At 38.6% G+C, this 72,089-nt stretch overlaps 1 protein-coding gene across 1 annotated transcript; it reads left to right on the top strand.

Annotated features, from left to right (window-relative positions):
• Positions 1-14,744: 14,744 nt before the first annotated feature.
• LOC131692102 (endocuticle structural glycoprotein ABD-4-like) lies at positions 14,745-15,303 on the top strand. The gene is made up of 2 exons (XM_058978969.1): positions 14,745-14,813; positions 14,869-15,303. The coding sequence occupies exons 1-2, from the start codon at positions 14,799-14,801 to the stop codon at positions 15,301-15,303; spliced, it is 450 nt and encodes a 149-aa protein (XP_058834952.1). The 5' UTR covers positions 14,745-14,798.
• Positions 15,304-72,089: the final 56,786 nt, after the last annotated feature.

Genomic DNA, 72,089 nt, shown 5'->3' on the forward strand with positions numbered 1-72,089 from the left:
AGTCAAATCTGTTGACAAATGTTGGATAGAACGCAATTTTTTTGTTCATCTTTCCTTGCTGAAGATTGCTTCCAATGCGATGGAGAAAGTTGTGGATTGCAGAAAATGGTATTAATATTGAACTTTAAATGTTGCTTGTGGTAAGCTTAGTTTACAACTGTTACTATCAATGACGATTTAGTCTTATTCAAAGACTATTTTTGTTTCGGCTTTTAGTATGTTGGGTGAAGGTCTGAGGGATAGTTTGACTCATTAATAGAAGCTGTAGTTGTACTTGCTCAGTTTTCTCCGTGGGGAATTTGATACCCAGCTTAATAGCACAAACAGACAATTTTGTCAAGGTGCAATGGTCCTTGCAAATCGATAGCTTAGGAATCTGTAATAGAAACCACACCGTCATCTGCAAGCTGCCTTAGTGTGCAGGAATTGATAAAATATTCGTTAATGTCATTTACATAAAAATTCTAGAGAAGGGGGCTTTGATATGAGACCTGAGGAAGACCCATGTAGTTAAATCTAAACGTTGACGGATCGCCAAGCAAAAAAAATGTTGAAGGTTGGTGAAAGACCATGGTGGTGCAGCCTCTCAGGTTGAACGTTAATAGAAATTGAATCAAAAGCGTTCTTAATTTTCAAGAAAACTGAGGCCTATGCTCTTTACCAGCATAGGAATTTCTGGGCAATCGTTAATCGAAAGCCAAATTTGATATCTGACAGTAATCCATTTGCTTCGACCCAATTGTCGAGACGGAAGAGAATCATTTTCTCGAACAGCTTCCGGATACAGAACAGCATTGCGATCGCTCGATACGAGTAGTGGTCGGAGGCTGGTTTTCCTGGTTTTTAGATGTTGATGACCTTCACTAGTGATGAGGGACAATGTTATCCTCACGAAACTTATACAATAAATTCAACAAGCGTCTTTTGACAGAGTTTGACAGATCCTTCAGCAAGTCGTATTAGATTTTATCTGACCGTGTGCCTTTAGTTACTCGATAAGAGAGTAAGTGAGAACTCCGCCATCAAAAAATGTGTTTCGTTCGCGGTATCGGGAGGGACGGGATGTGGTAGGTCTTCTGTGTCGGGGCGGATTCCGGACAAACCTTCTTGACGACATCGAATATCCAACGGTTGGAATATTTCACGATCTCGTTAGTGCTGTTTCGGTATCGCGTACATCGGAGCGTAGCCCAAAGAGTACTCATCGCTGTTTCTTTCGTTAATCCATCAGCGAACTGGCGCCAGTAACCAAGTAGGTTTTTATCAAATTCGTTGTCGGCTTTTCTTACATCGAGTACTGTCGATAGCCTTCTACGAGTATACGTCTGAGCACTCTTTGGCGTACCATGCATTGGTTGAATGTTTTTGGATGTTCCCGCCGTGTACAAACCGGAAAAAACTCGTACTCTTTTTCCGGTGGAAGTTCTTGAGTGAATTCGATTTGGCAGGATATCGCAGCAACAGAACTCTTCCAATCAATGTTTCGTGTGAGGTCATACGAATTATTGATTGATTCCGAAGGCCTTGGCGGTTGGTGATTGAAACTACGATCGGCAGCGGGTCGCTAGCACGTGCAATCTAACTGTAGCGATGTCGAGGGAGAGATAAAGCTAATGCACTTGGGATCGCTGGTGGGGGAGGAATTCGTGTCATTGCACCCGTATTCAAAATTGACAAATTGAAGTTGTCGCCAAAATCGTGGATTAAGGTTGATCGGTTATCATCATAAAGGTAACCATGGTATGCCGTACCATGAGAGTTAAAGTCTCCCAAAAATAGTTCTAAGATTTCTTTGATTTTTAGGCTTTTAATTGGATACGTAACATTGAAATTTTATACGGACCAGTCCACAATGTCAAAGAGTATAATTATTCCAGTGTAACTACCATTCTCGAGGGGTTTGGTTTTCTGGAAAGTGCTGGAAGTTCCTTGTCTGATCTTAACCTTCCAAGACCAGGAGAGACTTGCTTCCATTTTGTCACAGCACTTCCAAAAGAGACTGTTGGAGAACCGCCAAGCGATACCTTCTGGCCTTTACAAAGCAGTTTGGGAGAGAAAATGTTCATATTCTTTCCTATAACTTCAAGACACTCCAGTAGATGTTGGTAATCAGTTATGCCCTTGTTAGAAAGCAAAAGAGCAAAAGAGTTTGATAAATGATGTGCGGTAGCTTTCTTTAACATTTCAGCCAAAGAACACTTGGATCGACCCGTGACGGAACGCATTTGTTGATCCCCACGTAGTTTATACACAGGATTTGAGATATCATGTAGATTTTCTGAACAGTAAGGATACTTTTCGACGTTTTACTGCAAGAATCGTCCACATGATTCTCACCGCAATTTCCACAGCGGGCCTTATTGCTGCAAAGGAATAGTGTGTAGCCCAATTGTTTGCAATTAATGCAGTTCATGACCCGCAGTACAAACAGATGGACAGGCAGCCTTACCTGAGGCAAGATAATGTAGTTTGGCAAAGCGGACCCAGCGAAGATCACCCGATAAGATTTTGGTTCGGAGTATGTTTTCTATCCTTCACCCGCTGTTAAAGGGCGAACACGAAATTATTGCGACACATTCAACAGGGCATAACTTTTTTACCATTGGGTAAAAATCAACCAAATTTTGCACACTTTCTCCTTGATGTGTATTGTTTACATGCTGTCAAACTCGAAGTCGTGTTTTTCGATTCAACGAAAAAGGAGGTGAACCAACGCGAATCGAGAGAACAAATTCTTTCCAAACACCTGGAATTTCCTGACCTGTCGCACCAGCAGTTGGGAAAAATGTTGAACATTCACCATTCGACGGTCTCCAGAGTGTTGAAGCGGTTCCAGGAGCAGTTGACGTTGGACCACGGCAAAGGAGCTGGAAGAAAACCGGGACCGGAGAACAAAAAGACGGAGGGAAAGGTGAAGCGGATGATTAAAGCAAATCCCAACGTCTCAAGCCGTGATTTGGCTAAAAAGATCGGCATGTCGCAGAGCTACGTGCAGAATGCAAAGAAGACAGCTGGACTACATACATACAAGGTACAGAACTTCCCAAACCGCGATGGGCGGCAACAATCGACGGCTAAAACTCGGGCACGGACGCTCTACGAGAAGATGCTGACAAAATATGGCTTCTGTGTGATGGACGACGAAACGTATATAAAAGCCGATTTTAAGCAAATTCCGGGGTTGGAGTTTTACACCGGCAAGAGCAAGTTCTATGTAGACGACAAATTTAAGAAGAAGAAAATGTCGAAGTTCGCCTACAAATATCTCATTTGGCAGGCCATCTGCTCTTGCGGACTGAAGAGTAAGCCTTTCGTAACAAAGGGCACAGTAAATGGCGAGATCTACAAATCTGAGTGCCTCGAGAAGCGCCTTTGGCCGTTCTTGCAGCAGCACGACGAAGCTCCGCTATTTTGGCCAGATTTCGCATCATGCCACTATTCTAAAAGTGCCCTGGAGTGGTATGAGGCCAATTCTGTCCATTTTGTTCCAAAGGACAAGAATCCGCCAAACTGTCCGGAGCTGCGTCCGGTGCAGCAGTACTGGGCAATGATGAAGCGGGAACTTCGGAAGAGCAAGAAGACAGTCAAAGACGAGAAGGACATGTTAAGAAAATGGAAAAAAAACTGAGAAACTGGTACCGGATGACACTGTAAAGACTTTGATGGAAGGCATCAAGCGAAAATGCGTTCAATTTTACACTCAAGGCTCCATCGATTAACTTTTCTTTTGATTTTTGAAGTAAATATATGTATAAAACTACCCTAAAATTTTGGTTTGATTTTAAACATTATAAAAAAATTGGCATGACATTTTCGGTGTCGCAATAATTTCGTGTTCGCCCTTTACTACTGAGTGCAAAAGTTTGTAGTCCAGTATTTTTACCGATTGAAGTAAGGGGATTCTAAACCAACTAGTCCCTCAGTTCAGCAGATTCTTGCCCGTCAAACTCTCATCGTTTACGACCCCTTGGATTTCGACATCTCGAGTAGGTATATAGATGTTATTGGCCTGTCTAAAGGCTGCGCAGCAAGGAATATCATTTGCTTGCTTTGAATTGACTATCACGAATTAGAGTTTGTCCGAATGGACCATTGAAATTTCTGTCACAGCTGAAAAGATTTCTATTAAGTATTTTTTTATAGAATTTAATTGTATTATTGCCCACAGATAGAAGACCCGGAAAAACATCACAAAGAGAGCAGTCGACAGTTCTGGGTACTTTTTGAGTCGGGGTATCTTGGGAGTCGATTCAGTTTCGATCTCCATTTTGCCATCTGGCGAAGGAGAAACCGCACGGGGTCAGTACCCTTGCAGACCGAAAAGATACAATAAAAAATTAATAAATAAAAGTATAAAAGGCACTTTGCTCCAATCCGTTTCTAGCAACACACCGATCCAACCTACAAAGCTGGTTATTGTGTCCGATATCTACGGTAAGAAAGGCTCTTATTTATTCACTTATACGTTCTTGGTTACCTTAGCTTTTTGCGACTTTTTTCTTAGTTAGCTAGTATTAGGCAATCTTCGCGTGACATGATTTATGAATGTTCCACAATAACAATTTTTCAATTCGCTGAGATTTATACAGGTTAACGCATCCCTTAAAACTCATTGTTTATGGTCCATTTTATATTGTGGACAACACTCCCGACAGAACATTTACGTATCCTACAGTCAATAAACTCAAATATATTCTCATTCGCATCGCTTGCTTGAGGCGAATCCTGACTAAAAACCCATCCACTACCCAATCCGTGATACTTATAACGGATCACGGAAATCACGTTGAAGCTATACAGATTTTAGCAAAGCATTTGATCGCATAGACATACCCATGCTACTTTTTAAATTAGAAAAAATAGGGTTTGAGCCAGGACTTCTTACGTGGGTACAATCATATCTTACAAATCGTGAACAAGCTGTTGGATTTAAAGGGATAAAATCAATCCCAATTCAAGTTACATCAGGAGTCCCTCAAGGGTCTCATTTGGGCCCGCTATTCTTTATTTTATTTGTTAACGACATTTCCTTCATTCTAAAAAATGTAAGAGTTCTTATATATGCTGATGATATGAAACTATTTATAGAAAAAAGAAATGGTGAAGACTTTCAGACATTTCAAAACGAAGTAAATATATTTTATACATGGTGTAAACTGAATGTAAAAAATGTAATTCAATGTAACATTGAGTAGAAAGAATAAAATACAGAACAATAGAATCTTATTGGGAAATCAACAAGTAGAAAAGTGTGACAGAATAAGAAATCTAGGAGTTATTATAGATTCCAAAATAACATTCATAGATCATTATAACACAATAATTAACAAAGCAAACAGCACACTAGGTTTTATTAAACGCTTCAGCTATAATTTCCAAGATCCCTACACAATAATAACATTATATATGCGTTCAACACTAGAATATTGTAAAGATCCACGGCTCCGTTAAGCTACCGCTATGAGCCGTATCAAATAAACGAATTATAAAAAAAAATTAATATTGTAGTATAGTTTGGTCGCTTTTTTCAGCAACGCATGCAAACCGGATAGAATCAGTACAAAAGCAGTTTTTGGTGTTCGTTCTTCGTAAGCTAGGTTGGACTGGACATTTACCATCTTATGAAGCACGGTGCATGCTAATTGACATTCAAACCTTGAAAGATCGTCGTGAATTTTCTATGGTATCATTTGTAAACGACATTGTATCACATCCTATTGATTCAATCGAACTATTATCGAAACTAAATTTTTATGCTCCTTCTCGACAACTACGTAACCGCAGACTGAAATCGAAACACATTACGTCAAATGCCAATAATCATCAAATTCACCCATGCATACCCTACATATTGGTCCTACTTTTAGTATAGTATAACTACGATCTCAAGCCGGATTTGGCAAATTCTAATCGATGTATGTTGTTTAAGCGGAAGTTGATACAAGTATCAAACCAAAAACGTCAATCAACTGATCTGCCTTTCAATTCGTGCTGAGTAGGACGCGGATGGTTCTGCGTTTCAGTTGATCTTTTTCTGTTGATTTGGGAGCAGATTGAAACAGATAGATATTCAAAGCCAATTTCGCTTCCGTCAACGGTTCACGAGTTAACGTCAGAAGAAAATTGCTGCCGGCTGTGTGGAAACCCGAGACCATTTAAAATAATCAGATTAATGTCAATTTAAGGATTATGTCGTATCGTCCTCGCCAAATAAGAACATTAGAATTCTTCCCGGCCTGATGGAGGGGTGTTTTTGCTGATGTATATCAACTGAATCCCAACAGAACGAGCAACCGGAAAACAAGCTGATCATTGTGGTTGAAATGAGATTATACGTTAATAGAACCGAAAAGTTTTCTTATCCTCAGCTGGTACCTACCGACCGCTTATTCGGTATTTGGGAAAACAATTATCTTAAAACCGGAACAAAAGGGGGTTGTTGATTAGGAGGAGCTTTTTGAGCATTGTAGATATGAATAAACCAAACGATTCCTATCCAAGCTTAGGGCTCTGTTTCCGCCTTATGTTTTTTGAAGAATGTGATTCAAGTCGATGTAATAAGGTATAACTTAGGTATACCGGTGGGTTTTGAGATAAGCATTTTGTAAAAATGCTGATTTTATTCTACTACCAGTTTATTGCTGGACAACAGTCCAAAAATATGCAATTACCAGTTACCAGTAAAGAAATGGACAAAAACCTCGCTAGCCAAGAGCAAAACCGTTCATGTTTAATTAATAATATATTGGCTCACTTAATTATGCAGAAAATAGCTCCAGCTGTCCCGCGGAACTCGTTGAACCGAGAAAATGCCGAAGGGAAAAGAAACAATTTTTTCCGCAGAACCGATATAATTTGCCCTAGCAATCTGGTCGATGATCGTCGAAGCACGGCTTCTGGGTGTCGGCTGAAAACCCTTGAGTGAATTATTCTGCATCAATGGGTCGAGCAGGCTAACTGGTCCCTGGTCACAGGCAAAATCTCATCATGACTACACTTTTGCCTTGGTAAAAAAATGCAATGAACAAATAACAAGGTGCTGGAAGTGGGGAAAGAAGTTTATAGAGGAGAGTCGAATAAAAAATCTAGAACAAAACAATAGGAAATAACGATGAAAATTTTCCACTAATTTGCGTGAGAAGCTTAATTACAGCTGAAGGGGAAAATTAAAATTATGGAGCTAGTCATCGTCTCGTTGGTCGCTTCGAGAACAGTTTTCTTCTGTTTTATTTATTTTTTGTATACTGGGAAAAACAGGAATGAAATTGTTAATTAAATCAAGTTGTCTGGAGCATATCTTTTCAATCACTTCTTAGATTAGGAGGTCCCAGAATGAACTCGAGCGAAAGCTGTAAAACTATGAAAATTCTGACAAAATACTACTAGTATACATCGCCCATCTGGTCCATTTGAAAGAATACACGAACCCCGGCTCGGATAACAAAAGATGCGAGGCTATAAACCGACTGAAATATTTATTGGAATTTTTATTAGAGTATAAATGTTCTGAGTGATGTGACCATCTTTGGAAGTAGAATTTATAAATTGGAAAGTAGAACTAATAAATTATAATAAAAAAGCTGATTTATGAGGGTTTGTCCCCGGATGCTGCTAACTCTTTTGGCCTAGAGATATATTAATTTTACAGATTCAAAAACCAAACAAATCTGAAAAGCTTTTTGTATTTTTTCATTGATTTACCACTTAATTACCGTTCGTCATTTTACTTAGTTGATTTAGAATTTATGTTATTTATTTTATTCCTAAATCCAGAAACAAATTCGATAAAAAATAATAACCAAAATATTTTCCATAGATTTTATTTTATGTCGTTTTAATGAAGCTTAAGAAGTAACTTTATGTTACTTGTTGTATAATATAATAATATTTTGCGCTAAAGAGTGCAAGAATTATTTTTTTCCGGAGCGGTTGAATAATTTGGTAGTAAATCTAACATTTTTCAACCGCTTCGGGAATTTTTTTTGCGATCTTCTACGTAAAATATTATTACATGTGTTATACAATTTATCAAATATACAACCTAACTAAATATACAAAAAAGTCAATATTTGTATGTATATGATTTATAGACTCCCACACGGCTTAACCGATTGTCGTAAAAATTTACACATAGTAGGCATAACACAAAAACACACATACACATGGAGCGTGTTTGTGTGTTTTTGTGGGGTATTATTTACCCGCCAGATGGTGCTTCAGAATAAATTGTGTTTTCCCTCTATTTCGTTGAAAGTCGCAGCAACGCGCGATGGGTATTAGCTAGTTATTTATAAAATCACAAACTTGACAATTTTTCAATCATCAATAACACGCTATTTTCCCCTTAACTGTGTTACGTGGTATAAGGACGACCCCAAAGGGGAACAAAACCTATAACTAAATTAGTTGTGGAATTTGCGTTTCAGCTACATCTCGTCAAAATCCAACACTAGCTTATTGATAGGACTAAGGCAGGAACACAAATCGTGTCTCCGTCTTTGGAACTAGTGGCAATGCTGTGCTAGTTTTATCATGTCACTAAGTTTATGTTACATTCTAATGAGACGAAATCGAAACGCTAATTCCATAATTACAGTGGAAACCTGATTTTATAAGTCCCCGATATTATCTACACCCGATTTTGTCAATTGTTTGACCCGATTGTGTCAACCTCATATGGAAATATTAGTGAGTAGTTTTTGGTGCATACTGGAAGGGGGTTTTGATGTGCACCATTCACCAAGTGGAAGCAGCCGAGATTTCCTGGAAGTGTTTGAAGATTGGTTATTTCGAAGTAGAAAATTAATATCGTTGGTGGAGATTAAAATATCCAGTGGGATGAACGTGGTTATTCTTGAAAATTGAAAACAATAGTAGATGCCGTAGGAATGAAGCAAAACGTTTCGGAACGTACCCGTGCTTGTTTGAATGGTTTGGTTTTCTCCAACATTGAGGAGTGCGAAGCTAAAATTTTAGAGGATTGGAAAACCACTAACCAAGAGACAATCGGAGTAGGCTTTATTGGTTCCCAGAAGTTGTACTTGCCAGAACGTAATAACATACATGTATAATGGAAAATGTACTCTAGACAAAAGCTACAAATCATTCTTAGGACTGCTTTTGACTGATATAGCATCAGTTGAAGGCAAAATCCAAGTTATTAGTTCCGTTTTGACAGGTGCAGTAGCTCAATTAACCGAAGTTCGTAGAAATAATTTCTCTGATTTTGGACCTCGTTTGACATCGATAAAATCCCAAACAGATAGTGCGTCGCTCCGGCAAGGTGAAGCGTGGAAGAAGGCGGTCGTAATTCCAGTTGCAAAAGTTCCAACTGCATCACGAACACAGATTGATAAATATGCTACCGATTTATAAGAATGTTTTGGAACCGGTTATTAAAGAACAATTGATGGGTTATATAGATAGTGCTTGTATACTGTTGTGTGAACAATCAGGGTTCCGGAAAAATCATTCGTGTGAAACAGCGCTTAATCTATTGTTGAAATGGAAGCAGGCTATTGAGAATAGAAGGTTGTCTTGGCAGTTTTTGTTGACTTAAAACGATTGATCGCCGTAAATTTATCCGTCTTTTGGAGAAATATGGTGTAAGTGGAAATGCTCTTGAGTGGTTTCGCAGTTACTTAGAAAGACGTACGCAAGTTACAAGGTACAACTGCGCTACATCATTGGAAGTCGAAATAACCTTGATGTACCACAGGGTCGCGTACTAGGACCACTTTGTTTATCCTATACATTAACGACATGAAGGAATGTCTCATGAGTGAAAACTATTATCGAAAGATTTGCTCGTAAACTTTCCATGCTACAAAAGATGTGTATGAGTGTGAGGTAGGCCATCCATCCCAGATGACATACGTAATTCCTATGTAGATCAACCATAATAAATAGCTAGGTTCTTCTCTTTTGAGCAAAACTATTCCTACAATAGTTTTTTTTCCGAATATGGTTGGCTAGTGCTTTCCAGATTGTTGAACAAATTTTCTTTTGAGATTTCTACTAGTTTTGGAAAAAATGCCGAAATGCAAAGATGGATTACGCAAGAAGAATATTTTTTTCGTCTAGTCGCCTGCCAAAAATAAATATGTCTTGTAATTGTTATTGGAACCAACTTTTATTTATATAAGGGAGGAAAATTGTTGTGTTCCACTATCTTCATTTTGTAATTTGTAACCTACCTACCTGCTACCGCATGGAAAAATAAAATATTGAGCATAGTGATTTAAAACGTATAATTTTATGAATGATTTATGATTGTTTTGACGTAGGACTACGTCTTTGTTTTCGATATAGGGGTGTCGGTGCACCTTGCAAATTCTACAAAAATGGTATGTAACGAAAAGTGGTCCATTTTTAAACGCATATAATTCAGCCATCTCACGATAAATTTTCAAATTTTTTGCACAAATCGCAACGAAATACTTCTAAGAGTAGATTCCAATAGATAAACACAAAGACATTAAAAATTTTAATAATGTACAACCTTGTCAAAATATCGCGCATTTACACACAGAAGATAGCGCTTCCCAAGCTCGGTACGACAGATTTGTGTACCTGGCGCGTCACACTGCTTGTGGAGGTGTGCTATCCAGTGCTATGCTTTCTTTTATGTTGTGCTCGTTTCCAGCACACTTTTATGTAGAATCTCGAACACAGTTATTCCTATACAAAATCGCTTGTACATTCGAGCTCCATTTGCACGGTTAACATAGTGTCGTGGTACTAGTTGTCTCTTTCGCTCTACCCATCATCATCGGCGCTGACTCATTTTGCTTTGTTCGCTTGGGTTCAATGTTTGAGGCGAATGTAGGTATATCTAATTTGTTGGCAGGATTACTATATTCACAGATTTTTCTGTAATGTCAGAGATTTTTTCACAATTTTTGATCACTGATTCTTTTTTACAGATGGTAGATTTTTGACATCTTGATGAAAATTTGATAGATTTTTGGAAATATTGTGATTTTTCACAGATTTTTCGAAAATTTATCATAGATTTTTTTTTCCTGTTTCAGTTATCACAGATGGTAAAATGATATTTTTGACCGAAACACCGATTTCAATGTGGCATCCCTGTTTGTTAACGTATGCATGCGTCATGCGATAGCAATCTGTGCATTCTTTGCGTAAAGACAAAAACTTTGTTAGCAACAAATTTACGCGGATCGATGGAAAGCACAGATATATGATGAAGACCACTGCATTCGCTACATTTGTATGCGTACTTTAGGAATGTTAAAATGATGGCAAAATAAAATTAGAAAGCTTGATCTATACATGAAATGTATTGTCTAAAATTGGATTTTTTCACGGGTCCGTGTTTTTTACCACACACAATCGAAAAGTTTTTACAGTTTTCTGTCTTCTTTATTCAGATCTTCTCAAATAAGTTTAATTGGATTCGATAGCCTACTACAAATGAAATAATTTGATAACCAAGGAGGTTTGGTTCAATATGTAACATTCGATGTTGATTGGTTGTGCTTAAACTATTCGTAAGAAATATATTTGAATCATTATTACTCTAAATGTACTAAGAAAACAAAAAATTTACATAAAGTAGTCTAGTCCTACGTCTACAGTTCGTGCAACCCCATAGGACTGCCCCTTGTAGTTTTTTATATGAAATAATATGTGCAATTTTAAGCAAAAACTGTCAATATAGTCAATCGATCTTCGCATAAATCGAAAGATTACTACAGAAAACATAGAAGCATCGATTGCCTTCTCCGAAAAGCTTCTAAATTTTATGAGATATTCAATCTCAAACTTAAAAAAAATGTTTTGCTCGAAAAGTGCTAAATGGCGCTTGTCACAAGATAGCACAACAGTGACGAAATGTTGACATGTTTAGCATTTTCATGCACACATGAGCCGCGAGAAGTATGCTCAGGGTAGTTTTGCTTGAAAAACCTAGTCAGTAGAGAAATGATATTCACAAGGCAAACAAAATTTAATATTATTGAGCGGCTGGACTGTTTAAATGAATGATGCAGCTAACAACTCCAGTTTGAACATAGTAGGGTATGATTTTAAAATTCGTTCCTTCTTCAAGTTCAAACAAACCTGTCGAAAATTTGCATCACTGTTCCTAGCATATTATTCGCGACTAAATATTCGTGCTCGTGAAATAGATCTCAATATTATAATATATTATTCATGGATTAGTGAATTGGTTCATTACTCCAAGTATACTAGTCATGACTAACCATCCGTGTTCGTGAAATAGTTCACAAGATCATAAAATGTTATTCATGAAATCGGAATTCGTTAACTGGTTCGTAGTATATTAGTCATGACTCAGCATTCCTGCTCGTGAAATAGTTGTAAACTATTATTCGTGAATTCATGAACCGGGTCTTGTTTTACAGTTTCTTATTCACGATCTATTTTGCGTGCTTGTGATTTTAGAAGATATCCCTACTCATTTTCACTTTCATGCACAATGTTTTGAAATTTTCACGTGAACTATTTCACAAAATCGGAAATGTTATTCATGGAATTATTTTGCTTGTGTACTATTTAATTAAATATACTAAGATGTGTCCATGTGCTAACGAACAGTCATAGGTACGAGCAGTAGATAGAAGAAAATTAGTAGAACTTCACACTTTCATGATCCAGTTAATATTGTCACGTTTCTGTGAGTAAAAAATCTGATAATATCCCAAAAATAACAATCCCAAATATACAACTTCGTTTTTCAATATTATGCGTTCGGAAATTTTAGAAAAGATATTCCTTTGTGAGGTTGAAGAAAGATTTGAAATCGGCTGAAAAATAGCTCAGATATGATAGACCAAAGTAAGCGTTCTCTCTTTTCTTGGACCCCCTTGGTAGTTCGAGTGTTAATACAGTGAATACCAGTTTTTATCAGCTCCTTGGTGAATCTTAGGCTGATAAAACGGGAACATTGACAAAATCGGGACATATATTTTTCTTTCCTTTAAAGAAACCAAAGCTCTTAAAATATTTTTTTAGTCTCTAGATATAGCGTCATAACCCTTTCCGATTATTTAGTTTAAATTTCCTTAATGAGGGTCTGACAGTGCAAAATTTAAAAAAAATTAAAAAAAGTTTTTTTTGCATATTTCGGATCTCTGAGATAAGAAAAATATGCTCAAGAAAGGATTTACTCGAATTCAACTTGGTTTGTCTTCTAGAGCCCATCAAACTACCAACTATCAATATTCATATGAGGCTGACAAAATCGGGTCAAAACTTGAGAAAATCGGGTCTAGACAAAATCAAATCAGGGGCTGATAAAATCGGGTCTAAACTGTACTACCAATCCTCGGATTTCTGATATCCTAATGCCTAAGTTTTGATCTTAGAATTAGAATGTTGGATTGCTGTAGGATACATCATAATAAATCTTGGTCTGATCAGTTCTTCCAGTATTTTTGAAATTTTTGAAATAATCGTTCAAGAATTTTAAATACAGAATGTATTGAATTTCTCGTAACTTTTAATATTTTTTTGATTTGTACTTCAACAAAACTATTCGAATAATAAAATAAATTGCCAAGCATAATTGGAATTAGCAGTGTCCCGAAAAAAGGTCGAAATTGATGCCGATACACTATCCATCCTTATTTCTGTACAATGTATTCTCTAGACCTTTGTACGGATGTGGGAATCAAACAGACGTCAGCTGCATATAAGGTAATCGATCTATCAACTACGCTATGCCCGCTTCTTGGAATATGCCATATTTATCACTAAATATCTTGATATGTCTAATCTTTTCAATACCATTTCTCGAAATACCATAATCGATAAATAACTCATTCATGGCCTTCAATAGTTAACAGCCCGAAGGGACCGATCTATCAAATGCACTCGTAAAAATAGCCGACAATCGAAGAAATCCTCTTTGAACGTTAATAAACAGATGTCATCGTCAAAGCATTACGGCCAATAAAAACCTATAAAATTCAAAGATGAGATGTTAACATGTGACCAGTTCGATGAACTTCGCACGAAAATCTTGTTTGATTCTCAATAACACATAAGAAAAAACTTGTTTCATCGTCAATTAACATCATCCCAAAGAGTCGACACCGACAGTCGCAGTCGGAATGCAAAAATGCGTTATGAAGCTGTGGAACGCGTTCCGGTCGCGATGTCATCATAGGTCAACTGGCCGGCGAACTGTCAGTGGCTGCAAGAATCACGCAATTGGCCAACCGATTTTAGTGCATAAATCGTAGGTGCCTGAATGTAGTTTCGGTAGCTGTGCAGATGGTACGTGGTCAGTCAATGTGATGATGATTTGGGTCTTCTTGTTTTACCGTTGGACGGATTGCCAATGTGTTTTCAAATAGGAATTGGTCGTCATTCAAACCTAGCGTTTTTTTGATTCTTAAAAATAGCAGAGTTTATGAAAATTCCGTGGAACTTTTATACTCAATTCAAACTTTAGGAAACGGAATGAATATTATAACCATTGTATCCAGTATCCAAAAAAAATCTAATGTCTAGGGCTCAGTATAGGGTTATCAGTAGCATATACTACAAGCTGGTAGGTGGTACAAATAGTTGCGTTGTCGGGGGTGGTGGATTAAATGCCTACATATACAATCACATCACTGCAGTGCAAATCGCGTGTTTGACGAATACCAGCGTATGTATGGGATAGTTGCCTAAAGTTCAAATCTTGCTAGGTTTTGAAGTTGGATTTTATATATAAACTATAGAGAAGATGATGTTCTCTAGCAGAACTCGAGGTGAAGCAGATTGAAAAACTTACGTTTGAGTTTCAAAATTATTGGCAAATCATGCATAAGCGATTGGTAAGTAAATTTCCTATCGTTCAATTAGGAACTTTAAAACTCAATCCTCAAACAGGGACTATGTCTGATGATGGTTTCATTCGCTCTATCTGCGCCGCCCCCACGAATAAATGGAATCACTTCGAGCGGCGGGCCAGAAAGTACCGCCACCATAATCAACCAGGACCAGCAGTTGAACCCGGATGGATCTTACAGCTTCATCTACGAGACGAGCAACGGGATCAAAGCATCCGAAAGCAGTCCTGATGGAGCAAGCGCCACGGGAGAGTTTTCCTACACCGCCCCAGAGGGAGAGAAAATCCAGCTGACTTATGCGGCTGACCAGGGAGGATTCCAGCCACAGGGAGCTCATCTTCCCGTGGAGCCCCCGGTGCCGGATCACGTCATTAAGGGCCTGGAAGTCATCAAAGCCAATCCTCCAAAAGATCCCGACTATAATCCGGCCTTCCTCGACGCCGTCATTGCCAGACTGAAGGCCCTCCAGGGCTGAAAACTGCATCAGCAAAAGGTTGGCCTTCTTACCACTTTTACGCTTCATTCGCAGTCCCATAGCTCAATTTTGTTGCACAACTTTCGAGGAGCAAATAAAGGAATTTCCCTACTTACTTGATGCAATTGAAAATTCTCGGAATATTCGTTGGGTGCTGCAGCATTACCCCACAATCAATATACTTCCGTTTTCTCGCAACCACACAGCAAATGGATGAATATTCCAATCCGCCTTCAGCCTTGAATGTCTGCGATAAATCCCTTCGCTTTACACACTTCATCTAGCCAGTCATATTAGAACGAGAAAGTGACATGAATTTCTTAGTGCATATATAAAATGAAGTTATATGCAAGCATGCTTTAGCGTAGACGTATAAATTTATCATGACAGACAAATCATGTATGCAATTTTAATGCTGAACTCTCGCACAAGAATTTTTTTCAAGTTGGAACAAATTCGATTGGTTTTACTAGGGAGAAAGTTTTTACGAAATGTCTGGTGAATTTGACAGTGATTCAATTAGCACATACCGTAACGCATTCACTCTAGTTGATCGGATGAAAGTTGTTTTTTGCCAATTTAGTTAGTTACCTGTAAAATACAAAAAATCCATATTAGACTATTCATTTCAAATGTAAGCTTTTTTCGACTTTGTAGGTGTAAGTTTCGTGGAATCTAGTGTTGCCAAGAAAACTATTCGTCCTGGGAATAAAATATAGAGCAACCCAGGACAGAGTCTTTTTTCTCCATTTCTATTAGATATAGACCAATACTGCTGTCTCTCGCTGTGTAACGTGAAATAAAATCTCCAATGCGTTTATGGTGCATTATATTTTGTTTTGTAGAAGTTGTGGCCAATATTTTGTTCTCATGCCTAATAAGTAAATTATTCTAATTTTTTTTATTATTTATGGTGTGTTTAATTCGTGAATGGTTGTTTTGCGATAGTCCGTGAAAAGAACTTTGATTATCCATATAGATATTACACTTTCCCCTATTTGTCACATATTTTTATATTATGTGTGGTAGGAAGCAACCAATACGACATTTATCTGATTAGTGTCGATGATCGTTTAGCTTCCTATCCATCCTGTTCATTATAACTCATTAAATTGCACGCATAACATTTTCAGTAATAACAATTTTAAGAATCTTTCAACTTTTTGGCAACACTGTTGTCCAAGCAAGCCAAGTTATTCTCAGTTCTTTTATTCCGTGATGTAATGCGATCGATGTTTTTTCGAACATTAGTGAGCGATTCAGATTTGTTTTTTAATTACAGAGGTTTAAATCATAGGTTAAAACCTTGCCACTTTTTCAGGTTAGAAAAAATATATGCGTGCTGGGTTAGGAATCGAATTTGGGTGGGCTGCGTACAAAGTAATCGATTTACCAGCTACGCTATACCCGCTCCACTTCCATTTTCTTATTCACCTCAATGGCAATCGAACATACATCCTATACGCTACAAAACTGATATAAAAATGTCATAAAACTGTGGGCAATCGCGAATTTTTGACAACGATTTTATGTTCTTGTGGAAGGGATTTTTTTTTATAAAGAGAACAAACCTTGATTTGTCCCAATCGATCAATAGCTTTCTCTGTTATCATTCCCACCAATTCAAAAGAAAATTAAAATAGCAATGTTGGCCCGTGCACTCGCATACCTGGTTTGGCGATTCTATGCGTTCTGTTGTATAAATAACTAGCTGATACCCATCGCGCGTTGCTGCAACTTTCAACAAAATAGGAGGAAAACACAATTTGTTCCGAAGCGCCATCTGTCGGGCAGAAACTCCCCAACCAATAGCACACAAACACGCTCCATAACAAATGCCTACTACGTATAAATTTTGACGGCGATCGGTTAAGCCGTTTGGGAGTCCATAAATCATATACATACAAACATTGACTTTTATATATATAGATAGATAGATAGATAGATAGATAGATAGATAGATAGATAGATAGATAGATAGATAGATAGATAGATTTGAGTAACACTAAAATGTTGATTTACGGGATAAAGCTTACACGGGAAAGAAAATCAATTGATGAATTCATGAAAAATTTATAATTTCGTGACCAAGTTCCTGAAATCACAAATAATAAACATCGTATTCATAAAATTATTTGTGTTTACTAAAAGCTAGTTCACACCAAAAATATACATGCTTGGATGGGTAACTGTGGTTGTCATTGGACATGATTAGTTTATGTTATATTGGGGTGGAGATAGCGTAGTTTGTTAATCGATTGCCTTGTACGGAGCTCACCTGGGTTCAATTCCCAACCCCGCACATAGGGTTAGATTTTTCTATAGAAATTTCTCTAACCCGACAATGTTCATGGTATAAACAGTTTTATGATGCTATTCGTAATTTATCTTCGCTTTATCGTTATATGTTATTTTTAGGTTACTATTGGATGTTTCACTCGGAGTGACATGACAGTGGATTATTAAAGTGTAGCCGATTCGCAATATCTTTCGAGAACTATTTAAAGGAACAATATTCTGTAATGTATTTTCGGCACTCTGCGAAAATACACTAAACTTTATCAAATGAGTACATGAAAATGATCACAATATCTTTTATTGAATTCTGGAACAATCACGTTTTTACTTTACGCCAACAGGACCATGAACAAAAATCTTGTGTTTTAAAATCATGTTAATTTTCTCTCCAGTACGACCGTATAACTCTTTTATTAGTGGAGATATTTGTTTTTGTGTTATGAACTTCAGTCACTATTTCTCATCATATCATTACCAAATCGGTTTTCTGTACGTGAGCTAGTTCACAACTTTATGGACATTATTCATAAAACCAAAGGTTGGCTCGTAATTTTATTCGTAAATTCAGGTACATTATTCAGAATCCGACTATACGACGTGAACTGATTCATGATTTCTTACATCTTAAAGATAATATGGTTTTCGCGCTTATGAATGAGTTCATAAGATCAAAACATCACGAAACTTGGAATATTATTCATAAATCCCTGCAATCATCGCGAACTAGTTCATCATACTTAATATATTAGTCACGATTCAATATCCGTGCTCGTGAAATAGTTAATTAAATCGTGAAATACTTTTCATTATTCGTGAGCTGGTTCATACTTCCTCGAATACTAGTCATGACTGAAAATTCGCGCTCATGAAATAGTTCACAAAATCGGAAAATATTGTTCATGTATACGTAAACTGATTCATAATTGTTAGCGAATGACCATTCGTACTCGTGAAATTGTTTACTAAAAAATAAATAAAATCTACTCGTGAACTGGTTCATGATTCTTAGTATCAGACTTCCCATGAATATAAGTTTGTACCTGTGTACAAAATTCGCGCACGCGTTCAACCTCAAACATGCTTGGTCTCGATGTACAAGTTCGCCTCAAACATCGAACCCAAGCGAACGACGTGCAATCTCTTGTTCAAACGTCTGTGTACGTACACCGGATGCGTCACTGTTCACTTAAATGAAGAGATACTTTCTTCATTTTGTTCACGGAAAAAATAGAAAAAAAAACTTTACACTTGCAAGTGATAAATATCTCACATGGCATTTTTTTCTAACCCGAAAAACAAGCGTAGGAATAAAATCGCTATAATAACGAAAGCCTTGCGATTGCTTTTAAATTTTTTTTTTTTATGGATCATGCCTATCGTCCATTATACGTACATTATGCCAACCGTCCATTATACCTAACGTATATTATGCCAATCGTCCATTACGTCTAGCGTTCATTATGCCTAATATACTTATGCCTAACTTATGTATGCCTAATGTACTTATGCCTAACAGATTTATGCCAACCGTCGCGCACCCCATGGATAAATCAGTAAGAAATCACTTTATGATTATAAAAAATAGTATTCATCAAGATATTCTTTCGGCGAATTAGCATGTACAATCCACCACGGAGTATGATAGAACCTGTTTTGGATTTGAAAGTAAAAGTTTTTGTAAAAGATCATTCACATTTACATTTTCATGGGTTTGACTACTCTCTCGTTTGTCACTGTTTGTCACGATTCCGCATTCTCTTCTTCGCAAAGACAAGAGTGAGGTTTTTGATCAACCAACTGCAATGTCAAATGTATTGTAGTGTAGTGTAGTGTAATGTAATGTAATGTAATGTAATGTAATGTAATGTAATGTAATGTAATGTAATGTAATGTAATGTAATGTAATGTAATGTAATGTAATGTAATGTAATGTAATGTAATGTAATGTAATGTAATGTAATGTAATGTAATGTAATGTAATGTAATGTAATGTAATGTAATGTAATGTAATGTAATGTAATGTAATGTAATGTAATGTAATGTAATGTAATGTAATGTAATGTAATGTAATGTAATGTAATGTAATGTAATGTAATGTAATGTAATGTAATGTAATGTAATGTAATGTAATGTAATGTAATGTAATGTAATGTAATGTAATGTAATGTAATGTAATGTAATGTAATGTAATGTAATGTAATGTAATGTAATGTAATGTAATGTAATGTAATGTAATGTAATGTAATGTAATGTAATGTAATGTAATGTAATGTAATGTAATGTAATGTAATGTAATGTAATGTAATGTAATGTAATGTAATGTAATGTAATGTAATGTAATGTAATGTAATGTAATGTAATGTAATGTAATGTAATGTAATGTAATGTAATGTAATGTAATGTAATGTAATGTAATGTAATGTAATGTAATGTAATGTAATGTAATGTAATGTAATGTAATGTAATGTAATGTAATGTAATGTAATGTAATGTAATGTAATGTAATGTAATGTAATGTAATATAATGTAATGTAATGTAATGTAATGTAGTGTAATGTAATGCAACCTTGCAAGCTCTTTTTATTCGACGTGATTCGTAATCGACGTGCGCTGTGTAAGTTTTGTGTCAAGAATCACCCAAACGTACTTAACTTGATGCGCGACAATAATTTTAGAGTCAAAGAACTCCAACGAACGAGCTCCGGGTGAAAAAGTTTGCGTAAAAAGCATAATTAGTACTTATAGCATAGTTTAGCACTCATAATGGGTGGCTGATACAGTTAAATCTTTTTATACGACGGTTTAGCTCACCTGGCATGTTCTTTCGATCGTTAAAGAAAAGAGAATGTTAGTTGAATACCTACTAAAGAAGATACGGGGAACCCACGCAATCTCCATAGGTATTACGGATGTTAGATTTTGTTAGTAGAGAAGGAAAATGGGATGTGGGGTCGGCGTGATTTTATATATTCAACAAAAAGGATAATGAAAATTATTCTATATCGGATTGATCTCACCAAATTTATTTGGGTGATGGCACCACCGACAGACTACTTTCTCCGAGCATTCCGCTTGGCTGGGTTAACACAGCATTGAAAAACTTGAGATGTAGTTGACGAAGAAGGCATCGGTGAGGACCCTGACCTGAAAATCAGTAACAAACGAATACCGATGTTGAAGTTTTCACTAAACTAATTGATTTTCACTGCACACTCGAACAAGAAAGCTTCACAGTACCAAGAGCTATTTTTCAATCGGTGAAAAAACGTGACACATTAGGAATTTGCGTCCAACTTTGCTCAAAGCCTACTTCGATTCAACTCTTCTTTGCGTGAAAAGCACAATTTATGTTTTATTTGGATCAAATAATAGTCCAACATGAAGATACCATTGCTCAACAGCACGTAAGACTTGTTGCATGAAATCAAAAATTGTGTTAATATAAATATCGGTGGTCATTATATGATAATCATCGGCGAAATCATATGTCGGAAACACAAGCTCATTAAGTGTTCTCAACAAACCATCGGCGACAAGGTTCCCTAAACTGAAAAAATCCAAACGTTAATTCTATTTGCTTCAAACCATTTAAAATCTATCTGAAGAAGAATGTGAATGTAAGATTAATATTTCTTGTAAAATACACACATTAGGTGTATATGCCGGCAAATTGTGTCTATATGCTTCAGCTAATTGCAAAAATCTATGTGTAAAATCAATAGGCATAACGTTTACATTTTTTTGAGTGTAGAAGTGGTGACAGCATACCAACTTGAGGACATCCGCAGAAACTCAGTTTTCTTATCTCTACTTGTTTAAAATATGAGCAAAGATGTCGGTTGCTAAGCATTGCTTGTATCAAGTTCAAGCTAGTAGTCGACTAAACGTTCTACTGATTTGAGGAGGAATGAGGTCAGATGATTGCTCAAAACCTCTTTGCCTCCTCATAAGTGACGCGGCCTCCTTTGCGAATGAATTTTACTGTTATTTGGCGCAACGCTAATGGAATGTATCCTGTTACAAACTACAAAGCAAGTGATTTTTTAAAAACATTCCTCAAGTGTTCATATCATCTTTGAAGTAGAATTGGAATCATGCCATTTTTTGCTGATTACTTATTAGGAACACAACTTTCAATCGGCCATTTGATTGGTTCGGTTGTCACAATTGTACGAGCAAATTCCCAAAAATCAGAACTACCAGAAAAGAAATCAGGAGTAGTCGTCAGTGGTGGTTCGAACAGGCTGGAAAGTGTGCGTTAAAAAGACAGTTGAGTAGTGCATCTTAGTCAGATGAGTGTTCACCATTAGCAGTTCTAATTGAATTGACGTGAAAGTCTTTCAATTTCGAAAGTAACTTATTAAAATTACTAATTTACTTTCAACGATATTCAATTAGCTAGAGATTACTAATTAGGGAAAGTTATGAAAATTTTAGAGCAAAAGTACTCAAGTGAGAGCAAGAATGTAAAATATTCAGATCGGAAAACTAGAAGTGGCAGGGTCATTACAAGCAGGTTTAAAATCTTGTGGATTAATCATTTGTCTTCTGCTACCAGGAGCTCAGCTTAGGTAGTGTTACTACGAACCACTCAAGTCTACCAACATGTCTCACGGCAAAGACAGACATGTCCCTCTTTACCACGAGGACTAACATTTGTGCAGAGTCTTTTCCAACCACTTCGCGCAGAGGATTGTAGGACAGTTCTGTATGCTTTACAAGCCAACTTAAATGTCTCAGACCCGTCCCTGCGTCTGCGATTCCAAGCTCTTCTGCATACCTTTTTGAGTCGCAAAACTTCGGTTTTCCACCAAGGTGTTTCTATAGAAGCACACATAACTCGAAGCGGAGAAGCCTCTTGCTATACTGCTATTATGAGTGAGTTTGTTTTATCCACTACCTCATCCAAATCACTTGGAGATTCAATCGTCGGAAGATATCCATGAAACCTAGTCGCCAAGCCCTCTTCGTAGATTTGGGTTTACGATATGTAACGATATCTATCGAGACATTCAAATGGTCAATGATAATTTACGTATGGTCAAATAACGACGGTTCGAGCCAGTTTGCCAACTCATGCGTAATACCGTCAGAGCAGAAAGATGCATCTAATCCCAAATTTTTGCAAAATCGAATAACTCCGCTATTTGTCGGCCGATTTTGTTGATCAAATGTCGTTGAAAGCCGTACTAAATTTCGAAATATCATTAGACTAGAGCGTGCCTTTGAAAAAATGTTAAACCATTCAAGTGTTTTTCATGAAACGGCCTCAAAACAATGACGATTTTTATATTGTTGTCTATAAATCGCACATTATTTCTCACAAAACAACAAACCGTTGAAAAAGCCTATTCTTCTTTCCTGAGATGTTAAAAATCGGAATTCGGCTGGAAAAAGCCAGTGTAGCTAATTTTTAGTGCCGAAAGTCCCAAAAATGGATTTTGTTATAAATCAAGATTTTGGGGGTACATTAAACTTGCCAGACGTGGTTTTATGTTGCATTCGAGTAGACCTACAAACTATACAAGATTACTGAAAAAGTTCGTTCAATCTTTGATTTTTGTAGCAGCGTGTAATATCTCATTATGTTGTTGAAAGAAGCGAAGTAATAATTCCAAGGCCTATTGTTCGGCGTTCAAATTGGCATTGTTTAGAAAATATACTATCCCGTATAAAACGCCCGAAACTAAACTATACTTGAAGGCTAATGCCGTTTATGTTAGACTCCGAAGCTGAATCAGGTTGCAACCCATACCTTTATAGCAGTTGGGTTTTGAACCTAATTCAATTTCACTTCAAATTATGGCATAATGAACTGCACAGGTCGTATCGCTTGCTTGGACCGAATTCTAGACCTAACACCTTTCTAAATTTGCAACTCTACGATATCCATGGAACAGATGTGTATTCTAATTTGTAATCCTTCGACTTCAAAAATTCACAAGCATAGATTTCAGCAAAAACATTACAAATAAGAAATAATCGTTTATAATTAATTTAATTCCGTTTCCTGAGTGAACTAGTTTTTTTCGATCCAATTAAAACTTTCGCCGCTATGTAGCGTTGAAAAAAGTACACTGTAGCATTGCTGGTGAGTTTCTACTTGTAAACAGGCTGACGCTTGGTGACGCTATTCACAGTTTTACAAATATTTCATTGGAGCTGCGGTAAGACAAGTCAGAGCAAAAAATAGTTAAACCATTATTTCAAGAAGTTACAAAACTGACAGTTTCAATATAAACAATGCAAGTAAATACCTCTCAACAAAAGCTGCTAAGTGGAACGGGGAAAACAATTCCTTCTTCCCGCAGAAGACTGAAACTAATTCATTCGACGACAAATTGCGACTTGCTGGTTCCGCGGAGCAGCCGAGCGAAAAGTTTTCATCTACCCACAATCGACGCCGACCACTCATTGCAGCGTGTTGAGATTTTGCAATTGAAAGGAGAACAGGCGCGCCGCGATACGACAGGCAACAAAGTTGAATGTAATTACTTTTTAAATTTCTAGAAGTCAAACGTAAAGTCGTGGTCTTGTTTGCATATTCATAGTTTATTTGTAAGTAAAAAAATATTGATATTTTGCTAAAAATTTCAATTTGTCGTTCAAATAGACTTCAATTATTATTAAAAAATCATACATGCTTTGTCAGCACAAAAAAGCCTGATCGATGGAGTCACTCTTCCAATTAATATATCGTCTAAACAACAAGCTATTACTATTAAAGTTAAAATTTATTCATGAACAGGGAGAATAACGAGATAACACAGAGATTTCCATCAGAAACGTTCTACCACTGCTAAGGATTAAAGCTTCCCGAGTGCGACATTTTCTAAACTCATCATCTCTATCTGAAAATCCGGAACCCCTTTTTGTAGATCAGTTCAACTACCACAGCACTGGGAAAATATTCATTTGCCAAGTCCCAAATGGCATCGGGCTAACCGGAAAGACCGAAAACGAAGGATATTAAAACAGGATATTCGCATTACCAACCATCGCATCCCATCGAAGACCAGTACTAGGAGTGGTGTCGATGTCTGGCGCAGGTTGTCTAGGTCTGACTCGCTTGCCTTCCGTGGTGCCGGCAACGACAGTCAGTCAGTGTATGTGTATGTATGTCATCCAATTTTGCTTCAAATTTTCCCGAATCCGATCAACTGGAACCGAAAGGCTGATGGCAATGAAAATCACATAGTAATGATTGCAGCTCTAGTCCAATACCTGATGGTTTTCCTCTATTAGCTAACCTCAGAGCCATCGAGAGGAACTTCCGTTCGAAATGTGCTATTCGAATGGAACTCGGTTTCGGTCGTCTAGGCACTCAGGAAAAGTTAATTTCATCTATTTGAACAACTACAGAAACGGCTGACGGGGACTGTGGATAAGGTGATCAGAGCCGGGACCAGTACTGATAGGCCCATCCAACGGGCAGGCCTTCGAAAGGGAGAATGTGAAACGATGTTGTAAATTAGTGTGAGAAGATTGGCAGGTAATCAGGGAGACTTTCTAGCGCTTAATTGAAACCAGTGTTGATTTCCGGTTAGGTCAGATTTTGAAATAATAATTATCCACAGTCATCAAGTAACTGCAGTATCGTACCACGCCCACTCTTTTGTCGAATATTTTAGGTTAAGTATTTAACTCGATTCATCTGTTTGTGTTTTGGCGAATTTTGTCTCGGGTTGAGCTCCCCGATCAGTGTTGGGAATCGAATTTCCATTATGAGCTGAGAAGGATTGAATTTCTTCAAAAAAGTCCCAGCAGCGAAATCAACATAGAACTACTTCCTACGAACAACGATACTTTTCTCCGGTTACGCTCTTGCTTGTTCCGGAACAGGGGTTTTCGTGTGAATGCTTATCCCATCGTTGGCTGCTTTGTTTTTTAACGGTGCACTTTTGCATAGAGAGCCCTGATTTCTCTCTATTATATGCCCCTACCAAACAGTAGGAAATGCGAGTGGGTTTATTTTATTTTGTTTTCTGATGCTACCAGCGCGCTAAAAATGACAAATAAAATCGTAATATCTATCCAACATCACTTTGGCTGTCGAACATCTAAGCACCGGCCAAACAATGTTTCGAAATAGGATTTGCGACCCGAATCCAAATTTTTCTTAAGTTTTTACATTTCTTATAAAAGAAATGTATAGAATTCGCCCAAACTTTCAAGATTTTTTCCGAGGATCGGAGGGCCGAGTCTTATATACCAATTGACTCAGCTCGACGATTTGGGACAATGTCTGTGTGTGTGTATGTAACGGACAAACTCTCATTCGTGTTTCTCAGCAATGGCTGAACCGATCTTATCCAAACCAATTTTAAATAAAAAACCTATCAAACAGTAAGAGAGCTATTATTTTTTTTGATTCTGATGTTTAGTTTCCAAGATATGAATGTTTGAATGTATAAAAATGGCGTTCTTTGCATTTTTTTAAATTATCTGCCGAAATTGACAACATTGATTAACACTTTATATATATTTAGGCAGCTTATACGAATACCTTTCGAACAAGCTATAGATTATCAAAAGAGATATTTAACATTAAATGCGGACGAGAGATTTTTATCGTTTCCCATTACAAAATACGACCAAAAACATGTAATCTATTATTAACGCCAAAACGGCTTATTTTAGGTCAATAGTATCTTCGGAGAATTCATTGGAGGCAATATGCCTTTTATTTTGGTATTGTGCTTTTGCTGATTAATCCCCCTATGAGTGAGATATTTTCACAAATATTCTTGGAAGTGATTATATCGAAATGATGCCTTCAGTACATTTGTAGCTCCTACTTTTGCGAATAACTTTACTGAAGACTTCAAATATCTGTTTTGAATACTTTTAAAGTTATGGCTTGTTGTTTGTGGATTACTCTTTGTCGCCTATTTATTGTTCAATATAGTAACAATCCATTGAAATAAGCCAAACATTATTTCGATAAAACGAATTTTGTGTTTCATTTTTCTATCTGCAACCGCTAGAAATAATCACCGAACACTTCCAAGTTGTCTGGAAGGAACTTGATAACTTATCAGTACAAAAATGTTCATTTGTGCGAACCTTCTGACTGCAATTTTTCTAACTTATAACCATCGGATCGATCTGAAACATATCGGAAAATGAAAAGCGAAATAAATAACTCCAAGCAACGGCGTAGCCAAGAGAAGGTTTTGGGATTTAACACCATACAACTCCCCTCCCCCCTCCATCACACAAAAAAAATTGGATTGAAGTTGAAAATTTATTGATGCTTACTGATTTAATTCAATATTACAATAACAATTATCTGATCCGTACATTGATAACCTGTTGTTGTAAACATCATGAGGACTTTTGATAAATTATCGGAATGGGGTCCTGATATGTAACTGATCTATTGGTCTTGATTTCACGGTTGTCTAATAGCATCAATATCAAATTGCTGCCTGAAAACATTCCAATAGAAAATTCCAGAGTTCTGTAATCAATCATAATCCTCAGATTTCTTTTCAAATTGAACTCGCTTTTGTAGAGATGTACTGTAATAAGGGTCTTTATATAATAGGAAGCAAAGTTAAAATTGATTTAATGTCTATGAAGTATAGAACTGCTCACCAAAAAATGCATAACTTTCAACATTTGCTAAAAATGTTTTTGCCTTTCTCATTCACTCAAAAATTCGTCAATCTAATCCCGACCCGGAGGGCCGAGTGTCATATGCGAATCGACTCAGTTCATCGATTGGCGGAAAATGTCTGTGTGTATGTATGTGTGTGTATGTGTGTATGTGGACAAAAATGTGAGCTCTGTTTCTCAAAGATGGCTGGACCGATTTGCACAAAGTTAGTCTCAAATGAAAGGGACAACCTTCCCATCGGCTGCTATTGAATTTTTTATTGATTGGACTTCCGGTTTCGGAGTTACGAGTTGAAGAGTGCAATTACACGGCACATTCCCATTAAAAACTGAAATGAAAAATTTTCGAAATCAAATTTGTATTTTTGATGCCAAATGATTTTAAAATGCATGAAAATTGATTTTTTTGGACTTTGGTACATTTTTGCCTTTCTCATATAGAAAGGTTATGCAATCACTCTACAAATCGTCAATCATACCGGCCCGGAGGGAGTATGCAGTGAGGGGTTGCTACTTTAAAATTAAAACTAGTTAAAAATTTTCTTAACAAGTTGAAAATTTTCGGCAGGACCCGGACCTCCCGGATCTTTCTCCATGATCCGCCGCTGGTTTCAAGCGATGTTTCAGTATCACATAGTATCTCAAGCTCGTGGCTGTCGATCCATTGTATGTATGTGCAAATCGTACTGAACATATAATATTCATTTCCACAATTGTATTGAACATAACCAGCCATAGAATCGTAGTCTGGACAAATGAGAAAAGCGCAATTGCACCACTAGGTGGATTAAAACAGGTTTTTATTTTGGGAATGCGTCGAGTCGAGACGAAAACGTAATATGATTAATAACGAGGATAACACTTTCCGAACGCAGAGAGAAATTTATGAAAAATGACGATTTCCATTCAACTCTAGCAGTTCCTGATCGATTTTGATGAGCATTTGATTTTTGTTGTATGACCAATTATTTGTATAGGTCAAATGTTCAAAAACAGTAATTTAAGGTCAAGATAGCATCATTTTGAAACCGCCAGTTTCGGAGGTTTAGTATCTTCGATCATTTGATAAAATTATTTTGACGGTATATCGTCCAAGAAGTATTTATGGTAAATTTTCTCAGGTTAATATTCATGACTACAATAAAGTCTCAACAAATTCGCTAAAGACACGAACTCTGTTGCTATTTTCTGAAAAATTAATTCTGCATAATTTTAAAACTTCAAAGTTACGGTTTCGGAATTATGCCGTTTGGACAGTAAGATCGATTTTCACCAAACCCCACCAATCCGAATTTCTTGCTACGCCGCTGACTTCAAGTAAGTAGAAACAAAGTCGTTCTACATTCGTTCACAAGAAACTTCTTCGAATGCTGAATATCTATTATCATACATTGAAACCCCGATTTTATCAGCCAAATGTGAACATATGTTTGATGGGCTCTAGCAGACGAACAAGACTGAATTCGAGTAAATCCTTTCTTGAGCATGTTTTCCTTTTCATGAAGATGGAAATATGCAAAAATAAAAAAGTTCATCAAAATCAGAAATAGTTATCAGACTACATCAAGGGACGGGAAGAATATTTTAACAGCTTCAGTTTATTATAAAAAAATGCCTGATTTAGTCAGTGTCCCAATTTTGTCAGCCTAAAATAAACCATGAGAATGATAAAAATGGGTCTTTATTGTATGTATTATTCACTTTGTTTCACATTAATAAGTACCGTAAACCGGGGTGACTTTGATCATCGGGGTGACTTTGATCACTCCAAACTTTTTTCGTAGATTGCTTATTTGGTCCGAATAGTCCACCGAATCCATAAAATTTGAAATGAGTTTTGCTCTATAACTTATAAAATCCTGATTTGTTATATTTTTTGAGTATATTGTTCGGTTTTTTTTGGCAAAAAAACCACAAAAAACCGAAATTTTACTTTACCTTATTTTACGAAGCTTCGTATAGTGTCTATTTTTTATAAAACAAATAAATCTTAGATTTTTACTAGAGTAATAAATTGTAAGTGAGTTTTAATTTTTCTTTAGGGTGAGGTGCGCTAAATTAATTTTAAATGGTTCGCTTATTTTAAAAACAATTTTCTGTAAAACTAGTTGGCAATAATTTCAGATTATTTCCAGCTAAAATTCGCAATATTTTTTACATTCAATAGTCCAAAGCGTTAAAGTGAATAAAACTCTTTGTACATTGATAAACTACTGTAATAAAACAAGTGTAGCAGTTAAAAATGCTTTCAGATTCTTTTATTTTAGTTAGGTTTGAATTATACGAATTGTGGTCACTCGAATTTTACAGTAAATTGCAATACTTTTTACAATACCAATTAACATCTATTTTTAATATTTAACAATTAAATATCTTTTCAGAACTAGTCTAAACAAACATTTGAATGAAAAATATTGACATCAAGAATTTAATGTAGGTTATCAAAGTTACCCCGGAATACGAAAGCGAATTACAATTGAAATCATTTTTGGACAAATAGTTATAAGCGAACTATTTCAGGTAAAATCATCCAATCTTCTTCACTATACATCAGTACATGGTTTAAAAATGTTAAACTTGAAAGAAATGTGCTGTGTCGAAAAATATCTAATGATTACTTCCAAAAGTGATCAATGTCAATTAATTGGAATACTTAAGGGTTTATATGTTTCAGATAGAGAAAATACTGAAATTTTCAGCCTTTTTCTTACACAATATTACAAAAGCTTATTAAACAATTTTTCCTAATAAGTTTGTGAAACGTTCAAACAATTCTAGACAATGCTGGCAGCACCGACACTGTTCTCGTCTTTGGAGACTACAATCTTCCACGCCTTCAGTGGTCGCTCGATAATGATCTAAAATGTTACCTACCTATTAATGCCTCTTCGGAACAAGAAATAGCTGTAACGGAGTCTATGGTTGCAGGCGGTCTGTACCAGATCTGCTCATTGACGAATGTGAACGGGAGGATCCTCGATCTTGCACTCGTAAACAACACGGATATCGTAGAGCTGCTTGAACCTCCGACTGCTATTCTCAAAGTCGATCCTCACCACAAACCGTTTGTCCTGCTGCTAGATGTACGTACCAACACTGGAGATGATTCATTTCATTCGATTGGCGAGCTTGATTTTGACTTTAACCGTTGCAACTTTGACGAAATCTCCGCACTGATTGCCACTGTCGACTGGACCGACTTAATGTGTTGTAATGAGCTTGACGAAGCAGTCGCGCTGTATTATGGCAAAGTATATGACATACTCCGCCTAAAGGTTCCACTGAAACGAGTCAACAGGAGGGTGGATTTCAAATTTCCATGGTGGAACGCTGAGATTCGCCGTTTGCGTAATGCACTGCGCAAGCGTTATTTCCGCCATAAGTCAGACGAAAACAAAGTTACTCTTCGACGGATAGCGCTGCAATACGAAACGGCCCGGAATTCCGCTTTTCGTGAGTATTTGAATCATGTGCAAAATAGCCTTTGCGATAACCCCGTAACATTTTGGAAATTCGTTAGCAGCAGAAAACGATCTGGTAGTACTCCCACTGACGTTTTCCTTGGAAACGCAAGCGCGCAATCTCCAGCTGATACCGTAAATTTGTTTGCTGATTTCTTTCACGGAGTGTTTAGAAGCGACTGTACCGTCCCTTCGGAAGAGTATTTGGAAACATTACCATCGTACTACATAAATCTCCCCCGTCCCACTGTAAGCCGAGCTGACGTCTTGAAGGCTCTGACTGCTGTTGATTCGTCGAAAAGGCCTGGCCCCGATCATCTCTCGCCCCAATTTATAAAAAGCTGCGCCCACGTGCTGTCTCTTCCGGTGTGTATCATTTTCAATCGCTCTCTCGCTGAAGGCATTTTTCCTATCGCCTGGAAAGAAGCTGCTATCGTTCCCATTCACAAGGATGGAAATATTCACAACGTCGAAAATTACAGAGGTATCTCATTATTAAACTGTCTCTTAAAAGTTCTCGAAAAGCTGGTCTACAACGTCACGTATGCAGCTGCATCCCACATTATCTCGGAGTATCAACACGGATTTGTCACAAAACGATCAACAACTTCTAACCTGATAGCCTACACTTCTAAGTTGTTTCCCGCCGTTGAGAAGCGTCATCAGGTGGACGCAATTTACGTCGATTTCTCAAAAGCTTTCGACAAAGTACCGCACAACATCGCAATCTAGAAATTAAAGCGTTTGGGATTTCCCACCTGGCTGACTAACTGGTTGCAGTCGTATCTTTCCGATCGCTCGGCATTCGTGAGTATAAAAAACACGCGTTCAAGCACATTCAGAACACCCACAGGTTTCCCGCAAGGCAGCCATCTGGGCCCGCTTATTTTTATTCGGTTTATTAACGATATCTGTAGTCGGATCAAGTCTGGGAAATTGCTGTACGCGGACGATCTCAAAATCTTCCGAACTATCGCTTCTGCACTTGACGCCGTAGTGCTTCAAGAAGATATCTGTATTATTCAAGAATGGTGCACGCTTAACGAAATGGAAGTCAACGTTAATAAATGCAAAGTAATCAGTTTCGGACGCTTGCTTACTCCAGGACGTTATGAATACAGCCTAAAAGGAAGAACAATTGAAAGCGTCGATTCGATCCGTTACTTGGGAGTGCTCTTCGATAGGAAGTTGAGCTTTTCCGACCATATCACCGCGACAACTGCTAAGGCTTTCGGAATGCTGGGCTTCTTAAAGCGGAACACGGCGGAGTTCGATGATTTCTACGCACTAAAAGCACCATACCATGCCGTTCAAATTGACCGACTAGATCGTATACAAAGATGTTTTGTGCGATTCGCCCTCAGGAAACTTCCATGGAATGATCCAGTTGTGTTGCCTCCTTATGCCGATAGATGTATGCTACTCGGTCTGCAGACTCTGGCGACTCGCCGTATCTTCCTGCAAAGAGTTTTTGTTTTCGACTTGCTGTCAGGTAATATCGACAGTCCCGATCTTCTCTCGGGCGTTAATTTGTATGCGCCTCCTCGTGTTCTCCGTAACCCCACTCTGTTGTGGATCCCTAGACACAGTACTTCATATGGACTAAATAATCCACTGGAAAGATGTTGCCGCAGATTTAACGAAGCCTCTTCAGTGTATGATTTTAACGTTTCCAAGCATAGATATAAGATAATGATAAGAAATATATAGTTTTTAAAATGCGTCTGTACGGTGTATACCGAAGATAAGGAAATAAATAAAATAAAATAAAATTATAAACTATTTGAATTTTTTTAATAGTTTTATGTTTTATTTAACTGTGATTTTTTAATAAATAGTGACCATAGCTTCACAACGTAGTCTATTTTTCATGGCTTGCGGTGAGCACGATCTCTCGAATTGCTGAACTGAAAATTATGGAATAGAAATTAATTTTTAGTATCCTTTACAGATTTAACTCGCCGCGCAGATAGCTCTGAATTAGACCCGCTGGTGCCCTGAAGCGATTTTGCTAGATTTTCAGAGCACTGTGCACCCAGTGCATTAACGCAAGTGACGGAAGGTTATCGAAAAGTTTCGTGAAAATGAAAATTCCATTAATGATGATAATTTTCTCAAACGGTTCGATAATAATTTAATTCAAGGATACTACTGGGAAGTCACCTTTAGAAAAAGTCGATGTCGAAGTAAAATTTGGAACTATGCACGCATGCACTTCAGAGATAGCGTGATATCAGGAGCTGCGATTTCATTTCAACGCTTTTTTGTGAAAAGGACGATACTTACAAATGTAAACATAAGGCTTTTTTCATACATGCGAATGAGGGCTTTGAAACGCAACAAACTAACCTAAAAATTTGGATTCTACGATATTGCTTTCTTAAACTACAGCAAAAAATACAACAGGCGAAACTGTATTTTATTTGTTTCTTTAAAGTTTCGCTCTCCACGCTCCATGCAAACAAACAGGGCGATACTTTTTTTGCTAGCAATTTAGAGGCGAAACTGTTTTTTTTCATATTTTTTTAGGATTATCAAGCTGATACCAGCTGTAAATAGTAACAATGATCGCTATTGAAAAAACCCGGACGAAATCGGAGGTGTAAAACGGTAGTTATTGTAAAAAAACGTAAGGGCGATACTTCAATGCTGATAGGTGGGACCGAAAAAGTAAACAATCGCCAAAGGGGCGATACTATCATTTTGTCAATTTCAATAGCAAAAACAAATTTTAATTTAATAATTTCAAATACTTTATGAACTATACATAGTAGGTATTTGTTTTGGAGCGTGTTTGTGTGCTGTTGGTTGGGGATTATCTGCCCGCCAGATGGCGCTTCGGAACAAATTGTGTTTTCCTCCTATTTCGTCGAAAGTCGCAGCAACGCGCGATGGGTATTAGCTAGTAGGAAATAAAACCAAGTCTGGAAATATTCACTGTTGATTTTCTTTGAATAGTGTCACTGCCAGTATCTAGAAAAAGCGTTGATTTCTTAGTTCTCAGTCGCGTTGGAAATTTGATTAAAGTACAATATATAACCCGTTTAGAAAAATTCAGTTTTCCCACCACAATGCATTGATTGAGGAATTTCGATATTTTATTAACAGAGCATTAGCAATAATTCGTTTGTATGTCTATTTTATGGGCCATTTTTTCGCTTTCCCATTGATTTGGTTTGAGATTTCTAGCACTGATGTTGTCCTATGCTGATTTGAGCGATTCTCTGAGTCCTGTCACTATCCCATGTAGTATGTGTTATCAAAAACATCGCAAAGCATCAAGTTCTAAATGTTCTCAAACGATATAATATCCGAAGAGAGTGATAAGAGTTATAAGAAATGTCCCATCACACTGTTAGGTGGATTAAAAGCGTTTTTAATCACTGATTTAGCCAATAACATCCCAAAATTAAAGTTATACAGTCTTAAACTTTTAATGGCAATATTTTCGTAAAAAAATTATCATAGTAACCATCTTGATTCCGTAACGGCAAATGCTGCTGAAAAATGGATCGTCCATTGAAATTGTTATTTTACCTATTTTGGGTGGCCCGTTTGGGAAAATTTAACCCTTATTTTATAATTTATGGTGTTTTAATGCAATCGAAACTAAGTTGGTTATTTATAATTATAAAATTCAAAATGCATTTCTATGAGCTGTTATAGGTAGTGCACAGGTGTCCAAGCCACGCACGAGACTCCACTCTTTTATGTGGCAAAATTCAGCGGTATTGACAGTAAGAAACTACCACTCAGTTCCGGACCTACATTAAAATTGACATTTATCTTCTTTTTCAAATTCAATATTAGAACATTTCAACATTTCACCCGTAAGCTGCTTAAGTCACAGCATGTGTTCCAGCAAACAGTCGGATGATTGGGTTTTAACTCACAAACACTATTATTTGCTTATCGAGCCAAGTTATATATAAAGACGTAGCTGCTGAATTGCCGTGACGAAATGTGCCATTGAATATACGCTTTCCGCCGTCAACGAGGACTGCTTTGGCATAAACAGGATATATTTCAACGAATCACAGGAACTTCCACGCTGAGTGAGGAAAAATCTCCTACTGAGAAGAAAGTTGTGTTTTCACTGATAATCTGACGTGAACATGGAATTGAGCGGAACGGGAATATCCTATGAAGATATATTCCTTGCATCGAGCAACCGCTGTACGATTCCCGACCACCAGCCCGACCACTGCTGCTGGCAAAATTCTGCTGATTCGAATCTGATAGCAAATGTTTTTCGATTTTTGATTACCTCAAATCGGATTACGAGCCGTGGGATTAAGGATGTGCTGAAATCGTCAGGTCAAGTTATTTTCTCACATAAAGACGAAATAAGACGACCATCGAGACTGGAACCATTTTACCTTTTCCGCTTTGGCAGTCTCGAGACTCGAGGATCATAAATTGAAATAGCTCCAGCCGACCATCCATTCACCAGTTCGAAATTGGGATACCGGTGAGGGTGAGAATCGGACGATGAGGAGTGGACTATGAAGATTACTGTAAACTAGTTAACTTTGCCGTTCCGTTCCCTCGGTTGTCGCCGATGAAGTTGATGATGCCAGGGATAAGATTTAACTTGGAAGAATGATGAATTATTTAGAGCTCATTTAGGAATTGTGATTGCTTTTCGGTACTGGATTTGCAGATTTGAATGACAGATCTGTTTTCTTTCGAAAATAAGCTTTGGTTCGTTAGCAGGAATGGTAAATAAAGTATTTAATCTGAACCGTATAACGATGTACTTTAGATCTGGTTTTAGGGATCACAATTTTACAACATTTCCTAATTGGTGTTGCATTAAATATGTAGATTTGATCAAATCGGTGAAGCAATCATCATTCGGAAGGGTGTAATTCAAACCAAGTTTTTACTAGGTATGGTATCTTAATGCTTTCTTAACCATGTTTATCAGAAGTAATGAAACATTGGTTTGCGTTTAGAAAAAAAAAACACGCAGCTGCCTTATAAACTTCATTTACCTCTCATATTATCATCATCAGTTTATCATTTGTTAATAAAAACAACAACCCACAAAAATATTTTGATGTGACAGCAATAATGTGCACAGTATAAACCGATAGGGTCCGCAGGCAATGTTAGCGCTACCAAACATTCCCAGTATTTTATCGATAAACGAAATATTTTGACATGGCAACTTCGAAAAGGCTGCCGGGTTAACACAAAAGTTTTAGCACCGAGGCGGACTTTCCATTGGCATGGTGTGTGGGTACTCTGCATTGATTGCAGCGTACGTTCGTGTGTTCAGTGTTCACAGCACGAGCTCCGTGTAACCGAACGCATAGAATGACTGTCGTTCAATAGTCGTTATCGTTATTCTCTTAGAATATACACGACTCTAGATTGTGATGCTGCTACACAGTGAGTTATATGGGGGTATGACTTACACATTATTTAGTTTCCACTTTAAAGCAAGAGTTTGAGTTAGGTAAATATAAAACAGAGTTTAACTGAATATTGCTCATGTTCCAGGATTAGAAAAATGGCTATAAACACAAAACTCAAATTCAATTAAAATTAGATTAGTAAAAGCAGAATTGATTATAATTATAATCAACGTAACGATAATTCAATGTAAAGGGAAACAGATTTCAATTCTGCCCGATACTGATACCGGCTAGACGCACTATGCAATGACAATGATGATGATAAAGATGTGATGGCAGCAGGAAGGGTGCCTGGTAGAGCAATTGCATCACGCCATTTTATTGAAGTCACGCCAGCCAGTCAATGAACAGGCAGTGATATTCCGCGCTGTATGAAAAAACAGCGTATCGTACGATACCGGGACGAACTTTGACATAGTTTTGAAGCGAAGGTAGTTTCGGTCCCGAACGCGCACTGTTGGGAAATAAGGGTCTGAAAATCTCTCGCATCGATGTTGTAAAATTGTTCTATCAAAGGCTCATTGTGTAAGGTTGAATCTAGTGCCGTAACGATGTTAGATGGCAAACACCGTGTGCAGAACTGTAGTTTACATGTGCGCGAGTTTGGAGGGAGAATTCGTTCTACATCATAGGAGCTAGAGGGCGGAAGAGATTCGCATTCCACGGATGTCACCGTGAATGCCTCGAGACTGAATGCCGCCCCAGGGAGCAATGCAGGTTCTTTCGTTTGAACTCACAAAACGTTTGCCAATCTCGGAACGTTGGGTTTTTCGACGGAAGCTGCTTTGCAGCATGTAATGATGGTGCCGATGATGACGCGTGGTGGTTCAGAAAAAGCGCTAAATAGCCTGGATGTTCGGTTAAATGTAAATTGCGATATTAAAAGCAAGACGATTACCCGGCATCTGCGAGCGCCGACTGACGATGGTAATGGTACAAGATGCCGGATGTACCCGAGGGTTGTTAAACTCATTTGGGGACGTATGTTGGTGTGAAATTGAAATAGATTGAACTGTGAATTGTTAAGTGTAGGGTATTTGCTCACTAATACTCGCAATAAAATGGGAAAATTATATTAAACATTGATTGTTTTAAATTTATTTTTTAGTAATTAAAAAGGAAACTGAATTCAAGTGTATAATTTGCAAAAATATTACAGTTTCACAGCCGTAACCGACTGAGTCGTATGTTTTATGGTAAGTTAAACTTGGAAAGTCACCCAGCGGTTTTTATGTCCCATGTACACTGGGCTAGAATGAGAAATTACCAACACAAAAGTGTTCAACAGTGTCTTGGTTTTATCAGGGCATTGTTTTGACGACCTAAATTGGTTTTAATTTTCATTGCAAAAGTGACGCCGACATGTTTGAAGTTTTCGGCAAGCTATTAAAACGCTTAAAACTATGACAAATTATCGAAAATTTCTAGCTTATAAATAATAAAGCTTTAGCGATTAAATCACTGTTGCTCAACGGAAGGTCTATAAATATATCGATTCGTGACTAACTTACGCCTCTTTCGCTTGAACTTTTAAGAGAGTCAAGGGAGACACAGGAGATTCTCAATATTAAATACGTCTGGTCAGGCAGAGAAGGAATAATCTTAGATAAGAAGAACTATGATGCAAAACCGGAACTTGCCAGAAATAGAAAAGATCTTAGTCTACTAGTAACTAAATTCAGGAATACCCGTACGCCGGTCACATAGCGTTCTTCTAAAAGAAAAAAATGTCAATGTGTCTCAGCACAAAATGTACTTGCAATATTTTATGTTTATTTATACGATTAGTAAAATGTAGAGTTTAGAAAATGTTTTTCGCGATAGCATAGGTGACTTTAATTCACGATACGCTTGTGGCTGTGGTCCACTAGGAGGTTGATTACAGTCGGACAAAATCAGCATAGAGATCGCGTGGCATACGGCTGGTTGAAGTATCTCAGCCAAGAATTGATTGAACGGGAACCTGCTCACATTTCGTAAGAAGCTGAATGGTTGGCATGATAAAAATATGCCAGTCGCGTACGGAGTGTCGTGGGTCTTACCCTTGCTATATTAAGAGAATCTCTGATACAGTGGACGTTTTTTTCTTCGCAAATCGTGATATTCAAATGATGGTCTTATCCTTATTCCCTTTTTCGTTACAGGCGATTGAAAGCCAATTTGTTTGGTATCTCCAAGTTGCTGAACAATAAGTGCTGATGATGAAATGTATAGTGCTGTGATTGAGTATGGTTAGATTACCACAAATTAATCTTCAGCATAAAAGTACAGCAACTATGAATCTAGTCAAAATTGTGCAGGAAGGAAAAGCTTCCATAGCTTTGGTTCAAAAATCGTATTTCCATGAAGGTATGTTGAAGAGCTACTTCACCCTGCATTCGTAGCTTTCAACAAAATGGCATAGCAAGTCCACTTGAATTTCTTCTTGCATGTAAACTTGTGAATAGTGCTATTGATATATGTCTTATATCCGATCTCACAACTCGTGACATTTGTGCTGTCACAGTCAATATGACTGTTGATATCATAAACAGGAAAGATGTCTATTGTTCGGCATATTTGGGGCAGCTCAAATATCAATTTGAGACACACCGAATTGATGAACTACTTAGAAGGTCTTCTACTCGCGAAGCCTAAAATTGAGCGCTTTTTGGGAATAAATTGTAAAGCATATACTTAATGGATTTAGGAACTGTTTTGACTTTTCAATTTTATTTTTGAAAATTAAAAGAAAAATCTCTCGCGACCTTAAAGCTTCATTGATGACATTGATGTTGAAACTGCATGGGTCCCACTTAAGTAAAGCAAATTGAGAAATCTGTAACCAGAAAACTTATACTTTTATAATCACAATCACGTTTGCTATGTTTAGACGAGAGGGATTTCTTTTATGTTATAATTTGTAAAAGTTATGTAACGATATGTGAAAATTTCCAATATTTACGTTATTTTTTGGCCTATTAGGGGCCATAAAAATGGAACAAATTGACATGTTGGAAATCCCTCTCGATCAAACATAGCGGTATTTTTTCTGAACAATTTCAGAAAAAATTATTGAAATCGGACTAGTACTTCTATGAAAAGTCTTACTTGACCGTTTAAAAACACAACTTTCGGGAAAACGCGTTTAAAGATAAAGTACGGTGTATAGCTCGATAGTAGTAACTTACTAGATAGTCTACTATACCGGGGCCGCAGAGCTCATCTTCCTCATCACGAAAATGTTCTTGGCTTTGCACATTTTGCTCTTTCTGTTGAATTCGGGCCTGTTTTGCCGCGACACCCACATTGCGTTCAGAACGAATTATACGTTCACTATCGAGTCGAGTAGCACATTTTTCAGCTTCAGTCCCCAAGGTAATTCCCATCATCTCCATAGCTTGTAAGATCGATGAGAATCCTTGGTTGAAGATACTGATTGCCAAATAAGTCACAGCATTGACCACCTGCCTGCCAGAATTTGTGCATGTGTTTTGGCGCTAAGGAACAGATTCCACTATTCAGAGATTTTGGGTGTGAGCTCCTAAGCATCTTTCTAATACATCATTAGATGATAGACTTTCGTAGATCCTGACATGTTCGAAAGTTTCAAATATTTTAAAGGCTCACCCCGACGCCACTTGCACCAACTGTCCTCGCCGGGTGAACACTTTGAGTGCTAGGGATTTTCGTTCGATGGCGAGCAGTGTTCGAGGGAAGCCCATTTGCATTTCGCATATGTTCTACAGAATGCTTTCTCCGAATCGCCAGCCCATAGCATTTTGTTAGCTGGCCGATTGATTTGTCCATCAACTTCCCTTTTCCTTTCCCACCGATACCTTTGTTTTCGTTCTTCAGTTTTCGTATTCTCGTTCCCATACGCTTCTCAACATGTCCGAGGCATTCTTTCTTCCTCCGTACGATAATCTCGTCCCAAAAAAAAAAAAAAAACAAGGAACTATTCACAGACGCTCCCATATTCATAAATCGTCAAGAATGGACCGGTGAATTCTTTAAACAATGGTTTTGCCACAGACAAGCGCCATCGCGATGCTCCGCGCTTAGTATTTCAGAAACGGCCGGAGATGGGTACCTTTCGGTTCCCAGAAACTTGCCAAAGAATATGATATCCACCAAATCCTTTCTGTGGCGTATTCTCAGATACATATAGATTGAAATTAAACAAAGAAAAAAAATCGATTTTTTTTGAAACCGTGAGAGTAGAAGATCCCCTTAAGTAACAGAAATCTGCATGTACTCCTAATGTAGGAAATCGCCCATCATTTGCAGGATCTGGCAGAGAAGAGGTGTTAGATGTAACCTTCTACTCTGACAGTATTACGCATGAACCGAACCGTCGTGTCTTTGGTTATAAGTAGATCGTATTTGATCATTTAAACATCAAGATGTAGCAGAGGAATTTCACGAAGATCTGTCCGAAAATCTCCAAAATCCTGACTGACCATCTTGTATTCCAATGAGACTTTACAGGTTTCACAGGCATAGAAGAGTAAACATTTTGTACAGATAAGATTTTTTTGATCCAAGCCGAATTTTTTAAAAGGGCGTAGGCATTTCTACGAGCAATAATTTAATTTTTTTGTTTAGTTACTTTATTTTATACAGCAAAACTACCTGAGAACGAGTTACAAGAAATGAATCCCCTTCACGAAAAAAAATATATACACCCAAAATTTGTATTAAGAATTTCAATTGCAAAAAACGCATTTTTGAATTTTTTTATGTTTTGTCAACAAAAACCTAAAGAGAAAAGAAACATTTTTAATGAGATGGCCTGATGCAGAACTTATCGGTAAAACAGTTTTTCTAACAATAACTTTTGTTTTCAAATTTCATACTAATTGACCGTAATTTTATAAAAGGATATGAATCTAAGTACCATTTTAAATCAATACGCATTTAACAAACATTTTCCAAAATTCCATAGTTTACGAGATATTTTTAATTTTGCTCCATCAAAAACAATTAATTCGTGTAATTAAGCCCTTTTTAAAAGATATTCGCGTTACCCCATCATATAATGTTAACAATCTAATGTTTATCGTTTTAAAGACGTAATAGAAACTTTTTCAGTGTACTTGGATCATGGACTTTCAATAAAAAAGTTTTCCTAACAAAAACTTTTGTCATATTTTTTATAATTCATGCTGTTTGCAGTCAAAAATACAACTTTAGTTTTGATTAACAAAAATTTACTGAAATAAGATAGTTCTCGAGATATTTTAAATTTTATTTTAAGAACACAATTATTTTGTTTAATTACGACCTTTTTATAAATTATTCACATTTCTCCATCAACAACCATCGGATTTCAAAAAGCCCGTAACATTTCCTGTAACTTTGTCTTTGACATCAAGGAAATATTGTAATCCATTTGAAAGCGACATTAAAACAACCAAAATATGGTTCAACTTTATAGTGTAATCATCAGACTCTATGGTCAAATAAATAAATAATTTACAATATCGCCTTGATGTCAAGGAAATATAATGGACCTTTCGAACAACCTATTGTTGTTGATGGAGAAACGCGAATGACTTATGAAAAGGTCGTAATAAAACAAAATAATTGAGTTGTTAAAACAAAATTTAAAATATACATTTCAGAAATTGTTTGTTATTAGCATTTTGATTTAAAATGACGTTTAAAGCCATATTAAAAAATGTGTTTTTGACTGCAGATAGTATAAATTATAAAAATATGTCAAAAGTTGTTGCTAGGAAAAAATTTTTATTGAAAACTTCTCCTTGATCCAAACACACTGAAAAAGTTTTTATTACGTCTTTAAAACAATAAACATTAAATTGTTGATATTTTATGATGGGCAACACGAATAACTTTTTAAAAAAGGTATAATTACACGAATTTTTCGTTTTTGTTGGAGCAAAATTCCAAATGTCTCGAAAACTATCGAATTTTGGAAGATTTTTGTTAAATGCATTTTGATTTAAAATGATACTTAGAACTATATTCTGTAATAAAATTACAGTTTTGTATGTCAAAAAATTTGAAAACATTGTTAAGTTCTCCATCGTGAAATCATATTCAAAACGTTTCTTTTCTGGTTCGGTCTTTATATATAAAAAATAAAAAAAATCGTTTTTTTAGAATTTCAATTTTCACATAAATTTTTGTTTTTGTGAAAAATGGCACAACATTTTTTCCAGTGTATATTTTTCTCGTGAAGAAGTATTCATTCCCTGTAACTCGTTCTCAGGTAGCTTTGTTGTATAAATAGAGTAATCGATCTCTTTCAATATCTATATAGTTTTCTCCCACTAAATTTTAATATGCATAGTCCTAACCAGTGGAATAGATAATAATAAGAGACAATCACTCATATTACGAACTCTCTCAAACCCGAATACTTATGGTTGTTTTTATTCGGGTTTCTACTGCGGGTTTCTACTAATCCAAGAGTGCTAAATAACTGCACATCAAATCTTTGTATTTCTAATCTTTTTGACATTTATTATTCGTCTAGGAAAAGTGGTGCGTTGTTATCTTGTATTTCTTTTCTCCCTAAAAGGGTAAAAACAAATTCTTAAATTTCAATTTAAATCACATTAAATTGGTATGATTAGATACTTTATGATTTAACAAAAAAAATCAGAAGCTACTGTTTAGATTTGGATCAAAATGTTTATTAACATGCTCTTCAGGATTAGAAACCAACTATTTATCGTTGCGATCGTAATTCTTCTACCAGCTATCTACGCCGCGGAGGTGGTGTTCTTATTGCGATAAAGAAAAATCCTGCAGCGACTGAACTAAAAATGCCTGGATGTGAATGTTTGGAACAGGTTGTCGTACGCGTTTCCCTGCCAGGTCGGTCGTTATTTATTTACTGCATTTATCTGAGGCCGAATAGTGATCCTGACTTGTATAATGTACACTCCTCCGCGGTTCAGAGCATTCTTGGCAGAGCCAGCAGGCGAGACAATGTATTAGTTGTTGGTGATTACAACCTTCTTCATCTCCGGTAGTCTTTCGATGACGATCTTAAGTGCTACATTCCAGAAAATGCGACATCGGAGTAAGAGACGGCCATTACAGAAACTTTGGTCTCTGATGGTTTATATCAGATCTGCTCTCTTAGCAATGTGAACGGACGAACACTCGCTCTAGCCTTCGTCAACGACACGAACATGTTCGAACTGATCGAGCCTCCGACATCTATACTTAAGGTAGACCCTCACCATAAGCCCTTCGTTTTAAGATTTGACACGTGTTCTAACGACGGCGACGATTCTGATACAACTAATGACGACCAAAACTTTGATTTTTCTCGATGCAACTTCGATTAAGTCTCATCGGACATTGGCGCAGTCAACTGGAACGATATGCTGGATGGAAATGATTTGAATCAGGCAGTTTCGGCGTTCTACGAGGCCATATATGGAATTCCTCGCTGCAATGTTCCTAAAAAACGTACCACTAAAAAAGTAGATTATAAGTACCTGTGGTGGAACGCTGAGCTTGGCCGGCTGCGCAACGTTCTACGGAAGCATCGTAAGCGATTTTTACATCACAGGACCGACGACAACACAGTTATTCTTCGACAAATTGAGCTGCAATATGAAACAGCCCGAAACAGTGCATTCGGTGAGTATCTCAACCAAGTCCAATGCAACCTGCGGAATAATCCCTTGACATTCTGGAAGTTTATAAATAGCTCGACGCTCCGGGGGTATTCCAGACGCTCCGGGGGTATTCCAGAAAATGTTTATCTTCGAGACAAATGTTCACAGTCCACAGCCGAATCGGTGGATCTTTTTGCAGATCACTTTCGAGATGTATGTACCAGCCCTCCTGTCTACCCCTCGCAAGACTACCTTGAAACATTGCCAACCTATAATATCAGCCTCCCCTGCCCTAACGTAAACAATACCGATGTTTTGATAGCTTTATCCAGCGTTCACCCGTTGAAAGGGCCAGGTCCGGATTGTTTGCCCCCTTTGTTCATAAAACATTGTGCCCGAGCGCTGTCTGTACCAGTAAGCATTGTTTTCAAGCGCTCGATCACGGAAAATGTTTTTCCAAGTGTATGGAAAGAAGCTGCTATAGTTCCTATCCATAAGGCAGGAAACACACATAATATTGAAAACTATAGAGGGATCTCGCTTCTGAATTGTTTGGCCAAAGTTCTGGAAAAGGTTGTTTACAATGCAATGTACGCTGCATCTTCACACATAATTTATGAACGTCACAACAGCTTTGTAAGGAAACGCTCGACAACTTCGAACTTGATGACGTACAGAAGTTTTCTAGTTCCAACCGTCGAGAAGCGCCAGCAAGTTGATGCAATATATTTTGATTTCGCCAAAGCATTCGACAAGGTGCCGCACAACATTGCGGTTATGAAACTGCAGCGATTAGGATTTCCTCCGTGGGTAACCAGGTGGTTACAGTCTTACCTTTCTGAACGATCCGCTTTTGTTAGAACCACATGCTCAAGCGTATTTGAAACACCAACCGGTGTCCCTCAAGGAAGTCACTTAGGGCCACTTATCTTTATATTATTCATCAACAATCTCTGCACCCGCTTCAAGTCTGGAAAACTGCTCTACGCTGATGATCTGAAAATCTTTCGCTCCATTGCTTCGGGACTCGATTAAGCTGTGCTCTAAGAGGATATAGTCAATATTGAAGAGTGGTGCTCGCTGAATGGAATGCAGATCAATGTCGATAAATGTAAGGTGATAAGCTTCGGGCGCTCGACAACTCTAAGGCGCTGCGAATATACCCTTCAAGCGCGTGTCATCGAGTGCGTGGAATCTATCCGCGACCTGGGAGTGTTATTTGACAGAAAACTTTGCTTCGCCGACCACATCACAGCGACAACTGCTAAAGCTTTTGCAACATTGGGTTTTTTGAAACGTAACACTGCTGACTTCGAGGATTTCTACACTCTGAAATCTATATACTGCGTACTGGTCCGTAGCATTTTGGAGTACGCTGTATAAGTGTGGGCGCCGTACAACGCCGTGCAAAGCAATCGATTAGAGCGTGTTCAAAGAAGCTTTGTACGGTTTGCTTTAAGAAAACTGCCATGGAACGACCCTATCCGTCTGACACCGTATAATAATAGATGTATGCTACTAGATTTGCCAACGCTGGAGTCACGTCGTACCTTCTTGCAAAGAATATTCATTTTTGATATGTTGTCGAGCAATATTGAGTCTCCCCATATTCTTTCAAGGATTAATTTGTTTGTTCCTGCTCGTGTTATAAGAACCCGAGCGCTTTTATGGATGCCTAGGCACCGTACAGCATACGGCCAGAATAATCCGCAAATTTAATGAAACTTCCGAACTCTTTGACTATCATATTACTAAATCTAGTTATAAGTTAACGATTATAAACTTTTAACACATTAACACTTAATCTGTACGGTATCTGCCGAAGATCGAATAAATAAATAAATAATATATGTAATGAAAATCTAAACAAAGCTTAGAAATGCATAAAAACTGTCTCAATCAGCAATATCAAAACACGATTCCTAGTCCAGCTATAAAGATATCGACAGATAATATCAGATGACACCGATTGATAAAATTACTCATCAATCCAAGCGGAAACCAATCACCAACAAACAGCACGATTCAATGATGAATGCTTAAAACACTTTTCCAGATTGAATAGAGCCCCTGCAGCGCTTAAAGCAAAAGCATTAAGGTTCACGCACGATATGAAAGATATTTCTTTTGGTTATTAGAAACTCGTAGATTATTCATCCGTACGGGGAGAAAGGCACACATGTCATGAATGATGATGCTGGCTAGCCTGAATAGAAAAGGGATCCACTATGTGAGATGGCAGAGTTGACCCTTAATTCCATCAGAGCTTCACTCTCCATCCGAAATATCTTAACAAATGACGGTGCAGAAGCAAAATGTTTCTCCGTCCCTGCCCTTCGAATCGATACCATGCTTTGATAACGCAAATCACGTTTTCATGCTCATGTTTTTGTTCCTTGCCTAACAGGGATCTTCCTCGGCCATTCCACTTGTACCGAAAGGTCCTAACAATCAACCGTCCGACCTTCGTTTATATGCTGATACCCTCGATGTTGCCTTGGATTGCAGAATAGGTTGAGAAAAGTCTAGGTGGAAAGAGGGAGTAGTACTGTGGTTCAAAAAACAGTATGTTTTGATTGCAAACAACCATAAGTATTCGATACTCGGTGTGATGGAAGTTTACCAGCAAATTGCTGCTCACAGGCTTCGTATGTGTTTCAAGTGTTGGCTTCTCTTCTAAACTGGTGAGCCTTTGGTCTTGGTTATTACTATTCTGCTGATCCGGTTCCGAGCACTTGCTGATACCTGCATGACACATGCACAAGTGATCTTTAATAAACCTGATCCGACACCGATTTCAAATCCTACCAGAGTTAACAAATCGATGAAATTAAATGTATGCTAGTCTTGTATAAAAGGCAATCCTCAACTGCCGGTAACCATCATATTCAATATTCTCAAGTCAGTATAAAGAACACTAAATAGGATGGTTAAACTGTTTGTATGAGTTATACTCACAGAGGAAAATTCAGAGACTTTCATAACCCAAAAAAGTATATTTTTCTTGAACAGACATTCTACCTGTTAGTGATTGTAGCCTTCGCCCAAGGGTTGCCAGCTTCCCCGGATGCGAGTGCGACGATTGTGAAACAGGAGCAGGAAGTCAGCCCGGATGGGTCCTTCAGCTATGCCTACGAAACGAGCAACGGAATCAAGGCAACCGCATCGAGTCCGGATGGGGTTCGAATCACCGGCGAATATTCTTACACCGGCCCGGATGGGGTGCTGTACACGTTTCGCTATGTAGCCGATGAAACCGGGTTCCACCCTGTGGGGGGACGTACACCGAAATAAGAGGACCGAAGTGCACTGCGGATTTAGTAGTCAAATTTAAGGAGATAAACGTGTAAGTTTAATATAGTAAAATAAATGAAATGTCTATACCATATCTAGTCTAATTCCGTGAAAATGCAATGATCTATCATACACAGACTATTAGGTTTGTTGACACCCAGAAAATCAATTAAGCTTTTAGAACTCATAATACACTCAAGTTTTTTTACGCGGTTTTTTTTGCGCGGTATTTTTTACGCGGTTTTTTACGCGGTTTTTTACGCGGATTTTGAAATTTACGCGGTTTTCATTTACGCGGATTTTGAAATTTACGCGGTTTTCATTTACGCGGTTTTCATTTAGGCGGCCTGTATCCCCCGCGTAAAAAAAACCTGAGCCTCCAAGCTTTCCACCCGATATTGTTGTAGGGAAGGTTTTCCAGTGCTCCTGTCACAACACATAAAATCTTGGTGTTGTTATTGAATTCCTAAAAATGCTGTCCTTGCTGTTGTGTGATCTGCAGGATCCTAAACAAGTGACGCCAAATATAATTCTAATGCAAATTGTTCGAGTTTAATCAGTAAGCCATGTTTTATTTTCTACGGACAAAATAATCTGAAAAGCTTTTACTGTCTTAATTTTGGCACCCGGATAATGCAAGACTTAACGCTCGCGGAAATTGGATATACAAAAAATGAACAGGACATCTATCCCGAGGCTAGGACGCAGCATATTTACCGACAAAGAAGAAGGCCTGGGAAGCCAACGTTAGTTTTCATTGCTCGTGGCAAGGGTTTCTTGTTTTTCTGAGTGTTTCTGCGTCCAATCCTACTCGGTGATGGGGGATGTAATAAATTACCTGAAACGAGAGGGAGAGAATATGGCAGTATTAGACGAGGCTGATCTTTTGGCGTGTTGAATAATTAAAATGTTGAGATAAAATTTGCACTTAAATTATAAAACCTTTACTGACTCGAATGCTAACGAAGTATTACATTGTGGGTTAATGTTGAAGTGAGTGCTGAACAGATACCCATAACAATTATATCTGCCTCACTCAACTAGTTTGTTCAGGCTTCTTAAGCGAAGTAGATTCAATTTCAATTTCTTTATACGCCGAATACGTCGCAAAAAATGTAAATTATATTGTCATGTCGAATTTTAGATGAAAAGGTTAGACTGATCTTGATTTTAATAGTATACCATTAAAAATTAACATATAAATTTAAAAATACATTCTAAATTTAAAAATCTATTAAAACGAATACCACGAAGAACTTCTTTATCATTTGATCTAGTTGGTCTTGCGCTTAATGCTAAAAAGCCAATTTGTGAATCCTCAAATGTAACCATATCAAATTGGCATAAACTATCCGAATCATTTAGATTAAATATGCACTGTTAAAATAAATTCGTAAATTGAACGAATATTATCATACAATGCACGCATTCATTCGTCGTTTTCTGCAACGAAGCATTTACTGCATTGTAAATAGTAAATTTCACTAATTGAATAAAGGGCGACTTGATGAAGGAACATTTTCGTAATGTTGCATATTTTGTTACATTGCACGAAATTTATTCTAGAAACTGAAACTATTTTTCATGATTGAAACGAAATATTTCATTATTTTACTACGATGAATTTCGTGCAATGTGCACTACATATTTCAAATTACGAAAATTTTCGTTCATCAAGTCGCCATGTTTTAAATTCGTGAAATGAAAGAATTCAACTATTTACAATGCACGAAAATTTTCGAAGCCGCGAATGAATCTTTTCTTTTCAGAGTTATAAATAAATATAATAAATTTAGGAACGTGTCCATTGGAAAATAGACATAGAAAGAATGACCGGAACGGTTAAAATGAAGAAACGGTGAAAATTCACCTTTTTATTGGAAACACTGAGACAATTGTCCTCAAGCAGGAATGGAACCTGGGGTCTCTAGTTAGGCACGTTTACCACTCCGCCATCGAGGAACTGTGATGATGTCATCACGTATTCTCAACAGTAAGGTAATCACCGCCACAGCCCCAATATGGGCCTACTAATGGAACCATCGACCCCAAATGTCTCCTATAAGCAAATCGTCACCTCATCGGCCTCTCCTCGATCGGCCAAATCTCTCTCGTTATCTATTTTTAGATCCAGTGGACTGCGTTCGGGCTTGATGGGACGCAAACAGTGATAATAATAGCTCAAGTCTAAATTTGAATTACCCCTCAGTCCATGTGAACTGCTCCCCGTTTTGACAAATTGGCAAAGTGCTTTATTTTCCTTTGAACATATCTTCTGTTATTAACTCTATAAACAAACTGCAAGATTCTTTTTAAGAAAATTGTTTAAGGAAGCTAGAAGCAATTTTAGTTTTTGGCGGAAGTGCTGCCAACTATGCGATTTTCCTGTTAAAAATTAAAAGTACATTTCCCTCGTTGCATACATAATAAAATTATTCTGCCGTCATGTTCCTCAGAAAATATTATGCAAAACATTTATAATCTCAACAAAATTTGACCCAATCTCGAGATACACCGTTTTTTAACCCATTCATGCCCATGTTTTTTGTGAACAACAACGTTTTTAAACAACTATAACTTTTGATTAAGGCAAGATTTGCTAACAAAAACAAGTAAGGCTAATGATTGTGACTATTGCCTTTTATTTGAGTAATAACAGTTACAAGGATCAGCTCTAGAAGCGAAGTTATTGCAATTAGTCTGACTCGATTCCGATGGAGCAGTGTTGCCAGGGACAGTTTACGTTGACAACGGATGTTTTTTTTTCTTCGTTATGGTGCAATATTATTGAAACTGATAAAACTTATCAATTTAGACTGTCTTTGGGTACGTTTTCCATGCAATGGGACTATTATAAATATTCTTGGAGAATTGTACTGAGCATTGGAAGGTAAAAATTGAACAGCTTCTAGCACTGCAAGGGAGGCACCTATCTTTTTGACAATAGACTTTTCGTGTTTCTTGATCTCACCGTTTTCAAGGACAAATAATTTTGAAACTCTACATGCACTTGAAAAATGTTGGGCATGAAAGGGTTTAAAGAGAAACTCGCTTTCTCTAATGTGAAATTAAATTTTTATTGGCCAATATTGAGAAAATCTTAAAATGATCATAAAAACCGACCCTGATCTGCTAGAGGCAAAAAATAAACGCATTTTTCCATCATTTCCAGCTGCACGGATGTTCCAGATTTTCCGGAAAGTTATTATGTGGCTAATAGGGTCCATTTTACAGTCATAACTACGAATATATGCCAATGCCACAATTATTTTCGAAAAACCTTCACAGTTCTAAGACTAGATTCATGAATTGACCACTAATACGGATGTTCCGGATCTTCCAGATGATGTTCACGTAGAATCCAGGGTCCATAGTAGAGCATCAATATAATTTTAGATGGGATTTTATATAAGCTGTCAAGCATATTACATATTTTTGGGATCACTTTCATTGATTGATTACATTGTCGCTTGTTCAATATTATGAGAAAAACTATCTTACTGCCGAAATCGGCGTCGGAATCGTAATCCGAGACATCTAAGATCGATCGTATCATGTACAAATTTGATATATACATTCCCATTTTTGTTTTATTTGTGTTTATTATTGGTATTCTGTCAATAAACCTGTGATTTATGATGACGATTCTGCATACATTTTATATGCCAAATATGACCCCATTTGGCACCGATTCCCACTGACCAACCAGGTCAAAAACGGTAGCGAGAAATTTGGGTACAAGTTCATATGAATTTGGCTGATAATGTGTCATAAATCTGAATACGAAATGCGGGTCAATATGACGCACTAACATCTTATTCGTTACATAAAGTCAACACCTGGAAAAGTTTAAACAAACTACGGTATGCACCCACGAGGCCAAACTGCTACGTGCAAGTATTGTAATCAAACAGCGCAGAAGATGCAGAGGAGAATGCATCTCAACCGATTGCCAACTGAAAACCAGTTCAAAACAGAGTTTTCAATACCATTTCTGAAGCACGAACAGCTATCAAATTTGTGGCAGCTTTCTAAAATTCTAGGATATAATGCAGTGATTTTCGTTCCATGTACCCCTTTCCGAATATTCATCTCCATGATGCAGCCGTTTTTAAAAAATGCTTACCTGTCAGAAAAAATGGTTTTCAATTGAATGAGAACCATAATTTTCCAAGTAGAAACCTGTTCCTGAAAACTCAGTAAGCATCTCAATTCTTCACACACTGCAATAATATAAAAAGACAAATATCTGACGAGAATGCTAGGATAACAAATATCCTTCATAACTCACCCCCTTCAACGGTCAAATTTACTCCTGGTTGAAAACCACTGCTATAATGACTACCACAAAAGAAGCATCCAGCACCTCAAAACCAACTGAAAGTAACATCGGTAAGGATGTTAATCACAATGTCGACGGATTTACACTGGCCATCCGTAAGTACAAGAGACAAGAACGAACATTGAATTTGAATGACACCAATGACCCGATAGGCGAGCAAATGAACGTTTCCACGCCGCAAAGAAAAGTCTCTGCGCGCGATAGAAAGTTGCGTGCGCGAGATATGGACGGATCATTAACATTTGTTTTTATTTACATAATTAACATATTGAAAGCATATCAAAGATCAACGGCTCCGTTAAGCCACCACTATGAGCCGTGTCAAATAAACGAATATTAATAAAACAACATTAGTTAAGATGTTCTATAGTAGAATGGTAGGAGAATGTCGAACAGTCTAGAAGAATTCCCTCTCAGACCTCTACGACCAACTTACCAGAACACCAAAGTGAAGATGAGCAACGAAGCGAAGGGAAACGTATTCTAGTGAAAACTCACTCTAAATACTCTCCCGCAACCGTGTGATATTATACTCACGCAATAGACACTAGATCACTGTTAAAACACTTTCTATTAACTCAGAATAGTTGTTGATAACAATATTGGTTTCTTCTCCCTGTCCTGACTACTGAGCGCTCTGTTGCACTAGCGATTGTTCGTCTGCCCTACTCACTATATATGATTGAGTGTGTATATAGCGATACGCTGTATGTATAATACTGTAATGGAAATTGCCTTGTTCATATAATTTCAACACTTCCCCTCAATTTTCATTCCTAACATTTCAATCATATTTGAAAACTTTGTTTTTGTAAGTGATTTAGTAAATACATCTGCTACTTGTTTTTCTGAAGGCACGTATTTTAAAATTATCTTCTTCATTTGAATTTGTTCACGTAGAAACATATACTTCACGTCAATATGCTTAATTCTCTGGTGGTCACGGGGCTCTTCTGCAATTTTTATGCACGGTATGTTATCCTCAAATATTGTGAATGGTGCTGCGAAAGTTCCAATCTCACACAATATTTTCGACAGCCAAATTCCTTCCTTCGATGCTGCACAAAGAGAAACCAGTTCTGCCTCCGTCGATGATAAGCAGACGAGTTGTTGCCGTTTCGTTCCCCATGACACCAGGTTTCCAAATACCATAAATGCGCTTCCAGATATCGAGCGCCTATCTTCCTCGTCATTGGCGAAATCCGCGTCAGCGTATCCCAAAAGTGTCTCCTTGTCCTTCATCCTTCGATAGATCAAGCATAGACTACGAGTGCCTTGTAAATATCTCAGAATCCGCTTAAGTCCATTCCAATGGGAATCATCCGGGTTATTCTGAAATCGACTAAACAGACTGACCGCAAACGTAATGTCGGGTCTACTCATTAATGTTAAATATTGTAAACAACCTAGCAAGACCTTGAAAGGTGCGCTGGTCTGTTGTCCTATGTTTTTCTTCCATTTTATACTAGGATCCACTGGAGTGGAGACCGATTTACAATCAGTCATCCCGAATTTATTTAGGATCTTCGAAATATATCTCTCTTGAGACAAGATCATCCAGCCCGATTCAAAATTACGTCGGATATCTAGGCCAAGAAAGTTATGAACTTCCCCTAAATCCTTCATTTTGAATCGTTTGGAAAGATTGTGTTTTAACCATTTTATCATCTTTACATCTTTACCAAAAATAAGTACGTCATCAACATATATTATGATAAACAAACCATGATTTTTACAAATGTAAAGACAAGTATCGGACTCAAGCCTTGTAAAACCCAACTGAGTAATAATTTCATTGAACCTCAAATTCCACGTTCTACTGGATTGTTTAAGACCATAAATACTCTTGTTTAATTTACACATCTTTATATTTCCATCCATATCAGGAGGTAATCTCATAAAGACATCTTCTGTTAATGACCCATTAAGAAAAGCCGTCTTAACGTCCATTTGATGAATTAATAAATTATTTCTAACAGCCATTGAAAGCATTGTTCGTATTGTACACATTTTGGCCACTGGAGCAAAGGTTTCGCCATAGTCCAATCCTGGGCGTTGCGAACAGCCCTTTGCAACAAGCCTAGCTTTATACCTATTAGACTCATCGTCCTTTATTGTGAATATCCACATGGAATTGATAGGTCGCCTTCCTTTTGGAATGACACTCACCAAGGTCCATGTCTGATTTTCCAATAAAGAAGCCATTTCTTCATCGATAGCAGCTTTCCATTTTGGCCAATCATCACGTTTCATTAAAGTTTCAATATTTTGTGGAATTTCTCCTTCAATATTTGCAACAAAGAAACTGCTTTCAAAATTAATAGCATAGTCCCGATGCCAAACAGGTGCTCGTCGGGATCTTTGATTTCGACGTAACACTTCAGATTCCATTTCATTCACAGAATCATTTTCGAAACTATCTTCAAATTCATCTTCAGATTCGTCCTCCGCTTCTAAGAAAACCTCATCTTCTTCATCATTATTTACCTCTTCATTTAGATTCTCAGACACCTCTAGCGATTTCGTTAAATCTTGCTCAAGCATCTCATCACTTCTCTCTATGCTTTTATTCGCATTTACGTTTTCGTTCGAACTCTCATTTTTCTTATCGAAATAAAACTTTCCTTCATCAAAAATAACGTCTCTTGAAACGATAATTTTATTCCTATTATCATCCCACAAACGAAAACCATTTGGACTGTAGCCGACCATAGCCAAAATCTTGCTCTTTTCATCCAGCTTGCTACGATGCACCTTGTTTACATGCGCATAGGCAATACAACCGAACACTCTCAATTTACTAACATCTGGCTTGCATTTAAACCACATTTCATAAGGCGTTTTGCATTTTAGTAATGCGTTTGTGGGGCTTCGGTTTGTCAAATAAGCAGAGACATAAACCGCCTCTCCCGACAAGGCATACGGCATACTACTTTCATGTAGTATAGTTATAGCTTTTTCCATCAGAGTGCGATTCATACGCTCGCTCACTCCGTTTTGTTGAGGAGTATATGGTGCGGTAGGTATCATTTGGATCCCTTTGCCACTGCCAAAGGCCATGAATTCTTTACCAAAGTACTCGCCACCATTATCCGATCTTAACATGGAAATTCTCGAATTAAATTGAGCAGTAACCATTGCTTCATACTCCACAAACTTCTGAAACACATCACTCTTATTTCTGATTAAGTAAATTATCACGAAATGAGTGAAATCATCAATAAAAGAGACATAATAACTAAACCCATCATATGTATTTTCTGTCATTTGCCCACAAACGTCGCTATGGATCAATTCTAATGGCCTCTTTGAACGACCCTTCCCGTCTTTATTAAACGCTTCTCGTGATTGCTTACCTATTATGCAACTTTCGCATACAATAGGATCAAGCACCTCACTTTTAAGTTTAATATCGAGCCCTTTCACCATATTATTCTGCACTAGCTTTTTCAAATTTGTTTCTCCCAAGTGAGCAAACCGTTGATGCCAAACATGCATATTCCTTGCAACTTTACCCAAATTCGCACAATCATTCGTTTGCCTCAAACATTCATCCATTTTTACATCGAGCACGTAAAGTCCATTTAATTTTCTGCCTTTTGCAATCACCTGATCGTTTTCATCCAAAATTTGAACTTTCCCGTTATAGAATATAACTTTCTTACCTGCCTCCTCAATTTTAGAAACAGAAATAAGGTTACAGTGCAACTCAGGAATAAAATATGCTTTGTAAAGGTTCAATCGGAATCTTTTATTACCAATGTCGCTACGTACAACTGCATTACCCATTTGATTACATCTCACTGTATCACCATTAGCCATTGAAATCGACTGCTCATTTCCTGTCATTTCCCACAAATGGTTAAAATATCTCATTTCACGAAGCATATGCGCACTCGCGCCGGAATCAATATAAAAAGGCAATGTTACAGGTAACTCATTAAATGACGTATCCTGAACCCTTTTGTCCCTAAGCTTATCCTCCTCAATTTGCTTCACGCGAACCATATTTATGCGTTCTAGAGGAATCCTCACTTTAAAACCGTTCAGGCGATCTACCTCTGTTACCCTATCATTTGCTCCAGCACCAACTTGAGCCATCAATGCCACATTTGAAATGGCACCGGCAAGATTGTTGATTGATTTCTTCTCCTTGCGAAATTTCTTCTTGAACTGGAAACAATTTCGACGCTTGTGGCCAGCTTTGCCACATTCGAAGCAAGTAATCTGCGTTTTCTGATCAGGAACATTGCGCTTCGTATTCTGGTTCTGCCAGACCTTCTGTCCAATAAAAGCTGTCTGGGACGACAACCCGGTTTCTTTTGGTATAGCCTCATCAGCATCCAAAAAAATACGTTTAATTTGTTCCAGTGACATTGTCTCTAGATCCTGCTTACGTATCACCGACAACGCGCCCAGCAAATGCTTGAACTGCTCAGGGATGGCAACAAGGAGTGTACGGATTTGCTCCATGTGATCCACTGCCTCTCCCATGCTCTCAAGCTGACGCACAATATCGTGATGAGCAGCAAACAGATCTCTTAAAGTCTGGAATCGTTGGTTGCTCAATAAATACAATTTTGATCGTAACCCGATCATGGCAATCGCCCCCCGCGGTTGGTAAACTTCCTGCAGCTTTTCCATGGCCTGCTTCACTGATCTGCATTGAAGCACGTGACTCATTGAGTCGTCATTCAGCGCCATCCACAACTCGTTTAAGGCCGCATCTTCCTGCTTGATGCGCAAATCAAGCTTCTTCTTACGAGCATTCTCATCTGCTGCCGTGGCGCCAGCCACCGGTTCCGCAAAATCTTCCTCCGCAATCGTTCTTTCCAACGTGTGCAATAAACCATCCTGTTTAAGATGTTGCTCCATCCGAACCTTCCAGAAGGGAAACGACTTCTCTTCACCACTGAACAACGGTGCCAACGAACGACGAGTTTTATTCTCCATAATGCAATTCTGAGCCCATAACCTGTTGAGAGTAGAATGGTAGGAGAATGTCGAACAGTCTAGAAGAATTCCCTCTCAGACCTCTACGACCAACTTACCAGAACACCAAAGTGAAGATGAGCAACGAAGCGAAGGGAAACGTATTCTAGTGAAAACTCACTCTAAATACTCTCCCGCAACCGTGTGATATTATACTCACGCAATAGACACTAGATCACTGTTAAAACACTTTCTATTAACTCAGAATAGTTGTTGATAACAATATTGGTTTCTTCTCCCTGTCCTGACTACTGAGCGCTCTGTTGCACTAGCGATTGTTCGTCTGCCCTACTCACTACATATGATTGAGTGTGTATATAGCGATACGCTGTATGTATAATACTGTAATGGAAATTGCCTTGTTCATATAATTTCAACATTTTAAATACACTGTAACTCGAAATAATTTTTGGCAGTGACTAAATTAACAGCCTTTCGAATGTGAAATATTTTGTCAATTATAAGTTATACATTTTAAAGCTTAAGGTGACGATCTTACTCCGTCTTCTTCTATGTACCTGTACCATAGTAAAACACCAAATATAACGAAGGAGGTGCAGTCCATATAACCATTTGTTAAACAACAGTTCATTTAAGGTCACTTTGTCAGTGATATCACAAATATTTTGGGGGGCACTGAAAATTGACCATCATTTGACATTAAGTGTAAAATTTAAAAAATCACTGCATTGGAACCAACCCCAGTTATGTAACCCAGCTCACAGATATAAGTAGGCAAAGCATTGACAGGTCGAAAGTATCCAGAATCCAGAATAATCTGAAAACTAACCCTAAAAGCTTCTGGAACCACGTCAACGAACAGAGAAATGAAACTGGACTACCAACTCACATGATACTCGATGACGTTCAATCATCTACTTTGCCCGACATATGCAGCTTATTCCGAACGCACTTTAGCAGTGTTTTCACTGAAGAAACATTAACCAATGAACAGATTTCTGAGGCTGCCAGTAACGTCCCTGTTCGTTCTGCAATTGGATCCCATCCTATTATTATATGTGACATGGTAAGCACAGCATGTTCTAAGCTAAAATTATCGTCAAACTCTGGTCCCGATGGAATCCCCTCTGTAGTACTGAAGAACTGTTCTAGCAGTCTACTGATACCATTATCAATCATGTTCAACAGCTCTCTACAGTCTGGAGCTTTTCCTGATACATGGAAGAAGTCGTATATCTTCCCAGTATTTAAAAAGGGCAACAAATCCTTTATCGCTAATTATCGCGGGATTGCCTCATTGTGTGCTGTTTCAAAGCTCTTTGAAATAATCGTTCTAGATTTCATTACTCACAACTGCTCTAATTACATATCCGAGACTCAACACGGATTTATGCCTCGTCGATCAACTTCCACGAACCTTACATCATACACATCATTCATTATTCGATCATTAGAAAATCGTCAACAGGTTGACGCTATATACACCGATTTCTCGGCAGCTTTTGATAAGATCAACCATAGAATAACTGTTGCCAAGTTGGATAGGCTCGGATTCAGTGGATCTTTATTGGATTGGCTTCAGTCTTACCTTACCGGTCGCGCTTATTTCGCTGTCAGCTCTGGAGTTCCTCAAGGCAGTCATCTTGGGCCATTCATATTTCTGCTCTAGCTCAACGATTTGAACCTTTCAGTAAATTGTCTGAAACTATCATTCGCCGATGACTTTAAGTTATACCATCTAATAAAAAATGCTGAAGACACTGAATTCTTACAATCACAGTTAGATATATTCACTAATTGGTGCACAGTGAATAGAATGGTTTTGATGAATGCTTCAAAGTTTTCTGTTATCTCGTTCACCCGCAAACGCTCGACAATTACATACGACTACAATATTTCGAAAAATATTATTAAGCGTGAATCTTCTGTAAAGGACTTAGGAGTTATTCTAGATCCCAAACTAAATTTTAAGGATCATATGGAATACGTCATTTCAAAGGCCTCCAAGCTCCTTGGATTCATTTTTCGAGTTACTAAAAACTTCAGCGATATACATTGCTTGAAAGCACTTTATTGTGCTCTGGTTCGCTCTACTCTCGAATATGCAGCAGTGGTTTGGTCACCTCATTACCAAATCGATGCCCAGCGCATTGAAGCTATTCAGCGAAAGTTTTTTCACTTTGCTCTTCGTAAGCTACCATGGAGGGACCCGCTAAACCTACCGTGTTACCAAGACCGTTGTCAACTTATCGACCTCGATTTGCTGTCTGTTCGTCGAGACGTTGCTAAGGCAGTTTTCATTGCTGATCTGCTTCAATCAAGAATCGATTGTTCTGATCTTCTGCAACTTGTGGATTTTGACATTCATCGTCGTATTCTTAGATTTTATTCATTTTTAAGAATCCCTCGAGCCAGAACTACTTACGGCTATAATCAGCCATTCATTGGCATGTGCCGTCTATCGTTGCTCCAATGTTTTCGATTTTCACCTGTCACGTAGTGCTGTAAAACAATTATTTCTAAACTCCCTGTCTCGATAGTCATAGCTCTAGTACTAGTCCTTAGATATAAATGAGGTTCTGTTAATGTTAATTGTATAGTGTTAGTCAATGAAATGTATCATTTGGAAATGTGTAATCTGTTGATACAAAAGATGAGGAGGTTTTATGCCGCCTGGAGAGCGAGATTGGAAGGTTGCAAGAATTTCAGCTCCAGGAGGCTTTTCCCTACTCCAAATAAACAAATAAACAAACAAACAAATAAACAAATAAACAAATTGTAGTAATGACACACCGTGCTTCGTAAAACCCTTTATATTACGTTCGAATATAACAGTCGGCTAAAAACTTCAAGCGTAGAGCTAGGACTGAATTCTTTCAGCTCAAGAATCGCTAACAAAATTCTTCCCCGAAAAGTGAACAAGCATGAACGTCCAGTATAAAAACCAATTAAAGCAAGGAATTCGTATTCAGGGAATTTCATGTAGTGTAACTCAAAAACTCAATTATTTATGTCAGCTAAACATTTATTAAACCGATAAACATATCCACTAAATCCTAGGGGACCATTCATAAATTACGTAACGCAAAAATTGCCCAAAATTGACCTCCCCTCCCCCTATGTAACAAATTGTCACAAATTTTTCCATCCCCCCCTCCCCTGTTACGTAACAAATTCCAAGAAAAAAAATTTTTTCTTCGATGAAAACATGTTATGTAACGATCTAGTTAACACCCCCTCCCCCCTATGTCACAACTTGTCACAACTTGTCACAACTTGTCGTACCCCCTCCCCCCCTAAAAGCGTTACGTAATTTATGAATGGTCCCTAGTCTGTAGGTCACGTTCGACGCTTATTAGTGCTTTTTGCAGATTAAAGAGGTATTACAAAGCAAGGAGTGTACATTGTGTGGCAAACAAGGAACCGTACCTCATATTCCTGTCATGATGATCATATGTTGTAAGATGAGCGATCTAATAAAAAAGTTGATGGGGACAATGAAGCTTAAGCTTATGGAAGTGGCTTATATACAATTACATCATACAAGGAATGCAGTGTTTAAACATTCACATGTTCTATTGTGCTAGAAAGTTTTATTGTTTATGGAAACCTGAAACAAGTCATAAAGCGTAATAACGTTAGAGTCAAGGTTTCCATATATATATGGCCTGTGTTAACCCTTTCATGGTCAACTTTTTTCTAGTGCATGTAGGGTTTCAAAACTATTTTTCCTTGAAAACGGTGGGGTCAAGAAACACGAAAAGCCGATTTTCATAAAGATAGGTGCTTCCATGGCAGTACCAGAAGCTGGTCAATTTTTACCTTCTAATGCTCAATACAATTCTCCTAGAATAATTACAATAGTCCAATTACGTGGAAAACGTAGCCAACTACAGTCTAAATTGGTAAGTTTTATCAGTTTTCAATAATATTGCACCATAACGAAAATATATAAAAATAATCATTTTCCGTCGTCAACCCAAACTTTCCCTGGCAGCACTGCTCCATCGGAATCCAATCAGACTAATTGCAATAACTTCAGTTCTAGAGCTGATCCTTGTAACTGTTAATACTCAAATTAAAGGCAATAATTACATTAATGAGCCTTACTTGTTTTTGTGAGCCAATCTCGTCTCAATCAAAAGTTTTAGCTGTTTAAAAACGTTGTTGTCCACAAACAACATGGGCATGAATAGGTTAAGCCATGTAGAAACAAAAAACGTTAAAAAAATAATTGTAGTAAAATAATCTTTACCTTAGGAGCGAACCAATATTTTTTGGTTCCATTGGAGAGCAAGAGCTCCAGCTTATTAGCTGGAAATGCGATTGAAACTTGTGTTTCGGCTATGAAGTCTGCGGTTTACAAAAACACCATTTTGTCTTTATCCGACGTTTCGGTCCGTTTGGGACCTTTTTCAAGGATTAGATAATTTGTGTTCTGTGGTCCGATGTCTTCTTTTGACCCAAGCAATTGTCATTTGTCTATCCAAATTTCGCCGCTTCGATCGTGTCCACATCGATTTTCAGATTGAAACGCTTATTCTTCTACCCCGGAATTCGGGGTGAACAGATTTTAACCAGCTGACAGAGTACTCTGTCTGTACTCTGTCAGCTAGTTCAAATCACGATCGAAACGGCGAAATGTGGATAGACAAATGACAATTGCTTGGTGCAAAACAAGACATCGAGCCATCACCACATGGACCCGAGCCAACGGCGTCACTCGAATGCGGTTGGGGTAAGTTGTCGGAATCCCTTTTTCTCTGTTTCTATTAGACATCTAGCGCTTTCTCTTCTTCTGTACCTCAAGTTATGTGAAACCCGTTATCGAATGTGGTTTTGTTGCAAAACAGTTTGTTTGGTGGAAGTTGTGGGTGATATTGTGTTTTCGAGCATACCAAGTAAATTTTCTAAATTTTAAATACTTTGCGTTATTTAGCGTGATTTTCAAGCTATTTCCTGAATGATTCTATTTTTCGATAGCGCGTGAAAAAAAGGTTTCCGGATTCCGTATAGATATTACAAATATCCACAAACAAAAGTTATTTTTTAAATAGTTTTTAATAAAATATGCGGCTGGGGTAAGTTGGCGGTGCTGCACGCGGGGCAAGTTGGCGGTACTATTTACAGTGCAAAAATGTCATCAAAAAATTTTATTTCTGGAATTCACTCCAAAGTAAAAAAAATTTTTACTTGTGTATCTCGCCAATGTAGGAGACATTTATTCTGGCCAATTGAATGAAGAATTTCGAAAATTTACTTTTGAATAGGGGGTAGGCGTCAAAGTCAAAATGCCGGGGTATTGAAACTGAAATATAATAGCAAATGTCGGTTAATATACAGTTTTCTCGAAAAGACATTCAGCACGTTCCAACAGGACCCTTGAAGTAATTGAATTTCCATTGGATTGCTTAGTTTTTGGCGTATCATCACATACCGCCAACTTACCCCGGGGCCGGGGTGGTTTTCCGCGTCACATATTTTTGTCTCTAAAAATGGAGACATTACATCAAACACTTAAAAATAGAATCAGAGACTGCTCTTCCATTCCGCGTGTTCTATTTTGCAAGATCTACCTACATCAAAGCAGTAAAAATCGAAAACTGAAAACACCATTAACTAGCCCCGGTCTCCCCTAATATATTTTGGTTTCTTGTGCGCTGCTGATGTATCAGCGGAATAAACACAAAGATGTTCTGCTACCACCAAAACCATCATTTTTGCAGCTGGGCCAGGAAGTACAGGGAAGAATGTTGATATTGAATTTAGGAGATATTGAGTTATGATATGTTTTTCTTCATGTATAACCTAGTTTAGCGCGCAGTCTGGCATTAGCTTTGTGCTGCACTAAAAGATTGACGTAACGTTGCTAGTACACTTTTCCATGAACGAAATTGTGTCATGAAAGTATACGTTATTATCAAACAGAAAGGAAGACTGAGCCATTCCTGTCAGAGTACAATTGAATAATCCTTGGGGCAGCATAGAAAAGGACTCGTGGCATCACCGTTGGTGAACATTATTACGTTTGTCGTTTTCTTTAAAAATTCAGTTATTGCCAAAAAAACGAAATCACGCAAACGAAATCAGGTTGACCATACTCTCGAATTAATTTTTTAATCGATCAATCCACAGCAATAATTGAAAATCTAAACCCAGTTCTCAACAATCAACAATGAGTTCAGCATTGAAAGCCTATTCCAGCTCATGAATACCCGGATAGGCAAAACCACTCAGAATAAAACGTAGTCACTTTCGGCACAACCTGCGAAATAATGGTATACGCCCAAAGATTGCTCTGCGAGACCTATTTCATTTAATTCTTCTATGCACAATCCACCCTAAATCGTGCGCAGCAGGCATTTCTTCTAATCCATCTGATGCTAACAATCCCTTAATCGACGCTTTATCCATCGCTGTTGACCCCCCACCCGACCTTTCAACCATTTTTGCCAATGCGATCTATTATTCTTCCCCCCGGCAGACAAGAACGCCCCAAAAATTCTCGTCTGTATATTTTTCATCTCTAATGATTCCTCATATATTTATAAATGTAAGCTGGGCGGGAAGACGTCCACCACGACTGCAACGCCGTCCTCGGAAAAATGCTCTTAAGGCGGAGGGGATCTCAGATCCCTGCCTCCTTCCTCACCCACTCTAGAATGTAACAAAAACATAGCCCGGTGTCGGTATTCAACGCGTGGGAAGTGGGTCGGATGTTGCGATGGATAAGCAAGTGAAAGATTTAGTAAAAATCAATACACAAAAGAACCGCGCCACTTTCGATGGCGACGCCCGGTCGTTTGCGATGGTGGATTTGAAGAATCATCATTTCGTTTCGAAATAATGCTCGCATGACTACTTGTGCCCAAAATAGTATGAGTAAAAAAGAGCGCAAAAGTAATAGTAGATTTTGTTTCGATTTTAGGAGAGTTTAGTTTTATCACACTATACATAACTGCCAAACGGGAACCGATCTTTGATGACGATGAGGATGATACAAAGATAGGAGCTGAACGATTGATCTAGAAAATACCATCGTAGAAAAATCAAACATTATTTATTTATTAACTTCGAATCTTGATAAGAACAGCCGTCCTGAAGCTTGAATTAAATCTTTACAGAATATTTGACTGTGAATTTAATATATCTTAGTATCAATTTGAATACACAAATAACTAGGCAAATAAATAGCAGACATTACCTTAATAGCAGACACCATTTTCAAGTAACAAATTCTTTAGTTCACAGAGATCGAGCGTAATGCGTTTGAATATAAACTTGATACCAATTTATACTCAAAAATATTTCAATTAAGTTACATCCTCTGCCGAGACTTTCATTTGCAGATGTTTGCTGACCTTTGTAACCCGCCAGGGTAACAATTTTGCACTGGGTGGAAATATACCCTTTTTTGCGTATACACTCCGTAGAGTGTATTGTTCACGTAAAATTATGCTCACCGCTGTTCGGTACCGTTCACATTTAGTTGTAAATTTTTGTTCATTTTCGCGTTTGTGAACGGTTTTATTCGTACAGATAGGTTAGATAATTTTTGTTTTACGTTTGTGAATTAGTAACATAGGGTTTAGGTAGGTCTCCGCTCTCCTCTCGCTGTAAAAGTGATTGCTAACTATGCTGTACCATGGCAATGACAGCTATGCGGCGGTGTGTTTTTTGGTGGTTGGTTGGTGGAGTGAAAAAAGGCGGCCATCGAGATAAGGTAGAAAGTGACAGACCACGGTGAAATTCAGACGTCCCCGTTACACCAGTTCGGGACAGTTTCCAGCCACAATAGCCGTAGTGCGAAGTGCGCGTGTGTGACGGAAAGTTATCCGTCGTAAAGTGCCGGCCCGTGGTTTGTGCGCTTGTTTATTTTGTGGTGCTGGATCGCCGTCGGGGGAAGCTAATCATCAAGGAATTTTCGCTTCCCCGGCTAACCGCAAAGGATCCAGACGCACCAATCCGCCCTCGCTGGGAAGGATAAGCCGAACGAGCTTTGCTCTCCTTCCCAGCTAGTAGCCAAGGAGGGTGAAGCAGGGTGGACAAAGGCTCCCCCTGGGAAGAACACTGCGGTGTCTTCCGGGATTCTTTGCGGCGAGCAAAGAATCCGGTGATTCATCACCACCGTCGCTAGGGAGGTTCCAACAAAGGAGCCAAGCTCACCTCCCTAGCTAAAAGACAAGGACCGCTGCCGGAGCAGCCAACGTAATCAAGGAGAACTCGGCCGTTGCTGTCCCGGCCGGTCGGACGAGACCGCCCACCTTTCCGCCCAGCAGTAGCAGCTCAACGGCAACAGCAGCAGTGGAGAGTATTAGGAGGAAATAAAAGTCGGTAAATTTGTTAATTTATTTGTTTAGTTTACCTTTTTTTTTGTTGTGACGAAAATCCGAAATTCTGTAGAAGCACCTAGGCCGCCCTGAAACGAAGGGTACGCCGGGCAAATAAGAACTCGAGTAGTGGGCAAACCCCTACTTACATTTGGCGCACAGCGCAAAACACACTGAAAAAAATATTTTCCTATTTTGGAAAATATTTTTTTCTTCCGGAGTGTGGGGTGCTTCTACTAAATAGAGGATTTTCGTAGAACAGTGGTGAGGTTTCTTCCGCAATATTGTTCCGCGGTCGTATTATTTATTTATTTACATTTTTGGTATTGTTTTTTGATTTTTGCATTTTCTTTTTTTGTCCGAATTTGTGGATTGCGTTGTTTGTGTTTGGTCTGCCGGACGAGTAGTTTGAAGGTTGTTGTCATTTATTCGGTTGCGGTGGCCAATCGCCTTGAATTCTCAACCCGGTTTGAGACATTTTTGGAGCAGCTTGATTTCCTGAAATTTTAAGGGAATCGTTAGTGGGCGAAAAATCAGAAATTTTACCGTACCAGTACTTACATGCTTTGTGTCTTGGTGATTTCTTCCAATATAGCGCATGTTATGATGGCGTTGGAGAAATTCAACCAAGCGTGTGTGTTCATGCGCGTCGATCATTTACATTTCGATGAGCTGGATTTTGAGTTGCTATCTCGAAGCATTTTTATCTCTCCTGATTCGGATCTTTCGGGTGTCCAGCGGCAGCGGCGTCTTCGGGGAATTTTGTCGCATGAGCGGTCGTCTCGGAGGGAATTAGTTCGCAATTTCCGGGGTGACGTGGGTGAAGAAAAGGAGATCTGCCTTGGTAAATTACTAACAATCAAGGAAGATCTCCAGTACCGGTGCCCAAACAAGGAGATTTACCGAACACGGTTGCTTCATTTGGGGTCTAGGCTCCAGGTTATCCGAAATTATGCGGCAGGGGAGGTCAACCAGGAAATTTCGGGGTTGCTGGAGGAAGTTCTAGCAGTTTATGCCAGTCATTTCAGTGACGAACAGGCAGCACTTCCTCCCGACAACCAAGAAGGGGAGGATGGAGAAATTTTGGGAGATTTGCTGAGTACAGACGTACCTGCAATTCCACAGGGATCCAATCCTTCCGATAACGAAGGATCTCTTTCCAAACAGCTCGTAGGAGACGACCTGTTGCGTGTCTTGTGCGAGATGAGGGACGAGATTCGACAATTGCGACAGCAATCCGACGATAATAAAGCCCTAGCGTCTCAGGGGTCTGATGCTTTTTCAAAAGCTACCGAAACGCTAATGGGCGGGATTGCTTCACTGACAACAATTTCGTCAGTTTTAAGAAAGACGGTTCAAGAAGTTGTCTCACTTCGTGAATCCGTCAGTGAACTTCGGGCACTAGTACATCAGAAGGAAAGTGCTCCCGAGATGGATCTGCAGACCGATCTGGAAGATTTGCGTTTGATGGACGTACCCGATTCATTTGATGCACCAGAGATTCCTCGCCCAACACTGGCGCCCAGTCCCGATCAATTTGTGTTGAAGCGAGGATTCTCGGGTCAACAAAATCTATGTCCATCACTTCCTATCGAGAAACCGAAACAGAATACTGGATTCACAGCCCCGTACCAAACTCAGAACCAGCCTTACGTTCCTGAATTGACCGAACAGCTGGCGGGACCATCATATCCGAACTTTTCGATATCCACCCATGCGGGAAACGGATCGATGGTGGCCCCCAGGAATTACTCGCGAAACCCGCAACGCGTCGCTGATTGGAAGATTCGGAAGTATGCTGGAACTGATGAAGGAACTGGACTTAATGAGTTTTTGGACACCGTAGCAAATTACGCTGCGTGTGAACAAATGTGCGAAGAAGAACTTTTCAATTCTGCGATGCATCTGTTCACTGGCAATGCTTTGACCTGGTATCAGGCTATGCGTGAGCAAAACCGGTTGTTTAACTGGAACCATCTTGTTTGCGAGCTCAAGGTAAATTTCGTACATCCTGAACTTGATGCTACGCTCAAAATGAAGGCTCTCCAGCGCCGGCAGATGCGTAACGAATCTTTCCAGGAATACTTCCTGGAAATGGAAAAAATATTTCGTGCTATGACGGTTCCAATGGCACCGAGCGAAAAACTCGACGTGCTCAAGCGGAACCTGAAAGCCGATTATAAACAAATGCTAATTCTAAGGCCAGTGAACACGCTTTCAGAATTGATGAGTCTTGGTAAATCGATCGACGCCTCCAAGACGCCGATTTATCAGAAAGTTTTCGGTTCTTCTCGGGAAGTTGCTGCTTATTCTGATAATCCACCACAAAACAAACAAAAACAAAATAATCAAAACCAAAAGGGAGGTGGACAGAATAACGGCAACGCAAAATCCAAAACGTTTTGGAACAAGAATGCCAAACCGGCAGGTCTTGATTCAAGCAAGCCTCCTGACAACCAGAAAAAGAAACAGCAAGGGAATCAGGACGGCAAGAATCTCGAAGGAAACAATCAAAAACCGATCAAACCACCGCAGAAACCTATAATGTGTCTGGAGTATTTGGTGGAAAAGCATCGTCCTCCTGTGCTCGGCGTCTGCTACAATTGTGGAGACAAAGGACATGAATTTGAGGAATGCCGGAAACCAAATCGGGTCTTCTGCATCGTGTGTGGTTTTAAAGGATTTGATGTTTCTCGTTGCCCTTACTGCCTAAAAAACGGGATCAGAACCAACTGAAGTCGCAGTTGGCAGTAAAGCAGCGCTCCAAAGAACAACTAACAATCCATCCCCAGATTTACGACAGTTTTCGACCGGCTCGTGATGAGGACTATGATAATTCGTTGTCTGTCGAAACCATCGTCCTTGACGACCCGTTCGATAACCGTCCATTTGCAATTGTCGCTGTGTACGACAAATCCTTCAAAGCCTTGCTCGACAGTGGTAGTAACGCCACAATTATAACTAAAAAGCTATACCGAAAGTTTTCGAAAAGTCCCTTGAAAAGGTTGGAACGACCATTCGAACTACGTTCTGCAAATGGTCAATCCTTACCAATCATTGGACAAGCGTATCTCCCGTATACTTTTCAAAATTTGACAAAGGTCCTATGCACTCTTGTAGTAGAGCATCTGACCGTCAACTCCATTCTAGGTATGGACTTTTGGCGCGCCTTTGGGATTTCTCCTGAGATACAAAACTGTGCTCTGTTGAACTCAGGTCAGGAATCGGAAGACGACGAAGAAGATGAAGTACCGCGTGAGTCGATACTCACTTCGGAACAGTTAGCGCGCGTAGAAGAAGTAAAGAAGTGTTTCCAGGCAGTAGAGCACGGAAAGCTAAGCCCAACCTCATTCACAGAGCACAGGATTGTCATCAAAGATGAATTCCAAGGTGCGGCACCCGTTTGCCGATATCCTTATCACATGAGCCCAAAGAAACTGTCTAAGGTCTGGGAAGAAGTTGACCGATGGCGGTCTATGGGAATTATCGAGGAGTCTGATTCGGATTGGTCGCTTAATATTGTGGCGGTCACGAAACCAGACGACTCAATTCGCCTTTGTCTAGACGCTAGGCCTCTCAATGAGCGTACTGTACGAGATGCATACCCTCTGCCCCACCCTGGGCGAATATTGGGCGGCTTACCCAAGGCGAAGTACCTGTCTACTATAGACTTGAAGGAGGCCTTTCTCCAGGTACCCCTGGCCAAGGATAGTCGCAAATATACCGCTTTCAGTGTTCCCGGCAGGGGTATGTTCCAATTTACTCGTCTACCATTTGGTCTCGTCAACAGCCCCGCTACTCTGGCGCGACTGATGGACCAGGTTCTAGGACGAGGTAAATGGGAACCTTACGTTTTCGTCTACCTAGATGACATCATCGTGGTAAGCGAAACGTTCGAGCATCACATACAGTTGCTCAAAGCAGTGGCCGATTGTCTAGCAAGAGCCAATCTAACCATCAATTTGGAAAAATCCCGTTTTGGAGTCCCCGAACTAAAGTTTCTTGGTTATTTGTTGAATCGGGACGGACTCAAGGTCAATCCTGACAAAATTCAGCCGATTCTCGACTACGAGAGACCGGTTACCGTGACGAAACTTCGTCGTTTCCTCGGGATGTGCGGTTATTACCGCCGTTTCATTGATCGGTTCAGTGAGGTCACTGCTCCCTTGACCGATCTGCTCAAAACGAAAACCAAGAGCTTAGTTTGGAACTCCGAGGCAGAACTCGCGTTCCTTAAAATTAAGGAACTTCTAGTCACTCCTCCAGTTTTAGTCCCACCAGACTTCTCCAAAGAATTCATTCTTCAGACAGACGCTAGTGACGTAGCAGTCGCTGCTGTTCTGGTGCAGGAGTATCCCGAGGGTGAGAAAGTAGTTGCTTACTTTTCGCACAAACTGACCACTCCCCAAAGGAACTATCATGCAACTGAAAAGGAAGGTCTGGCGGTGATAATGGCGGTTGAACACTTTCGAGGTTACTTGGAAGGTTATCATTTTCGACTGGTCACTGATTCGTCAGCGATTACATGGATACTGAAGACTAAATGGAAAACCAGTTCACGTATGAGTCGTTGGAGTTTAGAATTGCAACTCTACGACATGTCTATTGAGCACCGGAAGGGCAAGGACAATGTCGTTCCAGATGCGTTATCCCGGGCCGTAGCAGCCGTTTCCGCTTTGTCCACCTCAGACTGGTACTGTTCCATGAAGTCCAAAGTTATCCAAAATCCTGACGACTATGCCGACTTCAAAGTAGAAAATGATCAACTTTTCAAGTATGTAAACTCGAAAGTTGTTCCGTGCGACTCGCGGTTCAGTTGGAAACTCGTCCCAGCACCCGAGTTCCGTCAAGATTTGATTCAACGTACCCACGAAAATTTGCTTCACGTGGGATACGATAAAACGATCCACGAAGTGCAGTTACGATATTACTGGCCTCGTATGGGATCTGAAGTACGAAAGTTTATTCGAGAATGTGGGACGTGCAAGGAAATCAAAGCTCCTTTCGTCCCAGTCCAGCCCGAAATGGGTAAGTCGCGTGCGACTAATGCACCATGGCGAATGGTTTCTGTGGACTATATTGGTCCTCTTCCAAAAAGCAAACGTGGCAATCAACACTTGCTTGTCGTCCTCGACGTCTTCAGCAAGTACGTCATGTTAACCCCCGTTCGCAAAATCGCTAGTACGTCACTCTGTAAGATACTGCGCGAACAGTGGTTCAATCGCCATGGTAGCCCGGAAATTCTGCTAAGCGACAATGCCTCCACTTTCACCTCGAAGGAGTTCAGTCAATTCATAAAAGAAACCAACGTCAAACATTGGCTGAACTCCCGCTATCATTCGCAGGCTAACCCAGTGGAGCGAACAAATCGCTCGATAAACACCGCAATCCGGGCATATGCTCGAACCGAGCAGCGCAACTGGGATGTCCACATCACCGATGTGGAGCGCATCCTAAATACTACCGTTCATTCCTCCACTGGGTTTAGTCCACATTTCATTATACACGGGTGTGAAATGGCATCTGCCGATGACTTCAGCAGGATTTCCGGTGAGGGTGACCTAGAAACAAGACACCAACAGATGGACAAAATCCGGGAGATTGTGGTCAAAAATTTGGCAAAGGCAAGCGAGGGCATTCGACATCAGTACAACTTGCGTCATCGAAAGTTCTCCAAACCTTTTGAAACGGAACAAATGGTATACCGTCGAAACATGAAGTTGTCGAATGCACTCGAGTCTTACAATGCTAAACTTGGACCACAATACTTACCGGCAAAAATTGTCTCAAAAAGAGGTGTATCCTCCTACGAGCTGGAGGATTTAGCAGGTAAAAATCTCGGAGTTTGGCCAGCAAATCTCCTTAAACCAGCATAAAAACAATCTTTTCCGTGCCGTCTGTGGATTGACGGTATGCTTTTATATGGATTATTCACTTGGGAGTTTTTCAAAAGCTGCCGTCAGTTCCCGACGGCAACACCACGGACTTTGGTCCGAATAAAACCAAAATAAGTTTCTCCGTCTTCTCTATCTTCATTCTAGAAGACCGAAACTGCCGGATGAAAGGTTTTCAAAACACACTTTCTATACCTTTTTCGGCGCGCCGCTCGAGCAGCGGCGTAATCAAATTATCGCACTTAATGTATGGTCGGGGACCCGTCTTGGCCACAGAGGGATAGAATTATCCACTTAAATAAACACACAAATCTTACGCCGTGGTCCCCGAACGCATCAATAACACTTTCTGCCGTGTTCGGCAAACAAAAACAAAATTCTTTTGCGCCCCACTCGCGCAGTGAGGTAACCAACTATTTACATGTAATATATGCTCCGGTACCGGAGACGATAACGATAGGGTGTAATTCTCCACTAAAGAAACACAAATCCACTATCCGTGCCATTCTCCCGGGTACCGGACGCATCTAAATACACTTTTTTTTTCCAAAAAAACCCTCTTAGTGGGGAACACTCGCACCTACGGGTGCACTAAATTATATAAAATCTCCCTTGTTTGAACACTGAACCGAATAAAAATTCTTTTCCCTTCTTCGATAGGGACACAAAAAAACTCACGCGGCTGATTCCCGACCGAAACTATCACGAGAAATCGCGCGGAAACGGTATAAAAATCGCGAATAAAAACAATTTGCGACCGCCAATTTCGCGAACTGTTTTGTTTTTATTTACAATTTTGATGATTCATTCATCATATCGAATGGATCATCGATTTGACACTTTCCTCGATGTTCGCACCAAGGCTCTGCATCATGCAGGTGTGGTCTGATTCGGATCAGGATGGTATGGGTGTTAGGGGGAGATGTGGGTTAAAAAGCGCCGCGCGTCTTCGATTTCGAATCGAATAATAAAATTTAATTTCGCATAATTTTGGGTTTGTGGTTAAACCTGGGATGGTTCGTTTGATTCCAGCGGGAATCATTTTGATACTTTTAAATTATGCGAAAGACATTCGTTGGTCCCTCTCAAACGTTTCCTTACCAATGTACGAAGCGTTTTGAGACGAAAAGGGACGAATATACAAACATTTTGTCCGGAATGTCTGCGAGTGGGAGAAACGATGACGTGTTAAGCGGTATGGTATGTGTGAATGTATGAGTGCAGAATCGTATTGAAGGAATGAATGCATGTGTGAATGATAAGATGACATTGTTTTGGGGTCAATTCGAAGTGCTTATCGGAATGTGAATGATCGAGTAGGCCAGTGATTGAGGATGAATGAATGGGATAATTGTATGAATGTATTTGGATAGAAACCCCAACACAAGCGTATAGTACTGGTACCGTTAGGACACGAAAGACATTTCTGTACAGTCGATGATAAAACGAACAATGTAATGCCGACAACCGTTCCCCTGCAAGTTGGAATATTGAAAATTTGCAATGCCACTTGCAGAATTTTGGGAATTTCGAGTTGTTACCGATCTTGTTTTCAGATTGGATTTAGGGTTCAACCCATAGCCGAGT

The sequence above is a fragment of the Topomyia yanbarensis genome, chromosome 3 (assembly GCF_030247195.1).
Source record: "Topomyia yanbarensis strain Yona2022 chromosome 3, ASM3024719v1, whole genome shotgun sequence".
Classification (NCBI taxonomy): domain Eukaryota; kingdom Metazoa; phylum Arthropoda; class Insecta; order Diptera; family Culicidae; genus Topomyia; species Topomyia yanbarensis.